At 33.2% G+C, this 72,089-nt stretch overlaps 1 pseudogene; it reads left to right on the forward strand.

The window, feature by feature from the left end:
- The first annotated feature begins 28,631 nt into the window (after positions 1–28,631).
- LOC112415860 (oligosaccharyltransferase complex subunit OSTC pseudogene) lies at positions 28,632–29,083 on the forward strand (annotated as a pseudogene).
- Positions 29,084–72,089: the final 43,006 nt, after the last annotated feature.

Consider the following 72,089-nt stretch of genomic DNA (forward strand, 5'->3'; position numbering starts at 1 on the left):
TTTCATTTTAATATAGTTTAAATATAAATATTTTAAAATAAAACAATATTACCTTTTTAACATAACAATTTGGAACCCACCAATAAATATTCTGAAGACATATCCAAAAGCTCATCTTCAATTGTGGGAAATTTTACTTTGTTCAAAAACACACATTTATTTTTATTCAACTATAACCAAAGAATTTTGTCATGATATAGTTTGACATTTCCTATCTTGTTTTGATTTTTTTTCATGCTTTTCTGTAAATATGTGAATTAAAAATTAAATGTTATTAAAAATTTGTTGGCCTATAAGTTTTAAAGTATTAAAGTTTTAGCCACAGATGAGTTATAATTAAAATTATTAGCAAATAATTTATCAAAAGCATAAATATATTATAAATTAAAAATAAACTTTAACTGGAAGTGATTTCTTGCCAAATAAATATCTTTACTAGTTATTTTAATTAGTTATTATCTGTGGGTGGGTGTTATTTAATGCTAAATGAGACAGTGTACATTCTTTAAGCCCATATTCACTTTATTTCTGTTTTTCACCATACACTGTTAATAAAAGAGAAACTCTTTTTCACTTTGATAAGTGTTCAGAAATTAAATTTTCATTCAGTTATTTGAATTACTTCTCTTAAAAAAAAGCCAAAAATAACATAGTGATCTATCATTAAAATATAATTTAGATATTCCTTTAATTTTGCTGAAAGTGAAGAATTGGAAATTATCAGATTTTCAAAATACCATTACTCAATAAATAGACATTCACTTTTTAAATTACTCCCTCTCACTTGCTACAAGAAACACCTGTTAATACCTGCCATTGACAACATAAGGCATGGAGGAAAGCATTTGAGAACCTGCGATCTCTGTAGTCAGGCAAAATCTAGAGAGCCTGGGCTATGTATAGAGACCTGGTTTCTTCTACACTTAGTTATGAAAAACTGTTACTAAAAAGAGGATGAATGATTGAATGGAGAGAAACCAGGGGTTTTACATTATTAGAAGTAACATTAGAGTGGGAGGTGACAACAGTTTCTCAATATTAACTTTATATTACATTAACAGTTTCATAACTTAATCTTGTCATTATGGAAATTATCACTGTATAGTGGAGCTTATTTATCTGAACCCATAACCATATCTATAAGGATCACATAAATATGTATGTGTTTATAAAAACATGCACACACATATGTATCTACATATTTTTGTACCTTTTACATAAAACATCCATTGTATTAAAGGATAATACTAGCTACTTACTTTTCTTTGCTTAATATTAATACTATATTATGGAAAGCTTTCTATATCAATATACTCTTTTCCTATATGTACTTTTCCATTTAATGTTATACTTGCCTCATAACTTTCTTACAGGTCTAAGAATTGAAGAAATTTGATTTAAAGCAAAATTGATATTACAATTCACTAAATTTAATTTGTTTTTGTTTTTTCTGTAATATAATTTGTTACCAGGGTAACTTTTCCTTCCATTTCTTTTCTGAAATTCTCTAAATCACCTATCATTACATTTTTACATTCTTATCATCGTGTTATTCCAGGTCCTCCAGAGAAATAAGACCAAAAAGAGATGATAGATAGATAATAGATGGTAGACAGATATAAAAGGAGATTTAATATGGAATTTGTTAATGTGATTATGGAGATCAAAAAAATCCCATGATCTGTTTTCTGCAAGCTGGAGAACCAGGAAAGTTAGTGGTGTAATTCAGTTTGAGTTTAAAGGCCTGAGAATCTGGGGGCCAATGGTGTAAATCTCAGTCCAAGAGAAGTCTAGTGGCAGGAGGAGTTGGATGTCCCAGCTGAACCAGAGAGAGCAAATTAGCCATTTCTCCCCTTTTTGTTCTGTGCAGAACCTCAATGGATGTATCATGTCCACCCACATTGGGTCTTCATTTACTAAGTCTATAGACTCAAACACTTTCTTCCAGATACATCTCACAGACACAACCAGAAATAATATTTTAGCAACTATTTGGGCATCCCTTAGCCCAGTAAAGTTGACACATAAAATTAACCATCATATAGTCCATTATTGTTATCTTGCATCTTTTCTTTGAATATTTTTATTGCCTTTTTCTCTTTTATATTTTTTTAACATTAAGAAGAATTTTTTTCTGAAGATTTACTCAGCTTCCTAGAACAAATTGTTTCCAATAAGTATTCTTCACATGATTTATTTTTAGAATCTTTTTCCCTGTTTTTCTTATTCTCTTCATGTACAGAAAAGTACCAAAACAATTTTCAGCTATTTTTTCTCATTTATTTGTTTCAATATTTACTATAAATCTATGTAAGCATTACAAAAATACATTTAATACTCCAGTTCTCCCTTATTATCCTTTCACATTTCCTTTTTAAGAAAGTGATGAGTTCATTGTATTGCACTTAAGTAAGACAAAAATAATATTTTTTAGCAATAAATATTTCTTAGACATTGGAGATAGTATTAAATTATCCAGATGCTTAATTGAGCTTCAATGTATACAGTGGATTTCAAATATAATAACATCAGCGGTTTTTGGTACTTTTTTTTTTTTTTTTTTTTTTTTTTTGGGCCCTTCCCAGGGATCCTCCGAGACCGGGGCACGAACCCGTGTCCCCTGCATCGGCAGGCGGACTCTCAACCGCTGCGCCACCAGGGAAGCCCGGTTTTTGGTACTTTATATATGATACTATTATGAAGTTTTAACATATTCCTATGAATTAACTAAACAAGCGATGTTTTATTCCTTAGTTGGCCCACTATAAATTTAATTATTGAAATTTTAATCATTTCATTTGTTAGTTTGTCATCTATGTTTTGTATTTACTCAGTGAAATTGATTTCTGAAAGTTTTATTATGAAATATAGAAGAACAAGAAGGATATGAACTATCTGCTGTAATCTTATAACATAATTTACTTTCTGGGTAGACATAAAACATAATATCGTACAAATATTATAGCCCCTTCTTATAATTAGTATTTTTTCTTATATACCATCTTATTAGTTTATCCTAATAAGTGCTATACTTATGGTAATAAGAATACTTGGTATATTAACATCAGATATGTGGCTAAAATTTAATGTGGATAATATGGAAGAACAGTCGCTCCGCAGCATGTGGGATCTTCCCAGACCAGAGATCGAACCCGTGTCCCCTGCATTAGCAGGAGGACTCCCATCCATTGCGCCACCAGGGAAGTCCAGTATTTTTTCTTATATACCATCTTATTAGTTTATCCTAATAAGTGCTATACTTATGGTAATAAGAATACTTGGTATATTAACATCAGATATGTGGCTAAAATTTAATGTGGATAATATGGAAGAATAAAAGGCATAGACTTGGAATTGTTGAGATTATGCATTTCCTGTGAATGGTGAAAAAAGATGTATGTTTCCCAATTAAATGAAAGTTTACCCAAGGATATTTTCATTGGCTATTAACATAAGGCTAGTGTGTCTTACTCACTAAGGAAATTATGTCACAGTAAATTCTATATTCTTCATTCTATACAAGTACAAGTGTTAGTTCTATTCAGGAGATCAAAAGGTTTATGAACTTTTTTGGCAATTGTGGGTTTTAAAGGTTCTCAAAGAATAAATGAGGCTGCTAAGCAAGTGCATAACCAGACCACCATTTTAGTATGTTTACATTTAACCCTTTTCTCTTATTAATGCTGTGTATAATTACTAAGAAGAGTGTAGTTATTCTCTATTTTATGTACATCTTCATTATCAGAATTTATACACTCAATACTATTTTTCTGTTAAATAATGTATAATGTCTTAGAATATTTTTTAAAACACAATTACATATTTTAATTTGCAAATGTTGCTATTTTATGAGAACTTTTATAGCATCTAATTCTGCTGCTCTTTTATTTTAATGGTTCTTCTGTTATGCTAAATTTGTAATGTGTGGTGAGACAAACAGAAATAAATGTATATGTTAATTCTGTAAAATTAATTTAAAATCCTTTAGAGACACTATCACAACCTTGTCAATTAGTTTATAGTTCATGCCCCATCAGAAAGAAGCGGTTTTCTTAACACTGTAACAAATCAGTTAATTAAGGCTCAGGTAAATGTCTGAACAAAATAGGACTTTTTCAATACAGCATTCTATAATGCTCTATTAGACCGTAAAAATAAATAATTGAGGGAAGGAGAAACTGGCAATAGGAAAGAAAAGGGTAGATTTTTACACACTATATAAAGATGTGCGATTAGATCAGCTTCTCTTAAATTATTGTAATTATTTACCTTAAATAATTTTGCAGGTAAGACACTTTGGTCACCTACTTGTTCCCTTTAGATATGTGGGAGTGAAAAAGGGAGAGAGGGAGAGAGAGAGAAAGAGAGAGAAAGAGAGAGAGAGGAAGACAGAGAGAAGTCTTTCTACAAATCTTTCAGTGATTTGTTGCACCATTCACTTTTTAGTCACCAAAGGATTTATCCATTTTTTCTGGATAAATGATTATTTAAATTAATATTCTTAGAGGTTCTAAATAATATTCAGCACATATTTTATATATAATTGATCAGAATACATATGTTTATGAGAATAGACATCTATATCTTGGTTTGAAATGTATTCCTTCATATAAAAGTGTCATCAGGTACATTTACTGGCAGTGTAAAATCAATTTGAAAAATAGTTTCTTCTTTAAAAAACATTTTCTTAAAAATGAATTTCTCATAAAATGAAAATACACTCATTATATAACCCACAATTTCATTTCTAGCTATTTACCTAAGAGTAATGAAAATATGTTTATTGAAAAGTATTATATAAAATATTTATAACAACTCTTTACCTAATAGCCTAAAACTGGGAATAATTAAGTTGTCCATCCAGTTTTGAATATATAAATATATATTGATATATTTACTATAATATGTTCTTAATATATTCATATAATTTATTATAACTCATAAAAATAAAGAATGAAATAATGATACATACAACATGATGAATCAAAATAATTTTGTTTGGAACAGAGCAAAACAAACACAAAGAAATACATACTCTGTGAAACCAAAATGAATTTCCACAACAGATAAAACTTAGCTATACTGATAGACAATAGAGCAATGATTGAACTGGAGTGAAAAGTTAACTGAAAAGGGACATGATAGAACTTATTGGTATGGAAGAATTGTTCTATACCTTAACTGGGATGAAGTTTACACAAATAAATTTGTCAAACTTATTAAACTCCTTTCTTCCCTTCCCTCTTTCCATCCTTCCTTCCTTCAAAATTAGTCAAAAACTCATTAAGCAGAAATAGGTGGAGCAGCGTCCCAGTAAGGCACAGAGATTGCTTAAATACAGGGGATTAAGTGAATACGTAAATAAATACAATGAAGATCATTGGAGCCACGTTTCACACTTGAAAAAACATTTTCAAATATGAATGCTAGAATGAATCTTAAAGTATTATATTGAACTTTGAAGTATAGGTGTGAATTTATTGATATAGAAATAACTGTAGGAGTAAAACTCTGTGTGTGTGTATCCATATATATAAATATACATGCATATATTTCCTGACTTCCTCCACCAACAGCGCCTGGGATCAGAAAATCCCCAGAGAAATGAGAACACCTAGAACTTAGACTTTGGTCTATAAATATTCTCCAATAAAATGAACCACTATTCTTTGGATAAATGATTAATTCCAGGGCTGGGACAGGAAAAAAAAAATGACTCTGGAAGATTTTGTTAGACAAGAAAGCAAGGAAGTGCTCTAAAAATTAAGAAGACATATCAAAAGGACATAGGAGCCAGTTCTAAAGAGGCTATCACTGTCACTGGCCAAATTGAACAATTTAAGTCCCAAATTAAATAATAATATATGTATGTTTACACACACACACACACATACATTTTTATCACATTGACTAAAATAGGAATCCATAAGTCTATACTGATATAAATAAATAAATTGGAAAATAAAACTGTTTTCTTTATAGTAGAATGCCAAATAACAAAAGTAGAAGAAATGATGAAACCAGAAAATCACCCTTGGGAACCATCATCATAGCAATTAAATTCAAGCAAGTAAGAGCAATTGATGCTGAAAGAGTGACTGGAACCAGGATGAGAAATATGATAGCTGCAGAGTCTCTATGTGTCTGTATCCAAACTACTTGTTTATTGAAGAAAAGAAAAGGAGCAACTTCTGCAGTAAAGTATCCTTTTGTGGGAGACCTTCAAGATGGTGGAGGAGTAAGATGTGGAGATCACCTTCCTCCCCGCAAATACATCAGAAATACATTTACATGTGGAACAACCCCTACAGCACACCTACTGAATGCTGGCGGAAGACTTCAGACTTCCCAAAAGGCAAGAAGTTCCCCAGGTACCTGGGTAGGGCAAAAGAAAAAACAGAGACAAAAGAATAGGGATGGGACCTGCATTTCTGGGAGGGAGCTGTGAAGGAGGAAATGTTTCCACACACTAGGAAACCTCTTCACTGGCAGAGACAGGGTGTGGGCAGGGGGAGAGCTTCAGAGCCACAGAGGAGAGTGCAGCAACAGGGGTGCAGAGGGCAAAGCAGGGAGATTCCTGGACAGATGATTGGTGCCGACCAGCACTCACCAGCCTGAGACGCTTGTCTGCTCACCCGCTAATGCAGGTGGGTGCTGGGAGATGAGACTCAGGCTTTGGAGTTCAGATCCCAAGGAGAGGACTTGGGTTGGCTGTGTGAACACAGCCTGAAGGGGGCTAGAGTGTCACAGCTAACCTGGAGGGAGTCTAGGAGAACGTCTGGAACTGTTACAGAGACAAGAGACCATTGTTTTGGGGTGTGTGAGGAGAGGGGATTCCTGTTCCATGTACCCATAGACAGCAGAGCACTGCCTAAGAGACCTCCAGAGATGGGTGTAAGCTACAACTATCAGCTCAGACCACAGAGGTGGGCATGGACCACTAACACTGCTGCAGCTGCCACCAAGAATCCTGTGTGCAAGTGCAGGTCACTACTGACACCCCCCCTGGAAGCCTGTGGAGCCTGCCACTGCCAGGGTCCTGTGATCCAGGGACAACTTCCCTGGGAGAACACACAGGACACCTCACTGTTGCAATGTCATGCTGGACTCTGGTGCCACAGGCTCACCCCACATCCCAATTATGACTACCATACCCCTCCCTCTCCCTGGCCTGAGTGAGAGAGTCCTAATCAGCTGCTACATTAACCACCTCCTGTCTGGGCAGGGAACAGATTCCTGAGGGTGGCCAAAACCAAAGCTGAGTCCCAGGACTGTGCAAACAAAGAAGAGAAAGGGAAATTTCTCTGTGCAGCCTCAGGAGCAGCGGATTAAATGCCCACAATCAAATTGATAATCCCTGCATCTGTGGAATACTGGAATAGACAACAAATGTTCCCAAAATTGAGGCTGTGGACTTTGGGAACAACTGTAGACTTGGGGTTTGCTTTCTGTGTCTGATTTGTTTTTGGTTTTATATTTATTTTAGTTTAGGTTTTAGTGCTTGTTATCATTGGTGGATATGCTTATTGGTTTGGTTGCTCTCTTCATTTAAAAAATTTTTTTTTCCTTTTTTCTCTTTGTGAATGTGTGTGTGTATGTTTCTTTGTGTGATTTTGTCTGTTGAGGTTTGCTTTTACTATTTGTACTAAGGTTCTGTCCTGTATTTTTTTTTTAGTTTTTTGGGGGGTTTTGTGTATTTTTATTTTTGCTTCTTTGTTTTATCTTTTTCGTTTTATAAGTGTGTGTGTATGTTTCTTTGTGAGATTTTGTCTGTTTAGTTTTGTTTTTACCTTCTGGTTTGAGATGCTATCTGTTCATTTCTTGGGTTTTGTTTTTTTTTTTCCTTCCTTTTCTTCCAAGCCATGTGGCTGGTGGGGTCTTGGTGCTCCAGGCAGGCATCGTGCCTGAGCCTCCAAGGTGGGAGAGCTTAACCCAGGATATTGGACCACAAGAGATCTCTCAGCTCCACATAATATCAATCAACGAGAGCTCTCCTGAAGTCATCTGTCTCAACACTAAGACCCAGCTCCACCCCACAGCCAGCAAGCTCCAGTGCTGGACACCACATACCAAACAACTAGCAAGAGAGGAACACAACCCCACCCATTAGCAGAGAGACTGCCTAAAGTCATACTAGGTTCACATACACCCCAAAACGCAACCCCGGACGTGGCCACCAGAAGGACAAGATACAACCCCACCTACCAGAACACAGGCACCAGTCCCCTCCACCAGGAAACCTACACAAGCCACTAAACCAACCTCGCCCACTGGGGGCAGACACCAAAAGTAATGGAAACTATGAACCTGCAGCCTGCGAAATTGAGACCACAAATGCAGTAAGTTAAACAAATTGAGAAGACAGAGAAATATGCAGCAGATGAAGGAGCAAGGTAAAAACTCACCAGACAAAACAACTGAAGAGGAACAAGACTATCTACCTAAAAAAGAATTCAGAGTAATGATAGTAAAGATGATGCAAAATCTCAGAAATAGAATGGAGGAAACAAAGAAATATTTAACAATGACCTAGAAAAACTAAAGAGCAAACAAACAATGATGAATAACACAATAAATGAAATTAAAAATACTCAAGAAGGAATCAATAGCAGAATAACTGAGGCTGAAGAACAGAAAAGTGACATGGAAGATAGAATAGTGGAAATATCTGCCACAGAGCAGAATAAAGAAAAAAAAAAAGAAAATGAAAAGGACTGAGGACAGTCTCAGAGGCCTCTGGGACAACATTAAATGCACCAATATTCAGCTTATAGGGGTTCCAGAAGAAGAAGAGAAAATGAAATTGTCTGAGAAAATATTTGTAGAGATTATAGTTGAAAACTTCCCTAACATGGAAAAGGAAATAATCAAGTCCAGGAAACATAGAGTCCCATATAGGCTAAATCCAAGGAGAAACACGCCAAGATGCACATTGATCAAACTATCAAAAATTAAATACAAAGAAAAAATATTAAAAGCAACAAATAATATACAATGGAATCCCAATAAGGTTAACAGTTGATCTTTCAGCAGAAACTCTGCAAGCCAGAAGGGAGTGTCAGGACATATTTAAAGTGATGAAAGGGAAAAACCTACAACCAAGATTACTCTACCCAGTAAAGATCTCATTCAGTTTTGACAGAGAAGTTAAAACCTTTACAGAAAAGCAAAACTTAAGAGAATTCCAGCTTTACAACATATGCTATAGGAACTTCTCTAGGCAGGAAACACAAGACAAGGAAAAGACCTACAAAAGAAAACCCAAAACAATTAAGAAAATGGTAATATGAACATACATATTGATAATTACCTTAAATGTAAAGGGATTAAATGCTCCAACAAAAAGACACAGACAGGCTGAATGGATGAATAAAAAAGACGTGTATATATGCTGTCTACAAGAGACCCACTTCAGACCTAGGGACACATACAGACTGAAAGTGAGGGGTTGAAAAAAGATATTCCATGCAAATGGAAATATAAAGAAAGCTGGTGTAGGAATACTCATATCAGATAAAATAGATTTTAAAATAAAGAATGTTGTAAGAGAAAAGGAAGGACACTACATAATGATCAAGGGATCAATCCAAACAGAAGATATAACAATTGTAAATGTTTGTTCACCCAACATAGGAGCACCTCAATACATAATGAAATTGCCTTTACCAATAAGCTTTTTTCCTTTTGTAATTTTCTTGCTTCTAGTTGTGGCTTTTTCTATTTTGACTAGGGAAATTCCTTTAACGTTTGTTGTAAAGATGATTTGGTGGTTCTAAACTCTTTTAGCTTTTGCTTATCTATAGAATTTTGATCTCTCCATCAAATCTGAATGATTTGCTGGTATAGTATTCTTTGTTGTAGGTTTTTCCCTTTCATCACTTTTAATATATTGTGCTACTCCCTTCTGGCCTGCAGAATTTCTCCTGAAAAGTAAGCTGATAGCCTTATGGGAATTCCCTTGTACATAAATTATTGCTTTCCTCTTGCTGCTCTTAATATTCTTTGTCTTTATTTTTTGCCATTTTAATTACAATGTGTCTCGGTGTGGTCCTCTTTGGACTGAACCTGTTTGGGACTCTTTCTCTGCTTTCTAGATCTAATGTTGATCTCCTTTCCCAGATTAGGGAAGTTTTCAGCGATTATGTCTTCAAATAGGTTCTCTGATCCTTTCTCTGTCAGTTCTCCTTCTGGGACCCTATAATGTGAATATTAGTATGCTTGATATTGTTCCAGAAGTCTCTTAAGCTATCCTCATTTCTTTTTTCCCTTTAGCTTTAGTGATTTCTACTATTCTGTCATCCAGCTCACTGATCTGTTCCTCTGTATCATCGAATCTACTTTTGATTCCTTCTAGTGTATTTTTCATTTCATTTATTGTATTCTTCATCTGTTTGTTTTTTCTTTACTTTGTCTAATTCTTTGTTAAAAACATCTAAGTTCTCACTCTGTTCATCTGATCTTCTCCCAAGTTCTTTGAATATCTTTACAAACATCACCTTGATCTTTTAATCAGGTAGATTGCCTATCTCCATTTCACTTAGCTCTTCTTCTAGGATTTTTATCTTGTTCCTTTGATTGGATCATATTCTTCTGTCACCTCATTTTGCCTAATATTCTGTTTTTATTCCTATGTATCTGGTAGGTTTGTTATTTTTCCCAGCTCTAGTGGAGTGTCTATTTGTCACAGCTCTCTGGCTCTCCCAAAAGTAAATCTCACTGGCTTTCAAAGCCAAATGTTCTGGGGGGTTCATTTTCCCAGTGCAGGACCCCCAGGCTAGGGGTGCCCAATGTAGGGCTCAAACCATTCATTCCTTGGTGGGAAACTCTGCCATTATAGTTACTCTCCTAATTTTGTTTCACACACCCAGGTGTATTTTTCTTGACTATACCACACCTCCAGTCCCCACACTCATCTCTTTGTGGTCCCTTCTTTATATCTTTTGTTGTAGAAGATCTTTTCTGTTAGTCTTCTGTTTTTCTCTTTTTTCTGTTTTCATTAATAGTTCCTCTGTAAATAGCTGTAATTTTGGTGTACCCATGGGAGAAGGTGAGCTCAGCATCTTCCAATTCCAACACCTTGGTCCAGACACTAAATATAGACCAGCTATTTGATCTTTGACTTGCTAGGCTCCAGAACTCAATTATTGCAACAGCCTCCTGTTTACTTCTTTGTTCTCAACCTTCATCTAATCCATTTTCTCACTTTGGGAGCTTGACCAGTTTCCCACAATAAATATTGAAGAAAGATTCCCTCAGTCTTCTGAGGAGAGAGGAAGAGGAACCACAACTTCTATTATTTTATTCTATTTCTTATGCTTTATTTCCTCATGACTACCTTGTTAAGATTAATCCATGTTGTTATGTATATATAACTGGCTAGCTGTTTCAATCGATACTACTCTGTGATATACCTGTATCACATTTCAGTTATTCTTTCAATGATAGACAATAGGTTGTACAAGTTTTTGTATTCTTCAGTAGACTTATATGAGAATATCTCCTATATATAATTCCTGGGTCACTGTTTGTGTGTGCACTTAATTTGACCAAGAGACAGACAACTTTTATGAATAACTACACCAAGTCACCAGGAGCTCTACTTCCCCATATCCCAGCAAGACTCACCATTGTCCAATTTGTTAGGTTTAATATGATACCTAATTATTTTTATTTCCATTTATATGACTACTAATGAATTATAAAAGATCTTCATATTCTGCTTAGTTTATGAGTTTCCTCTTTTGTGCATTGCCTATTCATCTCCTTGGCTTATTTTTCTATTTGGATTGTTATCATTTATAGTTGATTTAACAGTTATCAGTATATTTTAGTATAATCTCTATATGGTAACTATTAATTCTTTACAGTTTTATGCATTCTTTCATATTTTATATTTTTATATTATCTTTATTTAACATCATCACTCTTTCATCTTTTGTTTGTTTGTTTTCCTTCATGGTTAGTGCTTTCAAACTCTTGCTTGAGAAATTCTTCATATTATTTTAGTAACAATGATAGTCTTTAACAGTTTTGTTTGTTGACTGTATAGTTTTACTTTTCATAAAGTTTTTAAACCATCTGGAGTCCACCTTTCTATGTGGAGTTAGGTAGAGATCCAAGTTTATTTTTTCCATGTAATGAGCCAATTTTCCCCACACTATCTAATAAACAATCTGTTCTTTCTACATGCATTTGTGATGCCATCTTTATCATGCATTAAGTTTTCATATATTCATGAGCATGACTCTGAGAAACATTAGGAGGAGGCAGTTGGCAAAATCTGTGGTCCAGGATGAGGAGGCAGAAAATAAATGTCTGTGAATGACTGGTCAGGCCATGTAAGATTGCATCAATTTCACTCTTACATAAGGCATTGATCCTGCCCTTATGTTACCACGTTGCCTCAGATTGCTAATATAAAGAGTCGATAACTAAAAGTACAGTAGAATTTAAAACATTTCTTTGAAAGTATTATCTTTTCGCTTCTCTTAGTCAAGGTCTGCAGCCACCAGTCTCCTACATATACTGACTTTCCAGAGACTTCAGTCTCTCTACAGATTTCTCAAGTTGTTGCATTTATTGCTGTTATTTGTTACCAGAATCCACATTTCCCTTTAGCTGTTGTAGTTACTCTAGATTTATTTCTCTTATCAGACTATGTTTGTTATTATATGTCATAAATGAGAATCTGCTCAATGCCCTCTTCATATGACTCATTTTTCCTAAAGCTTTGCAAAACTATGTTATCCTCTCTTCTATGCTGCAGCCAAGTTGTTTTTCTTCTTAATTTATAGAAAATGATTTTTTGCCTTCCTCTTTTCTGGTAGGCTTAGGCTTTTGGAAACCTATCTTCTAGGATTATTGTTTGAGATAAGGAATCACAGAACCTGGTACCTGGTTAAATGGGAAATAAGAAAGGGAAAAATATGGGAAAGCATTAACATTTTAAAAAGACACTTTTCATGTGTTTATTAATGGAAATTTAGAAGAATCTGTATACCACATTATGACAAGTTCCAATGCAGTATATATTTATATAATGCTTTATAACTGACAATGTGCTTTTAAATCCATGGATTCACAGAAATGTAATCTGGTAAAGTATATTCACCTCACTAATGTGCATATGCATGAGGTTCAGCTGGCATCTCACAATGTGGGGCCAGTTATATTGTTTCTCCAGTTTATAACACACAGTAAGATTTCTTTATTATCAACAATTTTCAACTAACTCTCCACATATGGTTGTACTGCTTAAGGAATTTTTCATGTTAACTAACAAAACTGCCTGGCCTTTCCTTATCACACATTATTTTACTGAGCTACCAATTATTATGCCCTGAGGAAGAGAAACAATTTTATTATTAGCTTATGTTCAACACAACTAGGAAGTTAAATCTACTACAGAAAATCACTTCATATAAATTCTTTTAAAATTAACTGCACTTTTAGATTATTCATACCAATGTTTTTCTCCAATAGCATGAGTAAGTGAAAGTTGATGAAATTGCTAAATTGAGTTCTTCAGAACAGCAAACTGGAAAGTTTCCAGGAAGTTAACACTTTTCTCAATTGAAGATCAAATCATTTATTTTAAGGAATAGTCTCTTCACAGTATCACCCCAGAGCATTTGAACTGGGGTTTCAAAATCACAGTTTGAAGTTTCTCATCTCACCAACTCCCACATTGAAGCTAGGGTCGAATATGTTGAAGCTATGAAACAATATACTTTAAACTAGAACCAAAGAATAAAAAAAAAAAGTGGAAGTTGTAGAAAGTCAATCCTATTTTTTTCCTACTTTTGGACTTTTAAACTTAAAGAGGAATGATGTCTTCTGAAGTCTTTATATCTTGTTACATAATCACCAATTTTTAAAAAGTCATCTTTATATTTTGTTTAGAGGCTATACTTATTTGATCATTTTGATGGAATTGCATGAATAATTAAAAAATATTGGTTTGCAATGCTGAAATGACTGGTTTGTTGATTGGTTAGAAAAATTGATTACTTATTTTAAGGTTGTATAGGCAATAAGATTATATTGCTCTCTGTTGGCTCTTTTGGTATTTCATGATACACCCAAGTTTATCACATATTCTTTCCCCTTTAGTTTTTTCACCATCTTTATTTCCAAAGCATTTCAATAACCTAAATAATTAGTGTATCCCACTGCCATTTTGGTAATAAAACCCAAGGCAAATTCTCTTTTCCTGGTTTCCTAATGGAGTCCTCCTGATGATACATCTCCCTGAGAGGAGCTTTCAATAGCCAGTTCTGGATGACACTTTTCCAGCAGTTTCTGACAGAGGCACTCCAGTGACTTCTCTGCCACACAGTATCCTGGGCTGTGCTTTTCCAACAACGTCTTGATCTAGCCCTGTGTGGTCTTCTGTGGGTGCTCTATCTCACGTCTAGAGGTAGTAGCTACACTTAAATATGTTACTATTATGTTCTCTAGAGTTCTCTTTAATTCTTCCTAACCAATTCTCATTACTCTAATCCCTTATTATAGTTAATAATTTTGTATGTTAAACTTTTCAAATTAATGTGTGGTTTCTATCTTCTGATTGAATCCTGATTAACACAGAGATGATGGCAGAGTGAGGATGAACAAGATTTTCACTTCCTGTTAATTGCTCACAAATAGACAGATGACTTTAAAAATAATAAATGCTAATAAAGTTTATTCTCATGGAAAATATAATCCCACAGAAAGCTGGCAAAACTTAAAATGAAGAAGGGAAGGGACAGATGCCAATGTCCTCAATTAATGTGATGGGATAAACAGGTGGTCAGAAAATGAGCGTGATCATCAAGAACACAGGGAAATTCATATGGTGAAGACTAGTCATTTATTTCAAGATACAGTTTCTTCAAAATTTTACCTCAAGATATTTAAATTGGGTATCAAGAGCCCAAGGGATGTGTGGGTTTTATAACAGTGTGAGACTTAAACTTTGAAACTAAAAATACAGAATTAAGAAGATACTGGTTACTAATTTCTCCCTTTTTCTACCTTTGCTATGAAAAATATACATGAATATGAGATATTTCATTAAAGGCAATTTCAGAAAAATTGGTTTCCTTGATGAAAAGCCCAGGTTCATTTACCAGTTTTTTTTGTGTTTTTTTTGTTTCTACTCTGAAAGAGCACTCTATTTTTTGTTGTTGCTGTTGTTTAGTGATTGCTTATATTTAATTGGTTTTTATAGTATTTCAATTAATTGTTTAATTTGTAAAAGAATTCAGCTAGCAATTTTTTTAGGTCAACAATAGCTACACTTTTGGATAATGTCCAGGGACCTTGGATATATAATTAGAACAGATAGCAATGTAAACAAAATGAAACATTCCTAGCTTCTTAAGCACAACATTTAATTAATTTAACATATATTAAGATAATTAATTTTGAGATTTCAGTTGAGAGCAGTTATGGAAAATATTTTGATCACTTCAAAAACTATATAGTGAGCTGCAAATATATAATATGTCAAGTATGACTTTTACATGTTCTCAAAATTTTGTATTGAACTGCCAAGTGTGTAGAAGCCATGTGAATAGACAATCTACAAATAAAGTGCCGGATCACCATAAAAAAAAGTTTATTTAGTGGACTCTGAACTTAAGAGAAAAATCCAGGCTAATATTTAATTTTACTTGAATTTTAAAAAGTCAGATGATTTATAGCCAATACCAAACTAAAGTCTCATAAATAATTGAAAATCACAATCTCAATGATTTCTCTTATCATAAAAATGACAGCCTCTAAATTTTTTTTAAACACGTACTCTTTGTAAACAGTTCTTTGGATAATTTCTAGATTAAAGATTTCCAAAAGATTTTTAAGGCAATCAAATCTAAAAAATTCATTGTGTGTTATAGTCTCATTGCCTTTAATTTAAATAAACTAATTTACTATTTCACCTTAAATCATTTCCTGATAATATACAAATCTTTAAAAAAGAATTTAATAAGCAATAGTGCTATCAATTTTGGTCCAAGCAATTACAATTTCATTTAACAAAACAAATACATTGAAGTATTTCTTACTATTCAGGCCTTGTCTCGTACTTTAACTTTGTCCAATTGCTCTTTAAGGGTGCTATTTGACCACACCTGTGGTAAAGCCTAATTTTAGCTTTTAGTCCTATTTTTCATCTTTGGAAACACTGTGGAATTTAATAGCAGGCACTCTTCTAACTAATCTAACTGAGGTAGAGTTCTGATTTTGATAAGTGAACTTTTATTTTGTTTCCAATATGAACTTTTGGCCATTCTTTTTAAGCAAACTGACATCTACTTTTTGTTTTTCTTCACAAGGACAGATGGTCAGTTATTTTTCCTCAGAAAACATTCCCTTTGCTAAGATTCTGCTGCCTGCTCATGTTCCTCAAAGACCGTACATTAGATAAAATTTTATGACTGCATGACAAAATTACTAATGGCATTTGTTGAGTAGATAATATTATTTTATGTGCCTTACTTCTGAACTTTGGTAGTACTAACTTTTAAAGCATTATAATACTTTTCTTTTGAAAGGTCTGAGATACCATTTTACATTGGTTTTGTATATGATTGAGGAAAATATTGTATAGCATTGTGTCAGATTAACATATTTATCATCTATTAGGAACTTTATTTCATGTTTTTATTTTAATTTATGTGACTACAAACTTATGTGTAGAATTACTAAGGAGGGAATAATAAATGGGGCATAAAATGACTTGTATTCTTAGTAAGGATAATGTTTCCTAATAACCTTAGTTCTTGAGTATTATCTTTATAAGTATTTATGATTTAATGATGAAACTGTCTACTAAGATGTCAAAATTAGTTAAAGAAAGTAAGCAAATTATGAAGCATATAGACTTATTTCGATTATTCCCTTGGGGTATATATGCTCTTTAATATTGTCTCATCATTTTTTTGAGACCAAAATTATCTCATCCATTTTATTTGCTTATTACCATGTGTGATTCAATATTTTCCTTAGAATTAAAAAAACTCAAGTGTAAAGCATATTGATAAAAGTTATCATAGGAAATACCAACCTAACAATTTTTCTGCTTACTAATTAAATTAATTCTTAAATGTCTATGAAATACTCTTTCCTGCAAATGTACCAGAAGGAAACACTGAAATTTATGATTTATGATGATCAGGTACTATTCTGTTTACTAGTGTATCTGCTGGAATCTTACCATAACCAGAGTGAAAATTATAGAAAACTAGTTTAGCTCAAACATATCCATGATCTGAAACCAAGACAGAACCTTGGGATAGATGAGATTTCTCATCTCGTATTTGCCATGGGTCAGGAGTCCAGCACATTTTAGCTGGGTCCTCTATTTAGGATTTGACAAGGGTGGAATCAAAGTGTTGGCTGAGTACGTCCTCAACTAGAGTTTTGACTAGAGAAAATTTACTTCCAAGTTCCCTCACGTTGTTGGCAGAAATTTATTTTCTTGCAGTTAGATAACTGACATTCCCATTTTTTAAATAGTGAGCAGGGGACATCTCTAAATTCCTAGACATCACACTCAGATCTTTGCCATATGGCCCTCTCCATAGGCCCTCTCAAGACATTTCAAATGTCTTGCCTCAGGAAGGATTTAGTTCCTTTTAAGGAATCACCTTATTTAATCAAGCCTATCCAGGATACTCTCCTTCTAACTAACTCAAAGTCAACTGATTTAGGATTTTAATTGTATCTGTAAAAATCCCTTCAATTCTGCCCACCATTCAAAGGGAGAAAATAATACAAGTTGTCTACATCAAGAGAGAAGAATGTTGGGAGTCATTTCAAAATTTTGCCTACCATGGTGGTTTTGCTGATAGAATAGGAATGGCTAGGGGAATCCAAAAGGAAAGCTGAACAAAATGCATATACTCTTACTTTTCGTTATAAAAAAATTGTATGCAGTAATTTTGGAACACTAAAATAGATGAAATATTTTAAATTACATTTCTCTTTTGCCCCATGTAATGTGGTAAATTAGCCTTAGTGTTTTAAAATATACAGATATAAAGAAGCATACATTTAGCTGAGATAATAACAATAACAATAATAATAAATTATGTAGTTTCATATTCCTTGACTTTGCCCACAGAAAAATCTACCTTTTAGTCCTCCTTCTCTATCAAATCTCCAATAGCATCTGGTGAGATATTTATCTTTTACCCCTTTAACCAATTATTATTTATAAAATGTCCAGAGCAACATAGTTTTATAAAAAGTTTAATGATTTATGGTATAGAGATGGTTACTATTCCCCATTTAATGCACAGTATTTTACTTCTTTTCCCAAACATGCCTACTGCAAACTGTAGATAATTGATTCATATGCTTATCTCTGACACACGTGCAATTTTAAAAATATTTATTTATTTATTTAAATTTTATTTATTTTTGGCTGCGTTGGGTCTTTGTTGCTGCACACAGGTTTTCTCTAGTTGCGGCGAGTGGGGGCTACTCTTCATTGAGGTGCCCAGGCTTTTCCTTGTAGTGGCTTCTCTTGTTGCGGAGCATGGGCTCTAGGTGTGCAGGCTTCAGTAGTTGCAGCATGTGGGCTCAGTAGTTGTGGCTCATGGGCTCTAGAGTGCAGGCTCAGTAGTTGTGGTGCACGGGCTTAATTGCTCTGCAGCATGTGGGATCTTCCCTGACCAGGGGTTGAACCTGTGTCCACTGCATTAGCAGGTGGATTCTTAACCACTGCATCACCAGGAAAGTCCCACACATGCAATTTTAACAGTAATAAAATCATAATACATCTTTGAATTTTTAGAATTAATAATATAGTCAATTATTAAAAACACATTATATTCCAGGCACTATTCTAGCTATTGGAGATATAGTAGTGAACACACAGAGAAGGTTTCAAATAACATGGATCTTACTTTACATGGGAGTGGGAAGAAAAGAAACAACTAAACAAATGTCTAAGAAAAATAATAATCAAGAGTAGCAGGGAAAATAAAGGAAATAAAATCAAATTATGTAATAAGCCTCTTTAACTTTATTAGATACAATTAGGAAAGTCTAGTATTTTATTTAAATTTCTTTCCAAAATCTGGATAATTTAAATAATTGAACTATTGGCCTCTTTTAAGTTAAAAGGAATTAACCATGAAACTCTGGTCCAATAGTATTCATTTAACAGTATTTGAAATGTTTTCTATATTAATTGTTCTATATGTTTCATACTTGTATATGCTCTGAAAGCTTGTATTTTGTTAAGAAATAACAAATTTCTAAAATTGGGTTTTTGAATTTGTCACTTGTAGCAGGCACCATCTAAAAATGACTCCTAATGATTCCTACCTCCTGCTACTCACGTTCTTGTATAATCACTTCCCTTTGAGTGTGAGCAAGACCTAAGGACTTGCTTCTAAATAGTAGAATAAGACAAAAGTTATTGGATGCCACTTTGGATATTAGGTTATAAAATGAATGAGTCTTGTCTTGTTCGCCTACTCTCCCTTTCTGGCTGTTCTTGCTTGTTTATTCTAATGAAGCAAGCTTCCATGTTGTGAGCTGCCCCATGGAGAGTCCCATATGGTAAGAAACTGAGGAAGACCACTGATTGACAACCAGCAAGGAACTAAGGCCGACATTCCAATGTGGGAGGATCTGTATCCTAACAAGTGATTGAGCATGGAAGTAAGCCATTGTCCATTGAAACCTGAGATAATCTCAGCCTTAGCTGAAGCCTTCACTGCAGGCTGCTAAAGACCCTGAGCCAGAGAACACAGTGAAGTAACACCTGGATTCCTGGGGCACTGAAACTGCGATAATAAATGTTGTTTTGAGGTACTAAGTTTGGGTTAATTTATCACACAAGAATAAAAATCACTGGAGAGTTGTATATAGCATTCTTCTGCTGTTCTAATTTCTACTGGTTGCACATTTTTATTCCCTCTCTAGTTACTATTCTGTCTCTCTTCTTTTCCCTTGAGCAAGTTTCAGAGGTGTCCTTAATCTTTACTCTTTCTTTCTTTTATATCATCTTCAAAGAACCAGATATCAGATTTATCAGTCTTTATGTGATTTATTTATAATATCACTTATTAATTTATTATATATTCTAAAATTTTAAGGTATGAGACAAATTTCTATTTCCTTGAAATTTTAAGATTTCCTGTGGCAAAGTTTAGAGATTATTTTTGCATTTATCCCATGGATATGGAAACAAAAGTTACATCCTTTAATTCTTTAAAGAAAAGTTCTAAATATATATGACTAAACTGAGTTTCTGTAACTAAATTACTCTATAACCTCACAGTCTACTTAGTATTTCTTAATATTAAAGTGATAAATTATACTCCCTGCCATAATTTCATTCATACAAAATTCTCCTTGCATTTTAAATAAATGTGTCTTTATGTAAGTAGTTGCTGTAGAGTTTGATGATGTTTGTATGTTTACCATTTATCATTATCTAATTGACATTTTTTGTCCTATTTGTAGTATTAATCATAAATTTCTTCTTGTCTAGTATATATTTTTCCAGTTCTTGGTTCTGTATTAGTTAGATCAGGCTGCCATAATAAAATACCATCAACTGAGTGGCTTAAACAACAGAAACTTTTTCCTCATAGTTCTGGAGGCTGGCAGATTTGGTTTCTGGTGAGAGCCTTCTCACTGGCTTACAGAGAAATCGACCTTTCAACAAGTCCTCATTGGCTTTTCTTGGGGCTTTCAAGCAGAGAGAAAGAGATCTCTCTCTTTTTCACTTCTTATAAAGCCACTAATCCCATCATGAAGACTCTACCTTTTTCACACTTTGATTATCTTCTAAAGGCCCTATCTCTAAATACCATCACAGTTGGTTGGCAGAGGAGGGGGTTAGGGCTTCAACATATGAATTTTGGGGGAATACAGATTTCAGTCCATAACAATTCCCAAACTTTTTTAAATCACATTATTTTAAACTTACTTCTAATAAGCAGCATGAGTAAAGTTCTTAAATCAGTCTGTCTCTTTTTAAACAGAAGTTAATTAAGTCTTTAAAGAAAGAAAATATGATTTAATAATTACATATTATATTTTTCAGAAAAGTTGATAGGGTCTGTAATAAAGACAGTAGAACAACAAGAGTGAAAAGAAAAAGCAAGTGGCAATAATCTTGCACAAGTTATTTAGTACCATCTGGTCAGACAATACAATGAAATTAATCTTTCTAGTTCTTTATGTAACCATGCATTCTCTTCATCTGTTTACCCTTAGAGCAGGAAATATTTCCATTGAATATTCATACTTTGGGAAAATTTATAAAACTTTTCAAGTTCTGCTTTGATATCATCTTTTCTATGAAAGTTGTGTTTTAATTAATAAAAATATTTCAACTGCTTTTGTTAATATTAATTTTATTGAAGTAAAACTAAATGATATATTCTATTTCATTTCTACCTTAAAAATCATGGAGCTGTCATTATGACTTAATGAATTGTCAATATTTTCTCAAAAATATTTTTATGCAAAATTTTAAAATTAAAGATTCAATATAACATACGTAATGTTATATTTAATAATATATTAACATTTGCCATGTCTGCTTTATCGATTTATGTCTACAGTTTTAAATATAAATATACATATATATATATATATAAAGATGAACAGTATAGCAATCACATATGTAAGTATTGCTGTTTATTTGAAATTTGTTTGAAAACAATTTGAAAAAATCTTAATACTTCACCACTAAGTATGCATCTATTTTTAAAGAGTATATTATCCTCCATTCACATTATCAAATCTAAAACAACTTAAGACTTATTTCTTAAAATTATTTCATATCATGAACATCTTAAACGTCCCCAAATGTACCACTGTGATATACCAATTATATGTCTTCAAACAGTTTCACTTATTACACTTGTTCCTATATTTTATTAACCTCACTTTTCTAAAAACTAACATTGAAGTAAAGAGACACAGCTGGTTTAATTGATTGAAAAATGGCACATGTTCTCTATTTGTATGATTATTTTCTCACTGTATTATTAAACATCTTTCTATATTCCCTATATTTCCTGTAGTCTGGAAGTCAGTGTGGTGTAATCTAAAGGACTGAGTGGATACAGGGTAAACATTTCTGGTTACAGAACTTCATAGATGATGCTAAGCATTTTGTGTTGAATCACATCAGAGGGGACTTGATACCAGGGCATCTCACTTTTAGTAAAGCTAAATTGAACACCATTAAAAAAATATTTATTTATATGCTCTAGACACAAGTTCCTTATTTGATATGTTATTTGCAAATATTTTTTTTCTCATTTTGTGTATTATCTTTCTACTTTCTTTAATTTTTTTAAATTTTCTTTAATTTTTTTTTTTAAATTATTTCTTTATTTATTTTTGGCTGTGTTTGGTCTTTGTTGCATGTGGGCTTTCTCTAGTTGTGGTGAACAGGGGCTTCTCTTCATTGCGATGTGCCGGCTTCTCATTGTGGTGGCTTCTCTCACTGCGGTGGCTTCTCTCACTGCAGAGTATGGGCTCCAAGCATGTGGGCTCTAGTTGTGGCTCACGGGCTCCATAGCACAGGCCCAGCAATTGTGGTACATGAGCCCAGCCGCTCCGTGGCACGTAGAATCTTCCCGGACCAGGGCTCAAACCTGTGTCCCCTGCATTGGCAGGTGGATTCTTAACCACTGTGCCACCAGGAAAGCCCTCTTTTTACTTTCTTGATAGTATCTTTGCTTTTTAAATTTTAGTGAAATCCAATTATCTGTTTTTCCCAAAGTCATTTGTGCTTTGGGGTATGATATATAAGAAAATATTCCCTAATCCAAGGACACAGAGATTTACTCCTATTTCTTTTCCTAGGAGTTTTATGTATTCACCTTTTAATATTAGAATGAGTATACACTTGGAATTAATTTATATATATATATTAGTGTGTGTTGGGTATCCAACTTTATTGTTTTGCACATATGTATCCAGTTGTCCATGCATCATTTGTTGAAAAGACTGTTATTTTCTTATTGAACTGTCTTGCCACCCTTGTCAAAAATCAGTTGACCATTTATCAAAGTTAATTTCTGGTCTCTCAATTTCATTCCATTTATCTATATGTCTGTCTTTAGGTGCCTCTCATACTGTGTTGATCACAGCTTTGTAGTAAAGTTTGAAATAGGAAATTGTGAATCCTTTAACATTGCTCTTCTTTATCTAGATTATTATGCCTATCCTGGGTTCTTTACAACTCCATATGAATTTTGGAATTAGCTTATTATTTTCTTCAAAAAAAAGCTGAGATTTTAATAGGCATTATGTTGGCTCTATAGATCAATTTGGAACATATTGCCATCTTAACAATATTGTCTTTTGCTATTTTAGATGGAATTGATTTCTTAAATCCTTCAGATTTTTCTTTGCTTGCTTATAGATTACAATTCATTTGAATCTTAAATCATGCAAATTTGATTAGCTAGTTTAATAATTAGAATAGCTTTTAATGAATTCCTGAGAATTTTCTATATAAAGATCACATTCTGTGCAAATTAAGATAGTTTTACTTCTTTTATTCCAACCTGGATGCTTTTGTTTCTTTTTCTTGCCCAATAACACTGGTTAGAATATCCAGTACAATTTTAATTGTAGTGGTAAGAGTCACTTAGATTTTTCCTGACCTTAGAAGAAAGTATTCAGTTTTTGATCATTAAATATGATGGTAGTTGTATGATTTTTTATAACTGTACTTTATCAGGTTGAAGAAATTCACTTCTATTCCTAGTCTGTTGAGAATTTTTTATCATGAAATAGAGTTGGATTTTGTAAAATGTGTTTTGACATCTATTGAGAAGATTATGTGTTTTTTGTCTTTGTTATATTAGTATTTTGTATTACACTAATTGATTTTTGGAGGTAAAACTAACCTTGCAATCATGCAATTAATCCAACTGGTTATCATGTATAATCCTTTTTATGTGTTGGTGAATTTAGTTGGCTAGTATTTTGTTGAGGATTTTTGCATCTATTTTCATAAGAGATATTGGTCTGTACGTTTCATGTTATGTGGTATTTTTACCTGCTTTTGGTTTCTGGGTAAAATGGCTTCATAGAATGAATTAGAGACTGGATGTCAGCAAGATGATAGGCCAGGAGGTCCCAGGACTCACCTCCTCCAGAAAAACAATAAAAAAAACACCTACAAACCAATGAAAATAACTTGAATGGACTAAGATATTATCTCTTTGTTGAATGTCTCATTTTGTTAGTGTATCATTTTCTTGATTTCATGGAGTTGTCCATCAGTGTTCTCTCATTGCTTGCTGAGCTTCTTAAAATTAAAAAAAAAAAAATTCTTTGTCAGGCAATTTGTAGATCTCCATTATTTTGGGGTCAGTTACTGGACAATAATTGTGTTCCTTTGATGGTATCATGGTTCCTTGATTGTGTTTCATGAAGTCTTGTTTTGTTGTCTTGCATTCAAAGAAGAAGTCACCTCCTTCAGTACTTACAGACAGGTTTCAAAAGAGACAGACCTTCACCAGTCAGCCAGACTATAGATTCTAAGAGTCTCTCAGAACTTTTCTATGGATGGACCCACTCCCCACTCCAGTTCCTTCTTGGGGGAGAATCTTAACATTGTATGCCTCCTCTGGATTCCACAAAACCAGGTTGGGTGCTGACAGTGTCCTGCTTATTTTCTTTAGGGAAGAGAACTGAGAAAGCTATACTTCATAAAATATTGGAAGTTTTCATTCTATATGTTCTGGATCAATTTAAGCATCATTGGGATTATCTGTTCTTTGAAGATGTGATAAAAGTCCACTGATACTTTTTATGTGTTGAGTGCAGTAACTCTGGTACTGTGATTTGTTCAATTTTTTTCCTTTGGAAATTGGTTAGCTTAAGTCTTTCATCTTAATTGTGGTGAAACTTTTGTAAATTATATTTTCCTAGAAAACCATTCATCTTATATATCTTTCTAAAATTATTTGGATGGAATTATTCAAAGTAGCCTCTCATGATATTTTTAAATACCCTCTATCTAAACTTAATTGGTCATTTCCTCTTTGTCATTTTTATTTAGTATATTGTAATTATTTCCTTTTATATGCATTAATTTAAGTAATGGTTAATCTGTTTTGCTTAGTTTTTTTTTTAAAGATGAAGCTTTGCAATTTATTTGTCTATTTTTTCCTGTTTGTAACTCACTGATTTCTGCCTTTATAATTATTTCCTTCTTTCTACTTTCTTAATTTTTATGCCTTAAAAACCTATACTCTTAGATACTTATTTATCTTTTCCTTTAGGTGATATACTTTACCCATTTCTTTAGCTGATATACTTAAAGCTATGAATTTTCCACTAACATGAATCGAGTTGTGTCAAGTATTTTCTCCCCTCCCTTTATTTTTGACCTTTAGAAATACTTTTTAGGGCGTGTCTTTTATTTACATGATAAATTGTGTTTGCGTTGTTAAACAATCTGCAATTTTTTTTCCTTTAGATGAGTTACTCTATGTTAAATCAAAGTGTGTCCTAGTAAATATTCAATTTTCCTTAATGTTTAAAATTTCTTCTGTTTTTAAACATATGTTTCAGTTTCGCTTTTCTTTAGATACTTAGTGAGGTTCTGGTAAGAACTTCATATAATTCCCTTAGTCTCCCGTTTTTCCCCTTTTTTTCTCACATTTGGTTTGTAGTTATAAATGATATTTCTTTACTTTAATCTATTGTGTATATGATAATCAATATCTATTTGACTCTTCTTATTCTTTTTCCTATTTTTTCTCCCATGTTTTCTAAGTTGTGATATTTCTATTCAGACAGAACCCGCAACATTTACATGTTATCCTTCCACATTTTCTCCACCTTTATTTGTCTCAGGTGGTCATTAAATATAGTCAGTGATCATCAGCAATCTTTTGTCAAAGTATTTTCCTTAATCTCTCAGGTGTATAGAGTCATTTGTTAAAAATAACAGGTAAAAATTATTGATAATTACTTTTTTGCTTGTTTTTCCTAGAATAACAGAAGCAGCCAAACCTGTGGTAGATGAGGTAGATGTCTTACTAGGTTTCCTAGATTTAAAGCTCACTTAACAGTACTTAAAAGTAAAGTGAAGTTTTAAAAATAAGGTGTGCCCTTTATGTATTCTTTCTTTTATTTATAGTTCAGAAGTGAACTATACTTTGCTGGTGTCTTTTTTCTCTTAAATCACCAAGGCTTTGTTGGAAACCTGTCATTGATACTTTCATCTAATCCTGAAACAGTTCTTCCATAAGACTATTACTTTTTGTTTTTTTACACTTCCCATGTCCCTTCCTTTCAATTCTGTTGTAGCTAGTGCTTTGACCCAGGAGGCCCTGGAATTTTTCTGAGTATTTCTTCTCTCAAAATAGAATCCTCTCCATCCAGAAGTGACTTTAGTTGATGGCATTTATGTTCTTCAGTATAACCACATTCTCCTTTCTTTGACACTATGCTTGCCTCTGTTTTGTTGTGAAATTCTTATGTGGAACCAAACTTGTTAGTCTTTGATGTTTAGCACATTCTCCTTTCTTTGACACTATGCTTGCCTCTCTGTTTTGTTGTGAAATTCTTATGTGGAACCAAACTTGTTAGTCTTTGATGTTTATTTCCTAATGTATATATAAAATGAAAGCACAAGGTTTCCATTATCTGTTACTCATGTTGTAGATTTGGGATGTTAGTAAATTTACTGGTATTCCTTTTTGGAAATACTCTAATTTGGAGGGTACATGGAGTTATTTGAATGGTAATAGTTATCTTTTCCTAACAGAGACCCTGCCATACAGAATATATTTAAATTTGGAAGGTAAAAGAGGAAAATTTGAGATTGCTAAGAGTTATAATCAATCAAGAAAGCAACAATTTAAAAGTCGAATTTTACACACCTAATAAGAGAAATGAATAGAAAAAGCAAAGTAGTTATGATCACTAGACTTTGATAAATCCCCCCAAATTTTAAATGTCATCTTCTCATCATAGATTAGCTTAGATAGATAAGATTGAGGGAGGATTTACAGAAACAAATAAAACAATAATGTTTGGAAATCTAGGGTTTACACGTAGTAAAACATTCATAATATCATTTATCTCATTTAAACTTTGTGCCTTTGATATCTATCTTGTCTAGTTATATTGTCACACATTTCTTTTAAAACATATTTGTCAATTTTGTTTATCTTCTCAAAGAACCAGGTTTTAGTTTATTGATCTTTGCTATCATTTACTTCATTTCTTTTTCATTTATTTCTGATCTGATCTTTATGATTTCTTTCCTTCTGTTAATTTTGAGTTTTTTTTTGTTCTTCTTTCTCTAATCACTTTAGGTGTAAGTTTAGGTTGCTTATATGAGATTTTTCTTGTTTCTTGAGATAGGATTGTATTGCTATAAACTTCCCTCTTAGAACTGCTTTTGCTGCATCCCAAAGGTTTTGGGTCATCGTGTATTCATTGTCATTTGTTGCTAGGTAGTTTTTGACTTCCTCATTGATTTCTTCATTGATCCCTTGTTTATTTAGTAGTATACTGTTTAGCTTCCATGTGTTTGTATTTTTTACAGTTTTTTTTTCCTGTAATATATATCTAGTCTCATAGCATTGTGGTTGGAAAAGATACTTGATACAATTTCAACTTAAATTTACCAAGGCTTGATTTGTGACCCAAGATATGATCTATCTTAGAGAATGTTCCATGATCACTTGAGAAGAAAGTGTATTCTGTTGCTTTTGGATGGAATGTCATAAATATCAATTAAGTCCATCTTGTTTAATGTATCATTTAAAGCTTTGGTTTCCTTATTTATTTTTATTTTGGATGATTTGTCCATTGGTGAAAGTGGGGTGTTAAAGTCCCCTACTATGATTATGTTACTGTCAAGTTCCCCTTTTATGGCTGTTAGCATTTGCCTTATGTATCGAGGTGCTCATATGCTGGGTGCATAAATATTTACAATTATTATATCATCTTCTTGGATTGATCTCTTGATAATTATGTAGTGTCCTTCTTTGTCTCTTATAATAGTCTTTATTTTAAAGGCTATTTTGTCTTATATGAGAATTGCTACTCCAGCTTTCTTTTGATTTCCATTTGCATGGACTATCATTTTCCATCCCCTCAGTTTCAGTCTGAATGTGTCCCTAGGTCTGAAGTGGGTCTCTTGTAGACAACATATATATGGGTCTTGGTTTTGTATCCATTCAACCAGTCAATGTCTTTTGGTTGGAGCATTTAATCCATTTACATTTAACTTAATTGATATGTATGTTCCTATTACCATTTTCTTAATTGTTTTGGATTTGTTATTGTAGGTATTTTCCTTCTCTTTTGTCTCCTGCTTTATCAAGAAATAAAGGGAGAAGACTCAAATTAATAGAATTAGAAATGAAAAAGAAGAGGTAACAACTGACTGCAGAAATACAAAGGATCATGAGAGATTACTACAAGCAACTGTATGCTAATAAAGAGGACAACCTGGAAGAAATGTAAATATTCTTAGAAAAGCACAACCTTCAGAGACTGAACCAGGAAGAAATAGAAAATATAAACAGACCAATCACAAGCACTGAACTTGAAACTCTGATTAAAAATCTTCCAACAGAGGGGGCGTGTGGGACTGGCAGTCGACTGCTGCCCCTGTCTCCACCAACATGGAGATTTTGTACCGAGTCCAATTCTTAGTGCTCAAATGTCCCAACCTGAAGCTGAAGAAGCCACCCTGGGTGCACATGCCATCAGCCATGATGGTGTACGCTCTGGTGGTGGTGTCTTACTTCCTTATCACCGGAGGAATCATTTATGATGTTATCGTTGAACCTCCAAGTGTCGGCTCCATGACTGATGAACATGGGCATCAGAGACCAGTAGCTTTCTTGGCCTACAGAGTAAATGAACAGTATATTATGGAAGGACTCGCATCTAGCTTCCTGTTTACAATGGGAGATTTAGGTTTCATAATCCTGGACCGATCCAATGCACCAAACATTCCAAAGCTCAATAGATTTCTCTTTTATTCATTGGATTTGTCTGTGTCCTATTGAGTTTTTTCATGGCTAGAGTATTCATGAGAATGAAACTGCCAGGCTATCTGATGGATTAGAGTGCCATTTGAGAAGAAATTGGTGGATACTGAATTTGCTCCCGTTAATGAAGTTTTAAAGACTGTACCAGTCCTCTGATATGAAATATGGAAAAGGATGAAAAGCAGCAGAAAAGAAACATCTAGTGAAAACATAGGAAATGTGTTATAGCTTGGACTAGAATGTCTTCTTGGTATCAGAGACAAGCTTATCAGCATTTTTTCCTGCTGGCCTATACTGACATACCAACAGTATTAACTGTCACTTTCTTCTTTTTTTTATTTCTTAAAGAAAATATACTTCATTTCTACAACTATAATATTGAATAAAGTGATTATTTTTTACAAACCCCTTAACATTTTTTGGAGATGACACTTCTGACCTTCAGAAATTAATGTAAAATCAGGAAGTGAGATCCCATAAGCTGAGAACTCTGGACAGCTGATCAGCTTTACCTGTGATGCTTTGCCTTTAAACAGAGTGTGTGACAGTGTATCATTTCAGATATGTATGTAAGACTGTTACCTGAACAATAAGATGTATGAAAGGAACAGAAATAAATAATTTTTCTAATTAAAAAAAAAAATCTTCCAACAAACAAAAGCCCAGGCCCAGATGGCTTCACAGGTGAATTCTATTAAACATTTAGAGAAGAGCTAACAACTATTCTTCTCAAACACTTCCAATATATAGCAGAGGAAGGAACTCTCCCAAACTCAATCTATGTGGCCACCATCACCCTGATACCAAAACCAGACAAAGATGTCACAAAGAAAGAAAACTACAGGCCAATATCACTGATGAACATAGATGCAAAAATCCTCAACAAAATACTAGCAAACAGAATCCAACAACACATTAAAAAGATCACACACCATGACCAAGTAAGGTTTATCCCAGGAATGCAAGGATTATTCAATATACACAAATCAATCAATGTGATAAACCATATTAAAAAACTGAAGGAAAAAAATATGATCATCTCAATAGATGCAGAAAAATCCTTTGACATAGTTCAACACCATTTATGATAAAAAACCCTCCAGAAAGTAGACATAGAGGAAACTTACCTCAACATAATAAAAGCTATATATGACAAACCCACAGCCAACATTGTTCTCAAGCTTGAAAAATTGAAAGCATTTCCACTAAGATTAGGAACAAGACGAGGTTGCCCACTCTCACCACTATTATTCAACATAGTTTTGGAAGTTTTAGCCACAGAAATTAGAGAAGAAAAAGAAATAAAAGGAATGCAAAACCAAAAAGAAGAAGTAAAACTGTCACTGTTTGCAGATGACATGATACTATACATAGAGAATCCTAAACATGCTACCAGAAATCTACTAGAGCTAATCAATGGATTTGGTAAAGTAGCAGGATACAAAATTAATGCACAGAAATCTCTTGCATTCTTATATACTAGTGATGAGAAATCTGAAAGAAAAATTAAGGAAACACTCCTATTTACCATTGCAACAAAAAGCATAATATATCTAGGAATAACCTACCTAAGGATACAAAAGACCTGTGTGCAGAAAAATCTAAGACACTGATGAAAGAAATTAAAGATGATACAAACAGAGAGATATACCATTTTCTTGGATTTGAAGAATCAACATTGTGAAAATGACTATATTACCCAAAGCAATCTACTGATTCAATGCAATCCATATCAAACTACCGCTGGCATTTTTCACAGAACTAGAAAAAAAAATTCACAATTTGTATGGAAACACAAAAGACCCCAAATAGCCAAAGCAATCTTGAGAAACAAAAATGGAATTGGAGGAATCAGGCTCCCTGACTTCAGAATATACTACAAAGTTACAGTAATCAAGACAGTATGGTACTGGCACTAAAACAGGAATATAGATAAATGGAACAGGATAGAAAGACCATAGATAAAGTCATGCACATATGGTTACCTTATTTTTGTTAAAGGATGCAAGAATATACAATAGAGGAAAGACAGCCTCCTCAATAAGTGGTGCTGGGAAAGCTGGACATCTACATGTAAAAGAATGAAATTAGAACACTCCCTAACACGATACACAAAAATAAACTCAAAATCAATTAAAGACCTAAATGTAAAGCCAGCTACAATAAAACACTTAAAGGAAAACATACACAGAACACTTTATGACATAAATCACAGCAAGATCCTTTTGACCCATCTCCTAGAGGAATGGAAATAAAAACAAAAATAAACAAATGGAACCTAATGAAGCTTAAAAGCTTTTGCACAGCAAAGGAAACCATAAACAAGATGAAAAGACAACCCTCATTATGGGAGAAAATCTTTGCAAATGAAGCAACTGACAAAGGATTAATCTCCAAAATTTACAAGCAGCTCATACAGCTCAATATCAAAGAAACAAAAAAACCCACTCCAAAAATGGGCAGAAGACATAAATATACATTTATCCAAAGAAGATATACAGTTTGCCAACAAACACATGAAAGGATGCTTAACATCACTAATCATTAGAGAAATGCAAATCAAAACTACAATGAGGTATCACCTTACACCAGTCAGAATGGCCAACATCAAAAAGTGTACAAACAGTAAATGCCGGAGAGGGTGTGGAGAAAAGGGAACTCTCTTGTACTGCTGGTGGGAATGTAAATGGATACAGCCACTATGGAGAACAGTATGGAGGTTCCTTAAAAAACTAAAAATATAACTACCATATGACTCAGCAACCCCACTACTGGGCATATACCCTGAGAAAACCATAATTCAAAAAGAGCCATGTACTACAATGTTCATTTCAGCACTCTTTACAATAGCCAGTACATGGAAGCAACCTAAGTGCCCATCAATAGGTGAATAAAATACTTTATGCTAACACATAAATAGGAAAATTAAAAAAAAAAAAAAAAAAGTATTCTGAAGAACCTAGGCACAGGGCAAGAATAAAGATGCAGACATAGAGAATGAACTTGAGTATATGGGGAGGGGGAAGGGTAAACTGGAATGAAGTGAGAGAGTGTCATGGACATATATATACTACCAAATTTAAAATAGCTAGCTAGTGGGAAGAAGCCACATAGCACAGGGAGATCAGCTCAGTGCTTTCTGACCACCTAGAGGATTGAGATGGGGAGGGTGGGAGGGAGATGCAAGAAGAAGGAGATATGGGGATATATGTATATGTTTAGCTGTTTCACTTTATTATACAGCAGAAACTAACACACCATTATAAAGCAATTTTACTACAATAAATATGTTTAAAAAATAAAATAAAATGTACTTGTATACTTTTATCATGTTTTAATATCCCTTATTTTCATGTTTTCTTTACCTTTTTTATCAGATTTTATGTTTTCCTTGTTAGACACATAGCAGATTTATTATTCCAATACAATCTCAACCTTTACCTTTTAATTGAGGAATTTAAATTATTCCTGTTCATTGTAATTGTGATTACTTTGTGCTTTTAATTAAATATTTTCCCAATCATTTTTATTTGCTTTTTTTGTTGTTTTTCTCCTTTTCATTTTTTAACTATACTTATCATGGTTTCTTTTCTCTCTTTCTTCTTCTAATAATATGAGACACAATAAGTCCTATATTTTTTCTGTTTTTACCCTTAAAAAGTAAATAAATAAAGTAAACCAGAGGAGTTCTACCTTATCTTTTCACTTAATTTGTAATCAATTCCTCAGATAATTGTAGTGATCCACTCAATTCTCCAGAATCTGTTAATTTTTATTTCATTGGAATTATAGTATTCTGCTAGTAAACTTACATTTTGGAGGTTTTGTTTGGCATGGAGTTGTGGCTTCTCAGGTGTTTGCATAGAATCTTCCAGAAATTATTTACTCTCTTGGAGTAATCATGAGTTCAGTACTGCTTTAATTACATTTTTATTTTTTTAATATTTCTTGTGTAATTTTAGTGTGAGTTGGGCTGGAAAGAGATCTGAAAGTCTATGCCCAGTCTGTCATGATAAACGGGAAGAGTCTTTTTATTTCAAGGTTTTTTTCTCAAATGTTACCTTCTTAGTCAACTTTCTACAGATCTGAACCAAAGTGTATACATTTTTGATGTACAATATAACTTTGTATAGATCTATATTCATACTTGTATTACCATATCTTATGACGTGATAACTGCATATCTTCATGACTTTCTCCTGTTTAAAAAACTAAGACCATATCTTAATTACTTTTGGTGTTTGTAACATAGTATGGTTTAAAAGTACAATTTTAAAAATGTATGTTAATCTTATGTTTAATGTCCTGAATAGTATATCATTCTGTATAGAAAAAATAGTGATAAATATTCATAGGAGATCCAGCTTTTAATTCTGGAAAATTATATAAACATATTGGTAAATATAAAATAAATGCATTTAATTGGTATATATCTACATTAAATTAAGTAGTGTAAGATACCAGAAATCTTGTCCCTGGTAAAGCTTTGAACTTCACTCATTGTTTAATAATCATTTAAACTCTCTGATCCTTAGTTTATCCATAATCTGAGAATGAGGTCTACCTTATTTCATTTATTTATATTGCATTTGCTCATCAATGATGGAGCAGAAAGTATGTTTTTTATTTAACACTGACAAGATAATTGAGCAAGACACTATCACTACACTCAAGAGCAAAAATGTGAAAATCAGATGACTTAATGCATGTGAAACTAAACAATAAACTTTGACTAATACACAAATGCAAGGCATTATTATTACATGCATGCTTTTTCATAATAAGTTAAAATATAAAGACAAACTAAGTTATACCTGCAAGGGTTGTCTGATAAAATCAGAGTCAATAGAGCCTAATAACAGTGTATACCAGTAGTATAGATTAGGTTATTTTTGCTTTTTTAGATATAAAATTAAATTGTAATGAAGTCAGTATCTTCTCATCAGAAAAGCACCAATGCCCTGTAAATTATATATAATTTGACTTCCAACTATTCAGATATAAATACAACATTTAAGGTAAGAAATGATTCCTTAGAACAGGGGTTGGCAAACTAAGGCTTATGCCTGAAATTTGTCCTGCTGCCTGTTTTTGTAGGGCCTGAGAGCTAACATAGCTTTTTACAATTTTAAATGTTTGTAAAACATTTTAAAAAGGAATAATCTTTCAGGACTCTTAAAAATTATGTGAAATTCAAGTTTCAATGTTGTTATGAGCTGAATTATGTCCCCCTAAATTCACACATTGGATCTTTAACCCTCAGTACCTTAGAATGTGATTGTATTTGGATATAGGGCCTTTAAAGAAGCAATTAGGTTAAAATGAAGCCCTTAGGGTGAGCCCTAATACAATCTGGCTGGTGTCTTACAGGGATAAGGTGGTTGTCAAGCCAAGGAGAGAGACCTCAGAGGAAACCAAACTGCCAACACCTTGAATTTGTTCTTCTAGCCTTCAGGACTGTGAGAAAATTAATTTCTGGTGTTTAAGACACCCAGTATGTGGCATTTCATTATGGCAGCTCTAGCAAACTAATACAAGTGTCCAGAAATAAAACAAAATAAATGGCCAGGCTCATTTGTTTATGTTTCTTCTTGGTGGAAGCTTTCACACTTCAGAGGCAGAGCCGTTATTGTGACAGAAATGGTATGGCCTGAAAGCCTAAAATATTTACTATCTGGACTTTTGTGGAAAATATTTGTCAATTCCTGGTATAGGGATTGGGGATTATATACTTCAGCAGAGAAATTTATGTAATGCTGTGATTTTGAAAAGACTTTCAACATTTTTTAAATATTAACTAGGGAAATGCTACATAATAGCAACTTTTCTCTTTCCCTGCTGCTGTATCATGAGAGGTAGAAAAAAAGAGAATCTAAATAAGTTAGTGTTGCAATACGTTAGGAGCACATGCGTAAAATAATTTCTTAATCAAAAGTACTATTACTGATAATTGTGAGAAACTGATTATTACTTTCATGGTAAAACTGTAAGGCTTTGAAAGGTTGAGTAAAGATACAGGAGATAATTTTTATGCTGACATATCCAGAGTCATTAAGCCACATATTATACTGAGAATTAATGTCAAAGAAAGACTCAGGTGAATCCAAACGAAATATTCTAATAGAAGGATAAGACTAGGTTAACAAGTTAGATAAGTTAGATTAAGTTGTGTTAATTATAGTAAAGGGTTAATATCAGAAGCAGCAGTAGAACTTGTGTTGCAATCAAGTGGTTCTTATTTTCTTGAGAGTTGGATGAAATGTGAAAAAATGTGAGAAAATGTCAATCCAACTTTTCTATTGAAATTTGGGAAAATAATATATCTCAAGGGACACAGTAGGTGTAAAGAGTTGCAAATGACTAAGCCTTCCAAGGAGAGAAGATTCTCCAAGTCCCAAGGGAAAGAGGTGCATGATGAAAGGGAGCTTCCTTGCCAAAAACTGTTGGATTGGGTTTCTGCAGTTTTATTCAGTACAGAAACAAATTGTAGGCAGTAACCTAGGTCTCCCAGCAACACAGACACATAAGAGAATGTAAGGTTCTATTCCATGAACTCACGCAATTATGTGCTCTAAACAGTTGTGTTCTTATTCAGTATGGAAGGTACAAAGGAAAACAAATGAACAGGTATAGTACTATTGTATTCTTGTATTCTATAGATGTTTGCCCCTACTATGTGCCAGGTGCTCTTATTGGATCTGACATAGAGAGAAGTATGAAGCAGGCTCCTTGTACTCTTATATGTAATAGACTTACGGAAGCAATAAAGTTGTCTTTCACCAATAAATTTGCTAATGTAATGATTTCTTTAAAAATAAAAATCATAAAATTTTAGCTTGATAAAAGTACTATGTATAAGATAAACCTTAGTAGTTTTTCAAGGACTATAGGAAAGCAAACAAAATATGCCTAACCTATAAAAACCCTTATTGTACACTCTTCTTTAGAAGAGTCCTAATATCTACTTGATAACTACCAAGAATATAGCTGTTAAAGAACAGCCTAGTGGTAGATGACAGTTAAAAGAAAACTACCAAGTCATTGATTAAACCTATTTCAGATGATCCAGATTTTCAACAGATAGATATTCAGCATGTATGTGGGTGGAGAAGAGTGCTATATGCATCATATTTAGATTTTTTTCCAGTTAGAAGAATTATAATTTGATAGGCAAACTGAAATTTTTCATAACTGTGCTCCTTATAGATCTATCAGCTAGCAGCTAGAATGTGTGAGACATACACATTATACAAAATTGAAAGTGGGGACTTGAATAATGATGATTTTTAAGATGTGGAAATGGTGGCCAAAATTAGCTTCTCACTTTCAATATCATGAATTCAGGAAATTTAACACCTCTATTCAAAATAAATTATGTTTTCAGACTGAAGTAATTTTCTTCAGATTTCATCCTTTAGAATGAAACAAATTGAATATATTATATAAAACTTTCATAAGAATTTATGGCTCAGGTATTGTGGTAGATGCACAAATTCTGTACCTTCATATTCCTGGCTCTAATATCATACTCTTATTTTAATTATGATACATTTGTCTTTTTTTTTTTTTTTTTCAAATCATAACATTTTCTACTATTTCTGACTTAGGATAGTAGTATTGTCAAATTTACCTGAAACAGAACCTATCTTCATATCCTTAAAGTAATTCTTTCAAACAAGGTTTATATTCAGATGAAAGAACTCTGCCCAATCTTCACTTCTATTGTATTCCATAAGGTAACAGAATTTACCAGCTCAGCATCTTTTTTAGGCACTTACACCAATAGCAATTAGTAAAAAATAGGAGATGTTTCCTTGCTCTTTATTTCAAACTGTTTATCAGTTAATTCCATTTATCTCCTTAATTATCTGCCATTATTTAGGCATTTTTAATCATTTTGCCTCTTTTTACCTTGTTAATATAGGTGATAATGACAAAGCTTTTAATAAGAATCCTAATAAGACTTCCAGCTAGAAAACCTGAAATCTTATCCAGTATGTATTGCACGTAATTAAAAGAAGGAAGATAAAATAAGAAAGGCAGGAAAGAAAGCAGGTGAAAAGAAGGACTAAAGAAGTAAAATGGAAGGAAAATAAGAAAGAGGAAGGAAAAGAAAGAAAGAAAAAGGAAAAAAGAAAAGAACAAGAAAATTTAATATTACAGAAAAATCTAGCAGCTCACAGAATTTAGGTTCATTTTCACTAGGATTCAAGAAGAATAAACAATGTTAAATGGGTAGATATAAGCTGGACTGATGTAGATTAAGTTATCAAAATATTCATTGGAACAAATTTATGTTTACTTACAAAACACATAGAAATATATATTTTGATTTAGTTGGATATTCTATCATTTTAAGTGTGTCTGACTTCTGGGAGCTTTAAAATACTATTTATCCATTATAACACTTATACACACTTATTTTCTAATTTGTTATCAATATATAATCACATATCTTATATTGTGAAGTCAGTCTTTTTCTCCTTCTCTCCCCCCTTTCCTTCTTTTTTTTCTTTCTCACTGTGTTTCTCTTTTCTTTCTTTCTTTTTTTAAAATCCATTTCTCTTTTATTCTTCCCTACATAAGATCATATGATTCACACTGGGACCTACAGAAATTGCTTAGAGAACTATTAGCAATAAGGAAGAATGTATTTACTGATATATATTTTTTAAATGTCCCTTATAATTTTGAGTTCAAATTGAATTGTCTATATTATAGATGTAATGACAATATTAAAAAATTTCCAAACATTAAACATAAATATGGGTAGATATTTCCCTGGGTATTAAAAATCAATGCCATTTGCTATATAATATAAACAGAGTTCTAGATGTTGCTCTTGATACATGGAATTCGGAATCATTCCCTAGGAATAGATAGAAGATGTTTTTCTCATATTCCTCTATCAGGCAGGTTTATACCCAAGGGAAATTGATACATTATTAGTCACTGCCATGCTCCATTCACCAAACTGTGTGGTGGAAGAAAGAGTCAAGCTTTGCCTAGGACATTCTGTAGTCTAGTGGCCTTTGCTTTGCTCTAGGTCTACACAGTGGAATAGACATTTTTCTTCCTTTTCCTTCAGGCACTATATTTCATGAAAAATTCATTTTTTCCTTGTCTCACCTCTAAGTAACTCTTCGTAAGAAACACAGACAAAAGGGAGTGACCTTGAGTCCATTTGAATGACTAGTCCTGAAATGTTGGCTTGCTGTTTTCTGCTTTCACTGTGAGTGTCACACTTCTTATACTGCCTCTTGCATACAAATTAAGCTGTTGCCTTCTACTGTGCTTTGCTCATACCAATTAGGTCCTCCAGACAGACCCCAGTCAGCTGGCTATTATTGAAGCAGTTTGGGTTCAAAGTTCCTTAGAAGACTAGAGTACAAAAGTTTTTCACACTTGTTAAATAGAAGCATTGGAATGAGCAAAATGCTGTTTTTCTTAAAAATGAAAGGAAATGCAATAAGCCAGAAAATTTTAAGTTAGGAAGATATCATGAGGTATTATACTGGCTTTAACAATGATTACAATTATGACTTCAGGAATGGTTAACTATGCAATGGCTCAATATCAGGACAAAACTTCCACCAAACCAAAAGCACAAACAGACAAAACTGTATTATAATATTTGTGAATAAAATAAAATAAATATGAAATAATATTAAAATATTACTAATGTAAACTCCTAACATTTTATATACCCTACTTAGCATTCCTGAGTCAATGCTGAAAAATACAGATGCTTATAATCAGGCCAATTCTTTTCAAATAATAAACCTGCATCTCAAAAAAATGGATACAATCTATTAGTCAAAAATTATCAGCATGGAATATCAGAGAGAAATATTTAAGGAACCCCCATCAAAACTTTAGAAGGTTGTAGTTAGGCATCTGGGGAAAGAGTTGGAAATAGAGACATACAATAGTTATTAAAACCCAGAGGTAAAAAGAAAAGCCTTTTTATTCTGTATTTTACAGCATTCCCATAACACAATTTGAGACTAGTTGGTAATTTTTAGCCTAAAATAACCACTCCTAATATCTTTGTCTTTTCTTCTTAAGATTTGATGTATCATTATTATAAATCATGAGACAGAAGGTGTTTCAACTTGTTTCAGAATTCTTTTTAAATACTATGATGTACAACTAACATAACTGTTATTCATTGGGTTTTGTAGCTTTTCAAAGAGTTACACATGTGAGATTGTCAGATCATGTGATGACCTTTATGTGTCATTTGACACAGATAAATCATAGACTTTCAAGAAATGTATTTTGTGCATATGATCTTCCATGACCTGCATTTAAGTAAAAATAGGGGGATTTCACTCTCATCTCTCTGCTTAAGGATAATCCCAATTTCCTCAACCTGGCTCATAAGGTCCATCATGACCTAGCATATATCTATTTACACTTGGGGAAAAATGTGTATTATACTGTTGTTGCTTGCAGTGTTCTATAAATGCTAATTCGGACAAAATTTTCTAGGCTTTTATATCCTTACTGGTTTTTTGCTTTATTTTTCAATTAAATATTATTGTGAGAAAAGTTCTGTTTGAGTTTTCTGTCTTCTCACTGAGGCCTTAACACTGCCTTCAGGCAGTAAGCAAGGTGGTACACTGACAAGACTTACCTCTTTTTTTTGGCCCATTTATCTGGGATTCACAGTTTTGTGCTGCTTATTGTCTAATATCCGAAAACTGTTTTTCAGATGTCATCTAGATTTCTATTTGTTTAAGTCAGAATGGTAAATCTGGTTCCTGTTGCTCCATCTTGTCAAAAAGATAAAAATATTTACTTCTTTTGTTAAAAATTTCTCTCTCTTCTTTGTTTTTCTCTAGCATAATATATATATATGTGTGTGTGTGTATATATATATATATATAACTGGTTTTCACAGAAGGAAAAGATTACAAGACACTTTCACTTTTCTCATAGGCTATAGCATATTTTTTTTGCATTTTGACAGTACTAAGATAAATACAATCTAGTTTACATGCAATAGGTCATTTCATATTTTTAAATTCAGCTTTAAGAACAAAAAACAAAATTGAAATAAATTGTTCTATTTTGCAGAAGAACCTGAACCTGATAGTTTATTTAAATTGTTTAAAACCATATCATTTTAATTTATAGTCATAGGATTAAGCTCCACTTCTACTGTATTCTTAATACTGTTATCTCCAAGAGTGCACACGTCGTGACTTTGCATTATTTGTTTTCATCATAAACTTATTCAACTGTTGCATTTTCATTCTTAAAAATCAGATTCACTCTCAAAGGAAGAATTGCTGATACAGTCAGACCTTTAAACCAATTTAAAAAATAAACAAAATCCATACAATGAAAAATAGCGTCTGTAACTGACAAGGATATCAGTGGATTTAAAGCTTCCCAGGGTGATTACTTTGAAGTCTATTGTTCTTTCCTGTGTATTTGTTTAAAAAAATAACATTTATTATTTTATCATTCATATTCAATGACATTAAAATAATATTTAAATCACAAATATAACCATCATTTCAATGCATAAGAGTCTGAAATCATAATACACTCATATTTTTCTCTGTCCTCTAGTGCAGTAACGGAAGAATTTTCCAGGTAAAGAGTATAATTAGCAAATCAATGGGTTAATTTAAAGATATGCAATTTTCAATAATAATGAAAGTTAACATTTCTTATGGGAACGGGCTTAAACTGGGTTATGAGAAAGTATGAATATTTAAAATAGATTAATAATCTTTCAAATTTGGGATATTAAGATTGAATAAGATGCTTTTAAAAACTTTATTAAAATGATATCTTTGTGTGAGCAATTCAGGTCATAGAGATAATTTTTTCCCTTTCTTTTTCCCCTTAAATTCATATTTTAAACCTTTTAACTGTATACCATTGAATGATAATGATAGCTTATGGGATTCTTGCCAATGACACTGAAAATATAGTAATTGTTTTATATACGTTGGTACAGATTGATTGAGAATTATTGAACAAGCAAAGTTTCTTCAGACACAGTCCCATTTATTGACTAGACATATTTTTTTATTGCCAGTTATTTTTAGATCCAGATTTTAAACCTATATGTCTGTACTAGAATAAAACTTATTTTATTAATACACAGGCTAATTTGATCAAATAAGCCTTAAAATTAGGCTCCTAATTTGCAAATTTTATCAACCCCTAATTTTTTACATACTAACTATGAATAGTAATTCACTTTTATTTTTCATGGTCTCTACTTGTCTATACCTACCTACTGCTGTAACATCTGTAATTGTATAATTTGTGCTTGGAAAGCTGGCAAATGGCTGATTTCCAAAGCTTCCTGACAATATAAATTAATATGTACCATCAGAGGTACCCCTAAGTGGTATAAGAAAGCAGTCTCTTGGGTTGTTTTTATGGAAGAAGCTGGAAGCAAAACTGAATAGCTCTGGCTCCCATACAGCAGACATAAAAACACTTGTGCCTTTAATGTTGTCCCTGATGGTATGTACTAATTCACTCTAAATTATTCTGGTTTCTATTTTTAAAAGAATGAGAATGAGCAAAAAGACATTCAATGTATGGGTACATTTATGTGAGCTTTTGCCCATAAATGTATACATAGTATTTTTATCTATCTACTCATCTATCTCCACATAAAGAGCTTTGATGATATATTTAAACTCTTCTATGAAGACCACTTTTATGTATGAGTTCTTCACTCTAAGGAAAAAAAATAATATAAAATTCTGATTAATGTACATGAAAATATAATTTTAAAAATTATAAATGTTTTACTTTAGCAATTTTTTCTTCTTACATGACAAATTATTATATTAACATTGATTTTCTCATAGTTTATAGAGCTTTGTGTTTTAAGAAGACAAATATTTATCCTAAAATTTTTTCTTGGACTGGCAAAGGTATGGTAAGACATATTTTAAGATCATGAGTGAATTTTTGACGTTAAAATCATTCTTAAAATATTTTTACCAAATGAAACAACAGTCACTGTTTCCATAAATTTCCATAGCATGCAGACACTCAGAGGGCACACACACACATACATACAACTTTACAAAACATATTTTCAAAAATGATTTCTTAAAAAAAAAGTTTTTTCGGGACTCATGCACAGACATTTCTAAAAACAAAACTTTTGTTTTTAAAGAAGAGTCTTTGAAAACCTCCTGGAAAATGACTATATTGTTAAAATATAATTTTCATTGTTTATATATGAGTTTTTTAGTTAAATAGCCCATTCTTAATAATACAGTTTACATATTACTAGAAATAGAGGTAAATATTATAGGCTTTCTCCTTACCACTTAAATTCTTTCTTAAGTTTCACAAAATTTTGATAAGCTAATACAATATCAACTTCCCTGATTTAAATTTAAAGCTTCTTAAATAAGTTCTGATACATAGAATAGAAGACAAAGACAATGTTATTACTGATTAATTTAGCTATGTATAAGGATATTTGTCAAAGTCATTTCAGGGTATTTCATATTTTTAGAGTCCATCACCTTAGCATAGGCATCTTATCCTCTTTATTGTATTATATACTTGCCAAAGATGCATATGCCTACTCAATAAGGTTTGCTCATATTATTTTCTCAAAACACTCTTCTACTGATATCCCATTTTCAAGATTCTAAAAGCTTCTTGGCTGACAATTCTCTTTTTTCTGTACTCTTCCTCTTCATATCTGTACTTTGTCATGTCTCAAGGCCATTGCTAGTGTTAAGACCAAGCTGACAAATCAGTGAGGCCTGCAAATGAAGTGTTACATGTATAATGTGAGCCACATGACATTGATGTGAGTAAATTTATTTTTGTACAGCTATTTAAGAAACATAAATAGCTGATTTTTTTTCACAAAATTAACTTATGTTGTATATAAAAATCTATATGGTCTATAATTTAAAAAGAATATATTTGCCTAAATTCAATATCTTTTTCTTCTAAATGATGAATTGAAGAAACTGTTGTTTGGAAAGTGGAAAGATATAAATAAATTGTAAGTTAAATGTAAAATGTTCTCATCTCCCTAATCATTCCATATTATTGATGATACTATTCCCTAACATCATAAAGGATACATTGAAATGTAATTATGAAACCCATGACTTGTCTTTTCTAGTGATTAAAATAAAAGTAATTAAAAGCACAAAATATAGAGGTCAGTTTATCATTTTCAGTTTTATTCATTAGTTCAATCAATACTTATTAATTCCTAATTAGTTACATTAGACAAATCAACTATTTATTGTGTGCCTACTTTGATGTAGACATCTTCCAAGAGCTGATGATAATGTAGGCTCAGCTCTTATTAATCTTTTATTTTAGTGAGAGATGCAGACACAAGATAACAAAGAGATATGTGATGTGTCGGGTGATGAAAACTGCAGTGAAACAAACAAACAAAAACACCTCTGAGACCTGAATGTACCTAGGCAGCAAAACATGTAGAAAATACATAAGATAAATTTGTTCTCAGAAAAAGGAAGAGCTAGTGCAAAGGATCTGTGTTAGTTTCTTGAGGCTGCTGTAACACATTCCTACACACTGGATGACTTAAAGCAACAGGAATTTGTTATCTCATAGTTTTAGAGAACAGAAGTCAGAGATCAAGTTGTCAGCAGGGCCATAGTTCCTCCTAAGGCACTAGTAGAGAATCCTTTGCCCCTTCCGGTTAATGGTGGCACCAGGCATTCCTTGGCTTATGATTGCATCACTCCAGTCTCTTCTGTTTGTCCTCACATTGCTGTCTCTGTCTGTTTCCTCCTCTGTGTCTCTAATAAGGACACTTTTCTGGCATTAAGGCCCACCCATATAATCGAGGATTATCTCACCTGGAGACCCTTAATTTCATTACATCTGCAAAGATCGTTTTTCCAAATAAGGTTACAACACAGATTCAAAGAATTAGAGGGTCATCATTATCTTTTGAGGGGCTGCCATTCAACCATCTACAGGCTCTAAGGCAAAGACACATGTAGGATACTCAACAAAGAATGCCATCATGTTGATTTAGTGTGAAGACCAGGTTAAAACATTACCAGGGACAGTGTTATGTATTGAGTTGTGACCCCCAAGAGGTGTATTGAAGCCCTCACACCCAGAATTTGTGAAGTGAACCTATTTGGAAATAGAGTCTTGGCAGATGATCAAGTTAAGATGAGTTCAATAGGGTGAGTCCTAATCCAGTATGATTGGTGTCCTTATAAAAAGGGGAAATTTGGACATAGACACAGACATTCACAGAGGGAAGATGATATGAAGATGGTTATGTGATGAAGGAAACAGAGACTGGACTGATGTAGCTGCAAGCCAAGGAATATTAGAGATTGCTGGGTACCACCAGAAGCTGCTAAGTGGCAAAGAAGGATTCTATCCAGAGTCTCAGAGGAAACATGACACTGTGGAAACTTGATGTTAGTCTTCTAGACTCTAGAACAGTGAGGCATTAAGTTTCTGTTATTTTAAGCCACACAGTACTTGGTACTTTATTACCGTAACCCTAGCAAACTAATATAGTCAGGTATTATCCAGGGCATTAGGGGAAGATAAACCTAGGGCTTTGAAGACTATGTGTATCCATGAGGGACTGAGTTCAGCCATGTGTAATAGAATATCTAAATGGCAATGTAATTCATTTTTAAATATAGTTTTGAAAAGTTTATTACATAACAAGAGGTCCAGGGCTGTTATGATGGATTCAGTTCTTCATTAGATATTCAGAGGCATTCTAGCCATCTTCTACACCATCTATAGAAAATGATCTCTATCCTTATAAGATAGCTGCCAATTTTAAATGACACATTCACATTCCAGAATGCTGAAATGAGGAAAGACCAAAAACAAAATAGGAGTGCCAGCTGAACCTGCTATCATTGTAGGAACATTCTTTAAACTACCATAACATTTTCTACTTACATCTTTTAGGCCTTTATCTTACCTCTCTCTGTAAGGCATGATAGGAAATGAAGTTATGGAGATAATCACAGATCACTTCAAGTAAAATCAGAATACTATTAGTAAAGAAAGAGTAGAATGGGCAAACATGGATATCGGGTAGCCTCTGCAGTATATGATGATAAGGATTTGGAATTTTATGCTGATAAACTTTATAATCCATTTCAAATGATTTTGAACAGAGGATGCCAAAAACTAACCTATATTTTAAAAGGTTATCTCTGTCTGCATTGCTGGCTATGGACCATGAAAGAACAAGAGTAGGAACATGGAAACCAGTTAGGACATTTACACAAGAGGTAATGGTGGCACAGACTAAGATGCCAGCAGTATAGGTGGGAAAAAATAATGATATTGGATATATTTCAAAGTTAAAGTTGACAAAATTTTGTTAAGGTTTAGATTTGAGGTGTTTGTTAAAACGAGGAATCAATGATGACTGGAATATATTTGTCCAGAGAGACTAGAGGATTGAAACTGCCACTCCTGGGATGGGGGATATTGTGGGAGAAACAAGTTTGATGGTAGAAGTTAAGAGTTTTGTTTTGTAATGTTAAGTTTGAAATGTCCCTTATATTTATCAATATAAATATTCATATAAACAAGAGTTTATGAGTCTGAAGTTCAGAAATATACCAGAGTTGCAGATCTACATTCAGGACTTATAATAGATATTTTCTTATTTGCTTTACAGAAACATCAATATGATAAAACAAACATCAATTTGCAAAAATAGTAATATAAAAGTTTGTTACATTATTGTCATTACTACTTTAGTGATAATTATCTAGACATTCTCTATGCATTGATTTTTACATATAAGATAGATTATTGTGTGGTATACATACAGAATTTTTTATAAACCCTATACTGTTGTCATAAAAGAACAATTCTTAAAGGATATATTGTGCAGTAGAAAGTGCTAAACTCTCTTTGAAAGCCAGATCAGAAAAACCTTATTATATAAAAATTTTTTTATTAGAATGTGCTTAAATCTGATATTATAAAAGCCAGATCATAATGAAGATATTTATTTAATTTGAAAATAAGATTATTGTTCTTCCCTCTCATTTGCATGAGTACTGCTCTCTATTACTTTCCATTTTGAATTGTGTTTTGTAGTTGGTTTTCTTTGTTTCATTGATTGTATTTCTCTTTCTGACATTTTCATATGTTGTCCTGTAAAGAATGAATTTTCAAGTACTTAAAGCCTTCACAAGTTATCTTAGGACTACAAAAAATCTATTCTGACATTTCGGATTTTCTTTATAGCAGGAGGATTGAAGGTTGTGATTTCCTTGCAGCTCAAGGCAGTTGATCCTCAGTAGTAGCAAATGCTCACAGCAACCATAAACCTTGAAAAGATTATTGTCTGTATTCAGATATGCCTTTCCATATGAAAACAAAGATTCTGAATGCTACAGAGAGCTGCAGGGATTTAAGGGTTGTTTTTTGGGTTTTTTTTTTTGTTTTGTTTTTTTTAAATAAACCTAATACAGTAGCCACAAGCTATGAAACTATATAGGGAGTTATCATTAAGGAGAGTCTTTCATGAACATTTCATTTTTAATTCATTTCATATGAAATAAAGGCTTATAATAGCAATCAGTCAAAAAATAAATACACATCAATGTTGTATTATATACTGCATCATTGTGAAACATCAATTCTTTTGCCCCTTGCATAGTTTTGGGTCATTCTATTTAAATAAAAATTTGAAAGTGGATAAGTTATTTTCACCAAGTTTAATATAAAATTTGGCTGAACCTCAGAAATTGTATATAAGTAAACTTTGACTTTAAATAAACATGGGTGTTCATTTTGTACATAATAGAATACATTCATATCATTGAATAATGCCAGCACCATTTCAAAATAATAATTTGAAGATGTGTCTTAGGACAGTTATTTAATAGGTTGTTTGATGTCATGCAATAAAAATTTAAAAGAAATCAAGTGACCCATGAATAGACTGTTCTCCTACTATGTGCATATAAATAAGTCATTTCATCCCCTTTGTTTCCCATTTTATAAAATAAAAAGTTATTCATGTAATTAGAGATCTTCACAGGAGACTCTACAAGAGTCCTCAAAATGTTAAATGTGTCACAAGGGGCATTTGACAGAGGTGTTAATGGCTTTGTATGGTGACTCTAATTTTAATTTTGAATGATTATAATCATGACTTTCAAATGTGTCATTTGAAAATATTCTGGAAAATTTTATGTTTAAATAAAAACAATAGTTACTGTCAAAAAATTTAGCTAATTATTATTACTACTACCAGATAATCTATGTTGCCTATGTGGAAAGAACTCTTTATGAGGGTAAAACATAACAAAGTCAGAAAAGGCAATCTGACAAGATACTGATAGGATTGTTAGAACTAGAACATAAACATTGTAAATCATAGTAAATCTGAAATTATACTTATAGATAACCTTAGGCCTATGAAATGGCTTCCTTTTGCATATAAATAAATATTATTATGCTTTTATTTTTTAAATATTCGTTGTGGATTTTAGTGACAAATTGTGATGGTAGCTTTAAATCCATAAAAAATTATAAGACAAAATTTAGAATGAAGAAAGCACAAATCGTACAGAAGAAACTGATCATTAGAACGGGCAGGCCCATATCCAGTGATCATTTTAAGGATCACTTAAAACACACAAAAATTCAATAATTTTCTGCCCAATAGGTCACATCACTAAAAGTAGGACTTAGAACGCACACCTTAAATACAATTGTAGATCTTGGCTTGCTCATCCTAGCTTCTTTTCATTTTTTTTTACACTGACAATATTTTTCTCTGTATCTTAAAGCTTAGATCTGTGAAATTCCCCTTCAGTTTTTTTTTTTTTTTGCTTGAATTCATTCCATATCATGTAAATATTTAATGTTTCTAAATGACCTTTATGTTTGAATTTAGTATCTTACACCAACAACTTGCAGAAAACCAGCATCTGAATTGTTCCTGTTGAGAATGAACCACTAAGTCCACAGTGTAATATCACTTCTTCCTTGGGACAGCTTTGCAGTGCCAAAGGCACAGATACCTGCTTCACAGGCCAGGAGAAAAACTAATTTCTAAGAAACTAAAATATTATTGCTTTGGTATAGACTTTATTGGTGAACACTGCATTATTCTTTGATTTTTAAAATATATTTCATAACATAGACTTCCCAATTTCTCCCACATTTTTTTTATTATTTTATATCAGAGCATAGTTGATTAACAGTGTTGTGTTAGTTTCAGGTTAGAGCAAAGTGGTCCAATTATACATATACATGTATCTATTCTTTTTCAAATTCTTTTCCCATTTAGGTTATTACAGAATATTTAGCAGAGTTCCTTGTGCTATATAGTAGGTCCTTGTTGGTTATCTATTTTAAATATAGTTGTGTGTCTATGTTTAAATAGTACCAATATGTCTATGAAAAATGTGGGTTAATAAGAGTAATATATTATTATGGGCAGAATTGTGTCCCCCTGCCCTAGATTCATATGTTGAAGTCCTAACACCCAGTACCTCAGAATGTGACTGTATTTAGACATAGGGTCATTAAAGATATAACTAAGGTAAAATGAGCGGGTCCTCTGGTAATATGAGTGGGCCCTAATCCAATATGACTGGTGTCCTTACAAGAAGAGTGCCTTTGAACACAGACATGTGCACAAATAAAGGAAAGACCACATGAAGATAAAGGGAGAAGATGGCCATTTACAAGTCAAGGAGAGAGGCCTCAGAATGAAACAAGCCTGATGACACCTTGATTTTGGACCTCTACCTTCCATAACTGTAAGAAAATTAATTTCTGTTGCTTGAGTCACCCAGTCTGTGGTATTATGAAAGCCTTAACAAACTAATACATATATATTCAATTATCTTAAGTAAAGGAAAGTAACTAAAAACTACTTATCATACAAAGTTCACCATGGAAAACAAAAGAATTATTAGTAGAGTCCTTGAAGAATGATAAGGACAAAGGGGTGATGGAATTTCCTAATATTCTTTAGCTATGCTAATCTTTATTACTATATCTATGTTATTAATATTATATTACTGTTTCTAATTCTTTATCTATGCTAAATGAGTTACATTTAAAAAATAATTTTAAGCACTGTCAAGCACTATAGTGGAAAAACATTTACCTTCCTCAAAGAATAGTGTTGTTTTTAGATATTGATTCTAATCTTAATAGTTGCTATATAAGGCATTCATATTCATCATATATTCTTTAAGAATTTAATAATCTATATTTTATATTAACTACTTGTGATTTGGGCAAATCATGTTATGATAAAATATCTGCAATCTGCTAAGTACTTATTTTACCAAAGGTTGATTTTCCTTAAAGTTTATATAGTAAATGGCCATATTTACAGATTTTGAAAAGTAGATATAGGTATAGAAATGATGAAAATGAAAATCAAGAAGTTAGAGTTCTCATTTTGGGTTAAAGTAACTAGATACATTTAATTAGACCAATTATTCAATGCTTTAATTCTGTCTCTTTGTCAAATAGAAAATGAAATGTAGGTTTTATTTCCTTCTAGTTCTAAATCCTATTACCTGTAGTCTGTGATAGGGGTCAGTATAGAACCAGATAGTAATTATTTTAGGTGTTTTAGTCCATACAGTCTCTGTTGTGAGCTCAGCTCTGCTTAATTCAGTTGTTGTAGTGCAAAATCAGCTACCGATAATATATAAAGAAATGAATGTGGCTGTATTTCAGTAAACTTCATGTATAAAAATAAGAAGTGGACCAGATTTGGTCCATATGCTGATTTCTATTCAGTAAGATTTACATATCACCATCCATAACCTCCTCAGATCTAAACAAACATATATATATATAAATTAAATATATATACATATATATATATATACTTCTCTTTAGTAGAGATATACATATATTCCTACTAAAGTCCAAGATCTATGTCTCATTGACAAAATAAATATACATAATAGAAAATTGTACAAAGATATATGATTAAGCAAGTTGTAAAACCGTACATTCAAAATAACAATAAATTTAAGTAGACACAAGTACTACCTAGACACAACTAGTGGCCTTACTGTAAATCAAAATAACAATGAGACAATGCATTACAAAATCAGTAAATTTTAAACGTTGTGATTACTACTACTTCTTTAGCATTTCAGGGGAAACAAAATTCTCATATACTGCTTCTGAAAGAATGAATTATAATAGCCTTTTTGAAAAGCACTGTGGTAATTACTTAGTAATCTTTAAAATGCATGCTAACGTTAATGTTAATCACTCAAGAAGAAACTGGTCATCAATTGTCTTGTTATCAAATAAATTGAATTAAGTTAAAAACCTTCCATTAAAGAAAACATCACAAATAGATATGGTATGTTTATGAGGGTTTTTCATTTATAATTTCATTTCTGGTAATATCTTTCTCTGATTTTGGTGTTAGAATAATTCTGTCTTAAATTCAGCTGGGAAGTATTTCTTCCTCTCCTATTTTCTGGAAAAAGATTGTATAGTATAGGTATTATATTTTGACTACTTATATAAATAAAAGATGAGGACCATTGCATTAAAATATTCTTTTATAATTTGGTCATTGTTGTGTTCATATTGTTCAGGTGTTGTGCGTTGTTCATTGTTCAACAATGGTCAAATTTCTGGGCAAGCTTTACAAACCATGGAAGGGTTAGAAACATGGTAACTTAAATGGGTATTACAACTCAAATGAGAGAAAGTAAGTAAAATAAAATCAACTCTCTGGGAATAGCCATGGGTAACGAAAGGAAACATAAGAATGCCAACCATATTTAAGATACTTTTAAAGAAAAAAATTGGCTTAAAGTATTTCACTCTAAATTAGTCAGCTGTCAATGAAAGAATGACACTTATATACTATGAACACTTTTCACAGTGTAAATCCATTGTGCACAAGCCACATAAAACTTACATCATACCAAACATTTCCATCTTTGGGAAATATGTCAGCATTCCACGTTGATCTCAGTGCCTTTTCTCACAGGTGCCTTCTATGTCATCAAGGTTATCCTTAGCTTTACCTTCAGTTTCTCCTTTGGCTCTGGTTCCGGCTCAGTTCTTCCAGTTCTGATACTGTTTTGGGAGCAGGAATGATTGCAAGGTCTACAGTACCTGCCGCAGCAGCAGCCAGTCTTTTTCTTCTTGTGTTTTCTTGTGCTACTGGGTGACATACTGGGAAGGAATGGAGATTGCCACCGATCAGAAGATCCTGAAACGGATCTGGAGGATGAGACCCTCATGAGAGACTGAGGGCTTGTTGAGGCTGCCTTCTTTTGTTTTTTGTCGTTATTGTTTTGAATTCCAGAGCCCTGGCCCTACAGCTTGGGGATGTGGACTGCCTTCTTCCTGGTATGCTGCTGCTGCTATTTCTCTTAGGAAGGGAGTTGGGGGAGGGGTGAGTGAGGAAGAAAGGGTGAGAGGGGCTCAAAGTGGTCTGAGGAGCTCCAGAGTTAGTGAGGACAAATGCTGTTTGTTTGGTTGTGGTGATGATGCCTCTTGGGTAAACAGGATCAGGGAAGACCCTTTCTTATGCTTTGATGACAATGAAGGCAAAAATCTCTTGGTGACTGACTGGGAAGCTTCTTTCAGAGGTGGAGAATGGGAGCCCCTGCATTTCTGCGGTCAGATGGTGATGCCTTCTTTGGGACTGGGGTGGGGGCTGTTCTTCTCTTTGGGGAGTGAATGATAAAATCGCCTCTGTATTCTAGAAGGGTATCTTCTTGGGAAAGGTGAACAGATGTGGGACAGGAGAAGGGAGAGGACTGAGAAGAGAAGGGTGGGGGAGGAAAAAGAGGTCGCCTTCTGATTGGCTGTGGGGACAAATTCTCCGTCTACAGGGAGGGAAGCCTCTTTCTGGCCCTCTCGTGGCGAAGCACCCTGGGAATGGGAGCAGCCTGCCTACCTCGTTATAATTCTCATGAGACCTCATGAGTAGAAAGTTATTGAGGAGAGAAGGAGCCAGTCATATAAAGACTGCTGATTTTGTTGGTGATATTGACATCCCTGCTGCACCGAATCTGCTGCTCTATTTTGCCACTTTCTTTTTTGCCCTTTTAGATGACTCTAGTTTTGTAGGTTCGGGTGCTGGTGAGGGGCACTCTCATTTCTCAGTGCCTATGAGTTTGGTCATGTTACTTGAATTTCCCTCTGGAGGTATAGAAGCACAATTTTTCTTGTACAGTTGGACTTTACAGGGTTGAAAAATGACAAGCTTTTGGCAGGGGAGTTGCTGGAGGTGACAGCCAGCACCTTCATCTAGGACTTGCTGAAGGAGATTACCTGCTACATTTTCGTTGACCCTTAGGTTTCTTATGTGGTGATGTAGAAGGAGGTTTCTTTTGTGGTGATGAAGAAGGAGATGAGTAAAATGCTGAACTACTTCCAGATTATGGATAAGCATCTTTTTGATTCACTGTAAATCTACTCCATTTATGCCTTGTTGGAGGAGACATCTGTCTTTGGTGGAGTTCTCCTTTGAGGGGCTTGGAAGCCTTCCCTGTGGCTGTGATCTTCAACAGTATCTGTGGCTCTGGATTGGTTTAGAATCAGGACAGCTAGAATGCGTTTGGGACCTCAATTTGGAACATGACTGAGTGAGTCTTCTCGTTTTCTTTTTTGGACATTTTTGTGTGCATGTTTGTTTTTCCCAGAGAAGGTTCTCTAGATTTTGATACAGGTTCAGATTTGAGAAATTTTAGGCTATCACTAGTGGAGGTGACCTCTTACACTGGAAGTTCTTTTATTTTCTCTTCAGGTTTTGGGACCTCTGGAGTTTTCTCTTTCATTTTTGGAATGAGGGATGGACTCCTCAGTTCTTGATTCTGTGAAGATGAAATGGACTATGACTGTCCTGTCTCCCTCTCCTGGCAGGGGAAGTTTGTCTTTTAGGGAAAGACAATCTGGATTAGCATCTTCCTGGGCTTCTGAACCTTTCTGTTTTTCTGTTCTCCTTTCTTTTATCCTTATCCCTCTTATCTTTGTCTTCATCTTGCTTTCTTTTTTTTTTTTGCAGTACGCGGGCCTCTCACTGTTGTGGTCTCTCCCGTTGTGGAGCACAGGCTCTGGACACGCAGGCTCAGCGGCCATGGCTCATGGGCTAAGCTGCTCCGCGGCATGTGGGATCTTCCTGGACCGGGACACGAACCCGTGTCCCCTGCATCGGCAGGCGGACTCTCAATCACTGCCCCACCAGGGAAGCCCTTGCTTTCTTATAGATGGCAAATTTCTTGCACAATCCAGCTCTGTTATATTTATTCTTCTCTGAGTCCTAAGAAAGTAGAGTGGAATACAGCCATGTGTTCTTTCTTTCTTTCTTTCTTTCTTTCTTTCTTTCTTTCTTTCTGGCTGCATTGGGTCCTCGTTTCTGCATGCAGGCTTTCTCTAGTTGCGGCAAGTAGGGGCTACTCTTCATTGGGTGTGCGGGCTTCTAGTTGTGGTGGCTTCTTTCGTCATGAAGCATGGACTCTAGGCACACGGTCTTCAGTAGTTGTGGTATGCAGGCTCAGTAGTTGTGGTGCACGGGCTTCGTTGCTCCGCAGCATGTGGGATCTTCCTGGACCAGGGCTTGACCTGTGTCCCCTGCATTGGCAGGCAGATTCTTAACCACTGCGCCACCAGAGAAGCCCCCGGCCATGTGTTCTTGTGTCTGTAGCAGCAGAGGTCATATTTCATAAATTTTCTAGGTTTTCTTTCTCTTGTTTTTTCATTCAAAAAACAATCAGGTAGGGCTTCCCTGGTGGCACAGTGGTTGAGAGTTTGCCTGCCGGTGTAGGGGACACGGGTTCGTGCCCCAGTCCAGGAGGATCCCACATGCCGCGGAGCGGCTGGGCCTGTGAGCCATGGCCGCTGAGCCTGTGCGTCCGGAGCCTGTGCTCCGCAACGGCAGAGGCCACAATAGTGAGGCCCGCGTACAGCAAAAAAAAACAAAAAAAAACAAAAAAAAAACCAATCAGGTTGATATGACATTTTGGAGTCCTGGAATCTTCACTTCTAATGCCAGTTAAACATAAACTCAATCATAATACCACTTTAAATCCCAAGTATTTCTGTTATGTGTTTTGCTATCCAAGGCTTTATAACCTCCAAATGTACTTTACTCATGGTTTTTCCTGAGTCTTTTCTTATTCACTTGCAGATAGCCACCTTCTTGCTATATTCCACATGACCATTTTTCTCTGTGCAAACACAATTTGACAATCTCTTCCTCTTTTCATAAGCACACTACTCCTATTGGATTAGGGCCCCACCCTTATGATCTTATTTAACCTTAATTACCTCCATAAAGGCCCTATTCCAAATATAGACACATTGGGGGTTACGGTAAATAAATTTGAGGGTATAAAATTCAGTCCATACAAAAGGGAACTGAAATTAGAATACAAACAGTTATAAACTTTATATTTCAAATTAATAATTTTACAGTGAAGAAGGTGGGGATGAAAAGAATTAACCTATGTAACTTTGGAAAATAGTATTTGGCTGAGTAATATAAGACTAAAGACAAAGGAACTGTACACAAATACTGTATTCTATCAGTAATATTTAGTAATTTTTTTATCATATGGGTGTATAGGTTACAGTTCTAAATCTCTTTCATTTGTATATTAGTTTTAACAAATAAGTAAATGCAATTTTGCATCTTAGATTGGACTTTAGAGCAGAAAAAGAATATTAGTTGAAAAACAGGTGAAATCAAAATAAAATCTAGTTTAGTTATCAGCATGGTGCTAATATTAATTTCTCTTGTCTTAATAATCATATTATGAATATTCAAGATGTTAATATTAGGGGAAAATGTGTGAAGACTACAAAGGAAATGTCTGTACTATTTTTGTAGCTTTTCTATACATACAAAATTATTGCAAAAAAAAGAGAAAGGGCGTGAATCATAAATATAAGTCTAAATTTCAGCTCTGAAATTTACTTACAATTACAGTGTGTTTTCTTGCTCTAAGTGTCACCAAAGTTTATATCTAGATATACAAAAATGAAATTGTTCATGTTTAATTTTTCAGTTGCAATTATTACATTTTATATATACACTTTAATTTCCTTCTAAAGTTCTCAAAGTTCTAAGATAAATTTTATTTAGAACTTAAATACACTTTGTGAAAGTATTTTCAGAAAAAAAATTTAAGATGTCAGAAGATGAAACAATATTGAATAGGGTAGATTGGAATACTGTGTTAGATGACTTTTTCTACTTCTTTTCAAATAAGATAAAGAAAAGGAAGTTTAAGCTTGATGACTTGGTGAAATGACTTGAGACCTTGCTAGCAATGCATTCTGCAGAAGAGGTAATAGGAGTAACTGTATAACTAGTGTTGTTTCTCAAGAAATCATTATGTACCCAATGTAGTGTGTGTCATTTCAATATGACAATAATTAAATTACCTCAACCAGTGCACGCAAGTGTGAGTTAGTTTAACACCTGATGAATATCTAAGTTTTACAATTCTAGGGAATATTACTTGAGGTATGCTTTGAATAGGTGATTTTTTTTTTTTTTTTTTTTTTTTTTTGGGACGTGTCCCTTGCATTGGCAGGAGGACTCTCAACCACTGCGCCTCCAGGGAAGCCCTGAATAGGTGATTTTAATACACATTAATTTGATATATTTGTCACTTCTTATGGCTCATAATTTTTTTTTCATAAATTTTTAAAAAGACTTTTTTAAATTAAAATTTTAATTAAAAATTCAATATAACATTTTCTTTCTCAAACCTTCTCTTCCTTATCAAAGGATGACTTAGACTTCTTGTTGTGATGGTAATGGTGTCAGTAGTTCTGAACAAGGAAAAAATACAGAGTACTCCACTAGATATAACACATTCTAGTCAACTTCATAAAGTGGCATGATTAAGAGACACTTAGGAATTATAGTGGAGTCCTTTTCTAACCCAGGATGTCAGTATTCAAAATAAAAATAGGTTCAATTATCATTTCATCTAATGTTTAATACACTTACAAGATTATTTTTAAAAGCCACTTGTATTACTCAGATATGAAGATAACTAGGAAAGAAATGGCTGCATAGATGTATTGCTTTGATTAATAAAGTGTAATTAAGGAAAGGTAAATGAGATTTCTCTATTGAATATTAGTAACAGGAGGAAAATAAATTTAAAGAAGCAAATTAACACTATTAGGATCTCCTCAGCATACACTTAAAAGAACACAATTTGAAGAAGTCCAGGTACAGGATACGTACTGGTTGTATTCCTTTTAAATTATTCCTTCAATAATCAAGTCAAAATATAGTAGACTTCATTAAGCTATCTTTAGATTACCAACAGGTTATAAGATTTGGTTTCTGAGATTTTCAGGTGAATGGTGTTTATAATGTATTATTGTCATACTTATTATGAAAGAAGATAATCTGAACCCTGCTATTTTTAGATTGATTTAATAAAATAATAAATTGAAAAATCAGACTCACATGGGCAGACTTTATAAAAATATTGATAAAATTATTTTAAATTTCTGTGGACTAAAAGGAATTCTAATCCTCCTGGAGTCCTAAATCTTTGAATATAGTACAGAAAAATTACATATTCTAGGTAATTAGAGCATGCTTAATATACAGAAGCATCTACCAAAACTATAATATGTCTTCCTACATCAATAAATGTTTCTAAATGCTATCTTAAAAATAATTTAAGCTTATGATCAACACGTTTTTAAATTTTAATAAAGTTAACATCAATAGCACTATAATAAATTAACAGTTTCAGAGGAAAAAAAATATCACAAATCTCATATAGTGCTGTTTTCTCTTATCAGAAAACACATATTGTGTTAGACTTTCATGTGGTATTTGAGTGATGTTGTACTGACAAAGATGCTCTAAGGCCTTGCTTCTCAAGGTGAAGTACAAAGACCTGCAGCAACTGTATCACTTAGATGTTTGTTAGAGATGAAGAATCTTGGAAACCGCTGCAGAATTCTTGGATTATAAATTGCATTTTAAGTTTGGCAGATACTATTCTAAGAAACTGATTCTCCAATTTGGCTATACATTGGAAACGCTGAGAATTAAAAACAAACAAACAAAAAGCATTGATGCCATTTATGCTCTAGAACTTTTGATTTAGTAAGCATGAAATGCAACTTAGACATGGATTTTTAAAAGCTCCCAGGTTATTCTAATAAGTGGCAAGGTTTGAGATCCACTGCTCTAAGAAACATAATCTATTGCCAGTAACTTGTTGACACCTGTTACCCACCCAACAAAAGTCAATTATTAATACATTGGTAGTTATTTTTATTTCTGTTAAAGAGGAATTAACTTATTTCAGGAGTTTCTTTTAAAAAATATGTCCAAAGTTGTATATAGTTCAGAGGATTATAAATTAGATAAGAGTGTCAATTCATGAAGTTTTCTCTTTAAAGGGATGGTTGATAATTCATTTGTAGTTAAGAATTCCATTTTAATTGCTTCATTATTAACATGCTGTGTATCTATAATTTTATAGTTTTCTTAAATTAATCATGTTTTAAAAACCTTTTGCTTTAATCTAATTTCCAAATATAAATTCTTTTTTGAGATTAAAAAAACAGCATTTATTTACTTTTGATTATTTAAACATTTGCTTATGTTGGAGTTAGTGTTTATTTACAGCCTTAAATAGCAAGTTACTAAGAAGGTCACATACTGTTCTTCATTATCCTGCACAATGCATTTAAGCTTTTTTTCCCAATGAAAAGTGCATATTTTAATCTGCACTAGGCATTTTTAATAGAGTTCTATTTGTCTCAAATATTATGCCCTTAGGGTACAGGTATCACTACTGAAAGCTGTTTTATATCATTTTGGATAGTACCAATGTATAACTGACTATTTAATAAATAGCTGTGATAATGCTTTTCCTGAGGCAACAAAAGTATGCATTATGTGTAATAATATAGTATTCATTTCTGTTGAACTATCTGAAGTTAATAATTCCATATCATAATTTAGAGTTCTCCCTGATGACCCTTCCAATATATTTATAAATGGTATGTCTCTGTTTTTGTTTTAAAAAGAACCATGCAGCAATAATTATTTTCAAAAATTTCCTTCACTATACCCTTTAACTTATATTTGTCCTTGTGTGGAATATGCACTTTCTAGAGATTGCGGTCATAGGTAAATAAGGGAGCGGGAACTGTTAAATGTAGAAAATTAGATAATATATTTACGTACCTATAACTAGCTAATTAACATCTTAATTAAAAGTCTAAATATACTGATTTTAACTAGTTAAGAAACATATTGTATCAAATTATAGTGTCAAGATGACATAAATTATTTAATTACCTTTAATCTGATGAAAGTCATTCTATTATCCATACACTTTCTAATTGCTATATAATCATCAATATCGTTTTAAAATATTTTAAAAGTGTTTATGCATGAAAATATACAAAGAGAATTATATATCCTTGGCTCTTCACTGCTTTAAAGAGAGCAAAAGTCATCATCTCCTCAGTCTAGTCCACTGTGTTAGCTATAGATTTTTGACACCAGAAATCCTGATGTCTAGATTAATGTCCAGTGAGTTTTGACTGGGTATTAATCAGTCAATCAGCCAAAACTGACTTGTCATTAATCTAGGCATCATGAGTTCTGAGTTTTTATGATAAACACATTTGGAAATCCTGAATTTTAGATTCTGATTTATTCATATAGTTGTAATCAAAGTTGTGGATGGAATTTTGATGCTTTTAAATAAAAAAAGATATTTTGGAAGTTGCAGTATATTTTGTGATATATAAGCTTTTAGCTTTGTCCCATTTTAAAAATAAAATTAATTTAACATATTATGTATACTATATACCTGTAGAATTCCTACATGAACTTTTTCCCTAAGAGAAAAAAATTAATAAAAGAAGCACCCCTCCCCACAAAAAAATACTTTATTCCAAAGCAGAGAATGAAGGAGAACTGTCTCATGCCAAAAACATGAACCATGAAATTTAAAATAGGGTAAAAATAGCATTATAATACTTATATAAAAACTGAATTTCAAGGAGAACACAGTATGATTATAAGCACTTACTTAGGAATCTTAATTCCTTCTATACCTAAAACACTGACAGAATTAGTTGTAAAGATAACCATTGAAATTTTGGTTTCCACTACTTGGAATTTAATATAACCATCATCATCCACTTCTTAAGACTGTTATGCACTAATTAAAGGCTATAAAGCATCTTGCAAATAAAATACTACATACATGCCTAATAAGACTAATAACATTTATAATGATACCAGCTGTTGTAATCCAACAGATATACATAATTAATGGCAGTTGAAATTTACCTACAGCTTTTCCATCTGTTTCATTAGAATACAATTTCCCAAATTAAAAAATGATACTTTTACTTTAGAAGTCAAGGTTTTTCTTCACTTTCTAAAATACATATAGGTTTTATATATGGCCTAAAAATAAACTTAATTTCTTGTTTCAAGAAGACAGCCAAAGTGAGCCTTATGAAAAACACATTTGGAAATATTATCTTTCTCTAATATTTTTTTTGTATATAAGTCAAGTTTCAATACCTTTTTTTGGAAATGAATGATAACAGTAGTTTAACTTGATTTGTGTCACTAATTTTGTACAAGGCTATATACCAAACGCTACATGTTCCATTCCTTAGGCAATATCCAAAATAGGGCTGAAGGTAAGTATTGCTAATACCTAGATGTTATAGTTTAGGAAACTAAAGGTAAATGAAGTATGGTAGATGACTTTCAAAAATTAGAGAAAATATCTTCATAATTTAACAGAGGATAAAAAAATAGAGAAAAAAATCTAAAGTTTACTGGCAACAATAAAAAGAGAAAATGGATATAAACATAGATTATACATTATGCACTTTGAAAAAAATCAACTGTGTGTTTCAACATGAGTTGAGTGACATTCCTCATGACACTACAGTTTCCTGATGCAGAGAGTTTGAGCTGGCAGAGTACTGAATATCCTCAAATGCAGGTTTCACATTGGAGAGAATAAAAACATAAGTTAAGTAGATGTTGGTAAAACAATTAAAAGCTCAAAAATCAAATATGTCTTTAGCTATTTGGAATGGATTCCAGAAGACATTTATTAGGACCCAGGAGAGCACATAACTGAGGAACCTATACCCAGAGGGACACTCTGTTCCATTTCTCCCCAATCTCATGCCTTTGTATCCCAGAAAATTAGATAGAGAACAAGATTTAGCCTTGAAACTCAAATTTAGCAGTGGAAAAGAAATTTATCTTAGTCAAGTGTGATGAATATTAAGAATTCACTCACACTAAATGAGAGTAAAGGGGGAAGTTCTGGACAGAGCTATCAACAAAACTTAAGCATAAAGAAGATAATAAACATTATTAGGAATTATGGATGTTCTTCTGTAAAGCAATGAAAGAAAAGAATCCAGCATTAAGATGAAGAACTCTGTAAGAAAACATAACTCCAGGTAATAAGTGCATATCACAGTATAACAGGCACCACAGATAATAGTATGTACAAACTTAATACAAATATAGAGACAATAGAAAAAAATTCAAAATCCATATAAAATAAACAAATAATTGGATGAAAAGTATGATTTTTATAGTTGAGGAAAGAAATTCAGAAAAAAAAGCAATGGTAATGTAATAAATAAATAAGGAACAGGCAGACACATAAATAGCTGAAAAATGCAACTGTGGCATGGAGGAATAAATTGAACTAATCATATTGAGTGCAAAGGAAAAAAGGCAACATATAAAACATTTGAAGAGAGAACAGTAGTTCTGAATGACAAAGATTATCTAACACAAGAATAATTGTTATTGTTGAAGTACCAATAGAATAACTGAAGAAAGGGAGTAGAAAAATTGTTGAGAGTTAGAATACAAAATGCATATTAGTTCCAGTAATCCAAGGACGAATAAAATATGCAGACTAAAAGGGCACATCATATAAGAGAAAACATTAAAACAGTTACCATTGAAACATAACTTTTTCAATTATATTATTTAACTTCTAACATGAAGGAAGAATTCTTCAAACAACCTATATGAAAAAGTAAGTTGCCCTAAAGGGGAAAGATTAGTAAAAATTTCTCCATCAATGCTATTGTAGAAAAAATGTGGATGTTGTGGTTTTGGATGATATTTGGCTTCTGTATTTTTACATTTTGAATTACTTATTCTGTTTTTTAAGAGAACGTATAATTTCTATAAATATTATAAATTCATCACTATAAAGTCTACATGTATACCCATAATCCTTATTTCAAAAGTAAACATTTCATACATATTTGTATCATACTGTAACTATTTTATTAATCTGAAATTGCTCTGTATATAATCTGCAATAGTCTGCTTTCTTTAATATATTTAAAGATGTTCTATGATTGGCTTTTAGCTTTTAGGTGCTATTCTAGGTTATGAAGTTATAGAAATGTCTGTCCTCAAGAAGCTTACATTATAAAGGAAGGAGATAGAAAACAAACATAATACACAAATTTTAAGCATATTATAAGTTGATATGTTCTCTGGATGAAATAAAATAAGAAAGAGTATAAGAAATTTAGGATGGTGATGATGGGCTAGTGGTTTGGCATTTTAGATGAGGTTGTTGGGTAGATATCTCTGAAAATGAGTAATCTGAGCAAAAACTTGAACGAGGCCCCAGGACTTTAGCCATAGAGACATCTAAAGGAAGTACTCTGGGGTGAGGGAGAAACATAGGTGAAAAATAACCTGAAGCAGAACATGCCTCTCATTTTGAAAAATGAGCAAAGAAGCCAATGACTCTGGAGCAAAGTGAGGGAAAGGAAAAATATTAGGAGATAAGGACAGAGAGATACAGTTGGTTAAGGGGTTTGTACTCTGAGTGAAATGGGGTACTATTTGAGGATTCTGAGCAGAAAAGTGACATGCTGTGTGTTTCATTTTGTAAGGATCACTGGCGTTGTGATGAGAATATTCTTTAGGGGGCAAAGTTGGGGGAGGCTGAGTACTTTGGAGGCTAAAACCATAACCTGGATGAGGGAAAATAGTTGCTTGGACCAGAAAGCAGTGAAGATGGCAGTGGCGTACTTAGATTGTGAATGCCAATGCACACACATACACACACACACACACACACACAGACACACACACACTTGATCAACTCTACTGAGGTATAATTTACACATAGGCATCATAAGTGTGATATTCAGTGAGCTTCAAAAATATATACATTGTGTAGCTAAAAAATCAAGACATAGAAAATTCCCATCACCACCAAAATTCCTATTATGCTCTTTTGTAGTCAATCCGCCCCTCCATATGCAATCCTTGTCAGCCACTAATTTGTTTTCTGTCATAAGTTTGTTCTTTACTTTCATGTCAATGAGAGTATACAGTATGCCATTTTGAGATATTATTTCTTTTGTTCTGCATAACAGTTTTGGATCAATCAATGTTGTTGCTGCATATATCAGTAGTTTATTTCTTTTGCTGAGTGATACCTTATTTATGTATACAATAATTTGTATATTTATTCATGAATTGATGGAAATTTTGGTTATTTTTAATTTGGGTTATTATAAATAAAGCTTCTATGAATGCATAAATATCTGTAAATGGAATGGTTGGATCATATATTAGGTGTATGCTTTACTTTTTAAAGAATTTTTTTTCCAAAGTGCTTGTATCATTTTGCATCCCTAATCAGCAATGTATGAGAGTTTCAGTTGCTCAAAATCCTTGCTAAAACTTATTGTCTATCATTTTTCTAGTGGGCATGTAGTGGAATCTAGTGATTTTAATTGTTATTTCTTGATGACTAATGATGTTAAATCTTTTCCTGTGCTTTTTGGACATTTATACATCTTTTTTAAATTGTCTGTATGAACTGTTTTTTCCAGTCATTTGTCTTATTATTGAGATTTAGGAATCCTTCATATATTCTAGATTCCATTACTTGTCATGAATATGTTGAGATGTTTATTAGTCATCCAAATGAAGGGCCTAAAAGTGAAGAAGTTCAGAGAAAAGACCCAAGCTGCAAATCCAAATTTTGGAGTTGTCAGTATACAATACATGACACTTAAAGCGATGAGACTGGGTGAGATAGAAACCATAAGCTTATTATTAATAAAAAGAAGAGGATATCTAAGGACTAAGGAACACCAACAATAACATTTGGAAAGAAGGGAAGCCAGTGGAGTAAACAGAACGAGTAGCTTGTATGGTAGGAGGGGGCCAATGATAAAAGCCTATAAAGCATGAGGATTTATCAGCTACGTCAAATGTTGCCAATGGGTTGAAATAAATTGTGGACAGAAAATTTACCATTGTGTTTAACGGTAGAGGTATCTGGTGACTTTAACAAGAACCGTTTGTATGTAGTTGTGGTCAAAAACATAATTTGTGTGAAATTAAAGGCAGAAAGGATGACTAATGAATTAATAAAGATAAGCAGTGATCGTCACTTTCCTGATATGAAAAAAATCCAGTCACAAATTATGGACTTTATAATAGATGTAATAGATGCTCACAACACCATCTGTACAGTAGTCCTGCAAAAAATTAAACTTGAGTCTAGAAAGTGTTAGGTAGCACCATAGGGTTGCTATATATAATAACCAGACTGTAGGAAAAATAACTTGGTTTTGAAAATAAATAAATGGAAAAAGACAATATGATGAAGGCAGAATCTGTATTCCAAAGTAGACAATAATAAGTTTATAATCAGTTACAAAAAGTGATTAATTTCTTAGATACTGATTCGATCAAACAGACTGGAATGAAACACATTTGTGAGAAATTTTGACAGTTCATTGGACTTACTAATATTATTGAAGAAATAACTTTTCTTTGTTTTGAAATACTTTGGATTTTTAAAAAAGTCTCTGTCCTTTAAAGAGACATCCTGGAATATTATGAATAAATTGTTATACCTGGAAATTGTTTCAGAACAATTTAAAATGAGGAAAGAGAGTGGGGGTACAGATAAAATAATGTCTGTGAGTTAATAATCAGTGAAGCTGCGTGATGTGTATGTGTACCCATTATATAATTCTCTCGCTTTTTTTTGTGTGTGTGTGTCTGTGCTGTGCAGCTTGAGGTATCTTAGTTTCCCGACCAGGGATCAAACCTGGGCCCCTGGCAGTGAGAGCACCGAGTCCTAACCACTGGTCCATCAGGGAATTCCCTCTAATTTTTTAATATATTTGATAATTTCCATAATAAAAAGTTAAAAAAGTAAAGAGCTCAGATAATTTATTTAATATTAAAAAAAAGGATGAATAGGAGGAGAGGTATCAAGGAAAGCAAGTATCAGTGACTTCCAAGGAATTATTCTATATTTTTAAAAACAATGAAACCTCAAGAGGGTTGTTAGATGATGACAGAGATAACATCTTGCCTGTAAGCTGACAGGAATGATTCAGTAGAGTTGAAAAGTTGATGGTGTAGGGGAGAGAGGATATCCTTGCTGAGCTTAAGTCCTTGGATAGGCAATATTGGCTCCTCAAATGGAATCTGGTACACAAGTGGAGTAGTTGTCCTTAGCCTAAAGCACAAACTGTTCACCTTTGGTGTAAAGAGAGAAGGTGGCTAATAGGGGTACATTGCTGGAGAGCAAGTCATATGGTAGTGGGAGTTTGAGCAAGTTCTCTTCTGCTTGAAAATGAAGGAAAAAGCAGGGTCATCAGTGGAGAAATAAGTTAGCAGAGGAGGTGTTGCTGGTTTGAGAAGAAAGAAGAACTCTTAAAGATTCATCTAGAAGCGTGGAAGAGGTAGTAACTAGAGGAATGTAATGTGCATGCCAGAAAGCATCAAAGGCTTACTTAAGATTTATGGTCAAGAATTTGAGATGAAATCAGTTAGCATAGTTTTGAACCATTTTTTTCCATGAAATCAGCCTAGATCTATCTGCAGCCAATTCTTTTATCTCTAATTAGTTTTCTAGACTGAGTCTTATTATTAGGAACATATATATTATAATAATCTTCTCCTCACAACTAATGATTTTCTGTTCTTAGAAAAAAAGGAAAATCTTGAGGAAGAAGGTTGTACATAATTTTGTCTTTACCTAACTCTCCAGGCTTATTTTAACCTCTCTCTAGTTGTCTCCATTCTCTTCTCAAAAGCCTTCTTTACTTGCTTTGTCCAAATAACAGTTTCCCAACAATATGTGTAATTAAGTGAGTAACGGACATGATTAATTAATGGATAGTTAATACCCAACTGTTTGTCATTTAGATTGTATAAAGCAGTTTCCCAGGCAGACTTTCTGGGAATGTTATATATTTTAGACTAGAGACCATAATTTATTAATTCTTATACTCCCAAGATCTAGTAAGATGCCTAAATTAGGCCTGTAGGAAGATGCCTAAGTAGTAAGCTCTTAAAAACTGTTTGTTGAATGAAAATATTTAATACATCTTTTCAACATTTTATATATTACCCTTACATGGAGAAACTTACTTTTAAAAATAAAACAATGAAATATTCATTTGTAAGTTTGCTAAAGTGTTGGTCATACTGCAGATCTTAACATATATGTGATCATAAAAAATATAGAAAAATTATAAATTAATTTAATTATACCTTCAGATATATTATAGGTATATACCCATATTTAACTAAAATAACCCATATACCCAGTGTCTAGAACAAACTGGCACATAATATTATAGGGGAGAAAAAATTTTCCTCCACTTCTCAGGGTTCCTGGCTGGGTCTGAAAATTAAACTGACAAAAATTAATAAGAGAAAAGCATACAAATTTTATTAAGTTCTTATATGCACATAAGAGCATTCATAAGAGAATAAAGAACTGATGAAGTGACCAGTGCAGGAAGTTGTTTTTTAGAAAAAAAATTTGTGAAGAATTGGCAGTACAGAGGATTTCATCTAGGGCTAGCAAATGATGAAGTAACTAGGAAGACAAGGATTAGTTTGATAAGTTTTGTTTGTACAGATTTCTTGGCCCCTGATTCCCCAGGTCTTCCCTTCTCCTGGTACAGGGAGGGTACATTTTACATGGAAGTTTTATAGCCTGTCTCAGGGAAGAAAAGTAAAGTCAGAAGGTCAGAGTGACTTTAATGCTGCTTCTTTTGTTTTTTTAAAATTCCTTTAGCTTATGACATTTAATATGCTAAGGTGTCATATTTTGGGGTAGCATGTTCTAAACCTCATCAATAGTATGATAGATGCTCAATAAATACTTTTTGGATGAATAAATATGTAAAAGAATGGATGAATTATATATATGTATGTATATAATATATTGAATATATATATATATATGCATATATGTGTGTGTTTTTTTTGTTTATAACATAGTACAGAGTACTTCTTCTTAAATCAGTACTTGTGCCTCCATTGTTCCATCTCCCCTTAATGTCTGACCTTAGTACATTTCACATTTGGGAAGTCAGAAGTCATATTTATCACCAGTGAAATGGCACTCTTGCACCAGAGTATCTTATTATCCTGGAGCTTACACTGCATGTGAGCTTCATCAAACCTTACACATTCATGAGCATCTCCCATATTGTCTGGATGAGAAAAGTGACACAAAGGGTAATGAACGGGCATAGCAAAGGTCACTCAGATGATTTCACTGCCAGAATAAAACCCAAAGCTCTTACTGTTAGTTTACTAAATATTGCATGATGCTTTTTCTTAAATATGCCAAGAAATTTGCATTTGCAATAATAACTTGATACATAGTTATTTTAAGGAGAAGTAGCTTAGCATAGTGATTAAGAGTGAATATTGAAGTCAGGTACTAGGGTTCAAATCTGTCTCTTCTACTTACCTTGGACAAGTTACTAACCTTTCCATGTCTTAGTTTCCTCATCTGTAAAATGGCTATAATAGTAATAATAATAAAGTAATTACAAGTACTTCATAGAGTTGTTTATTGATATTGAATTAAATGGGATATTATTTGTAAAAGTGCTTAAAACAGTGTCCGGCTTATAATAAGTGATATATAACTAAATATGTGTAAAATTTATTTTCATTTGTTATGCCTCTGGTTTCAAGCATGATTAAAGTAGAAGATTAGCAACTAGTTGTAACTCATCTTTCATACATTTGGGACCCCAGAAAGAGAAGGAAAAAATAAGGGAAAAAATGATGAGAACAAATTTCATTGTTCACATGCTAATCACAACTCTTAATGGCCTTTTTTTCATGATAAGATAATGGAGATAATGGGGAATCCTTATTTATGTAATGCCTCTACTAGGATTTAGTTGATCACTTTAGTTTATAATAGCTAAACAGAACTTATGAATTTTAGGGACCATGGCACACTGGAAAATACCACTAGTATGTAATTTTTGGAGAATTAATTGAAAATCTTTCCCTTTGGGTAAGTGATGTCCTACATTCATTTCCTGAAGGCCTGAAAAGCTAGATTACATCTAAACACAGCAAAAAAAGAATGAGGGGAGCTGTTTTTGAGGTCTAAACAGTCTCTATGACATGCCAGTGTCTGGGGATTAAATCAAATCCTATCAATTCTTAGTTTGATATTGGGGAAGATATTTGATTCTTCTGAGTTAAATGTGGCAAGCTATCTCTTTCTTAACACAGAGTGGCACTGTGTAAACGATTGTCTTTCAGACCCACAATTCATAAGTGTCTAAGTCACCATTCGTCACAATCAGGATGAGATGGAAAACAAGAAGAGGGTTTGATGCCATGATGGTGTCTATTCATCTTTGATATGAAGTGTGAAAGACTTGAGGCAGGTTTTGTGGGAAAGTCTGACCAATGGAATTTAGAAAAATTAGACTTAAACTCAGAGAACTAGCTAAATGGTTGGACACAGAACATGCTGCTGGGCAGAAAGGGAAATTAACAAAAAATTCAATTCTCTACCTGTTGTGAGCAGTGGAACTCAAAAATAGATGTCTGAAAGACACTTTCTTAATAGGAGAAAAATAAATAATATCAGAAATTCCAGTCAGTGGAAAAGGCTTCTTATGATTCTACAGCCATCTGAAGGACTAGTATATTTATAACTAACTTAATGAAGACCACTGATTAAACAGTATGGTATATAAGAATGAAGGTCATGATCAGATGACCATGAAATTCCAAGGCTATTCTGTTAAAGAATTAGGGTTCTTTATAGCAGAAGCCTGGTAAATCATTATTGGCATAGATGCCTAAATTCTTAGAATTAACTATAGGGTGGGGTGGAGGATCTGTCTTTCCAGAAAATGCTAAATTGAAAAAATTCTTTAGGTTGGTAAATAATCCCCAAGTAAATTTGTATGAGCAGACATTTCTGGGTAGTGGTTATTTATTAACTTGCTACAGCTGGTGATCAGGCAATTTGCCAGATCTACCCTGATATGGGTAACTGCCTACATTCCTTTTGAGGTAAGATAAATGTTATAAATGTGGGCAATTCTAAACTGGCTTTATGATGACACATTTAATCACAGGGACTATGATATATATTATAATATGACAAAAGATTCCCCACTCTTCTGTGCCTTCTGTAACCTTGTTTTTTGGGTCTAGTGAATATATAGGAGGCAGTAACTCACTGAGTTGTTCTCCATATAGGAAGTTGCATGATATGAAAAATATGCCAGTCATTCAAAAGAAGCTGTGTAATGGGAGGAAATAGAAAAGATAGAGAAGAAAATGTTAAGGTATACCTGACACAACTGGGTGGACTTGTTTGTTGAGAGGGCTTTCAAAAAATGGGATAAAAAAGAGAAATGACAGGATTCCCATTAAGGAGTCAGCTGCTCACTATCAACATAGGGTGGGATGTAGGGGTGAGAGAACTGCTCTACCCACCTCTCACATTGCCATGTCTAATATTCTCTCTTTATTCTAGTTTAAAGAAATTCAAATGTAATTATGAAGATGATGCTTTAGAAGGAAATATATTGAATGGACGGGAAGTAAGGGAAGAGGGTTGTAAATTTATATTCTAAAGGTGAAGTGAAAGTAAAACGGCTGCTTGTCTGACCCCTGAATGGGCATCTTAAGACATATGCAAAGCACTGGGTGACATATTCAGGGGATAGTATGCAACACATTTTAGATTTTATACAAGAGTTAAATATAATCCCTCTGTTAGACACAAATGGCACTCTGATGGGCCTGAAGGCTATACTGGGAGCATATGAAGATGTGTGGTAGAGGAAATTAAAGTGAAACTTGAAAAACAAATTATAAAGTTATACTGGAGAGATTAGCCTGTGGTCACATAGACTTTACCAGAGTGGATAATTTGGGTGGATATTGTGTATGAATAGGGCATGTTTCCCCTCCCCTTTCCATAGACTAATTCAGTTCTTCAACTAGTTAATTGATCAAACTAAACATTGAACTTATCCCAACTCTCCCCGACAGCAAATATTAAGCAATACAGTATTTCAGAGATCTATGAGAGATCACTATTATGATTAAGGGAATGGTTGAAGGGAGATTTTTAATTCCCCCTAAAGTCCTTTTATCAGTCTTATACAGGCAGTATGCAAAACATATGACTCCAGGAGTTCGACAATAGACGAACAGAATTAAACAAGATGATTCCTTAGATTGATTCAGCTGTACTTGATATAGGATAGGCTCCATAGGAAGTACAACAAGCCAAGAGGGACAGCAGGTCACAAGTTTAAGGCCTTTATTTCCATACAAATTTGGAGTCCCTCCAGGGACAGAGGTAAGGCTGCCAGATTTAGCAAATAAAACATAGAAGCCCAGTTAAATTTGAAATTCAGATTTATTTATTTATTTATTTTTTTAGTGTAAGTGTGTCCTAGATATTGCACGGTACAAATAATGTATTTTATCTTGCAACTCCATGTGGCATTCTTCTAGGTTGGAATTTGGTATACAGTTATTGTTTTTGCTACAGTGATATTTGAATTGCTGTAATCTAGTGAGACAGGGTTTGGACTTGGTAAACATTTAAAATATTTTAATGCACAACATTGATTATATCACGAGTTGCTTCCTCTGAGGAAGAAGCAAAGGAAGAGTTAAGGACTATAGTCACTCACACTACAAATAGAAACTAACTGATAAATCTAACTAAAATTCAAGTGTCAGGGCAATCTGTGAAATTCTTGGGAGTTCTCTACTTAAAGGCAGCCTTTGCAGTTGCTTTTCACAGCCCATTAAATAGACACTCACTACCTGGTTATGGGATGTTTGTGTAAATTGCCTTAACCATAAAAGGGCATCAGATTATTCAGGAGCCAGAAATACTGATCATGGCTGGGATGATATGAGAGATATTCAAATATAGAGGAAGAAGCCCAGTAAAGATTACTCCTAAGATGGAAGTAATATATTCCTGGGCATACTAACCAGGAAATGTTCAAAGGGATCCACCTTGTTCATGAAAATATTAATTCACTGCCCATAGGACTGAATATAGAGCACTCCAAGGACTTCTCTGCCTTCATTGTTACATAAGCTGAACAATATAATTCTCCCAAACTGAGGCAAAACAGACTTCCATGTTCCCAACTGCGGATTTCATTGTTGGTTGGAAATCATCTGCGATATGCTCTGCAGATGGTAAAATCTTAGTGACAGAATGTCAGAGCTGAGAGTTGTTTATTTAGTGGTGAAGAGAAATTAGGCTTGGGTGCTTAGGACACTGTTTGAATACTCACAGATTGTTGGGCAGTAGCTAGTGGCCTTGTAATATGGACAGGCAAGCAGAATGCTAGATGCCTAGACAGTAAAAACACCATCCTATGGGATTCTCAGTAAAGGAAATATCTGTGGGAATTTACAGAAAGAATGAAAGTTTTTCATGTAGGCAACTGTGTGTGTGTGTATGTGTGTGTGGCAGACAAACAATCACAAACAAAAGTCAGTTACCAGTTCAGAAAGGGATTACAATGCTAAGGCAGATGGCTTTGTCAGACCTCCAAGGCTTTCTCTCTAGGTATATGAAACATTCAGAAATGGAGGTGCTCATACCATACACTGATGGACAGAGAGAACATATATTACCCTGGCATCCTATGAAACTGCTATAAGGAGAAGAAACTATACCCATTTTTGACAGGAAAGAACTCACTGAAAATGGCTTGACAAGTAATTCCCCCACAGTCAAGAGCTCTACCATATCCTATATAGCTCCATGGACCTATAATGATAGTTTCTGCAAATTGTTGTTAACTGGGATTGACACTTATTCTACCTTATGCTTTACTTGTAACAGAAGTAAAAGTTTGAAAGAGCAAATTTTCTATCAGTTCAGACTACCTGAATATATTTCTTTTAATCATATTATACACTTTGTTGCTACCACTATACCAAAAACAAAAAAAACAAAAAAAAAAGGCAAAGAAACACTACCAGGACGAACCATACTCCTATCACACCCTCAGAACACTGATCTCATTTAAAATTAAAATGAGTAATTGAAGTACTTGTTACTAAAAATAAGTTATGAAAATGTTTAAAAGTATAGATTAATTATTTAAATGATTGTGTTCTTGTGTTGCATATGAAAGTAATTAAGCCAGGGCCTTGAATGGAAAGGTTTCAAAGACTACACATGAGAATGAGAAATAAGGGATGATGAAACTACAGAACTTTCTATTTTTCTGACCTCAAAAATTTTTCTTTGATTTTGTCTGATCCCAGAGTGTCAGGCTCAGGTGGATCTATAGAAATCCCAAGCAGTTAATATCAATACACAAGACATATTACATATGCTGTTACATTTGACAGCTTCTGTTCTTAAATGTACTGTAGAATGTATCATCACTTCACTCCATGTAGAGTGAATTGGGGTTCACTGTGACTATAAGTCCATGACCATCAACAGAGACAGTCCTGTGGATTATTTTTTTCCTAGTCAAGTCATTTGGCATCCATCTCAAGTGGGTCTGATAAAAAGTGTTAGTCAGCTTTCTGTATTGTCTGCCCGATGGATAAGGAGTACAGTTGAGCCCAGAGGAGAAAGCCTGAGCAAGGAGAGAGGGGTATTGATCAAAGAGATGATACTTGGGAACAAAGAAGATCCTGCAAACAGGAGGAATGCTCCTAAGTGGGTCATAGTACTAGGAATGAAGTCAATCATGCCATTTTCTTGAGCGTATCTTAGA

The sequence above is a fragment of the Neophocaena asiaeorientalis genome, unplaced genomic scaffold (genome assembly GCF_003031525.2).
Source record: "Neophocaena asiaeorientalis asiaeorientalis breed wild unplaced genomic scaffold, Neophocaena_asiaeorientalis_V1.1 scaffold209, whole genome shotgun sequence".
NCBI lineage: Eukaryota > Metazoa > Chordata > Mammalia > Artiodactyla > Phocoenidae > Neophocaena > Neophocaena asiaeorientalis.